We start from the raw sequence: 60,948 nt of genomic DNA on the forward strand, positions 1-60,948 counted from the left end.
ATTTTGTTTCTCTAGAACCACTGTTAGTACTAAATCACGCTAATCTCAGTACTAATCTGTATTAGTCACGTACCTTCCAAAAGAAAAAAACCCAGAACCCACTAGATGCTTAGATGGATATGTGGACACATAGGTACATTTATTGTAAGAAATTGGTTTATGTGATTACAGAGACTGAGGAGTCCAAAATTTGCAGTTGGCAAGCTAGAGACCCAGGGAAGTTGGTAATGTAGGTCCACCCCAATTCCAAAGGCCTGAATACCAGGAAAGCTGATGGTGTAAGTTCCAGTCCCAGTCTGAGTCCAAAGGCAGAAGGACACTGATATCCTGTTCAAAGACTATCATAGAGAAACAATTATTTATTACTCAAACTTTCATTCCATTCAGGCCTTCAAGGAACGATATGAGGTCCACCTACAATGTGGAGAGCAATCTGCTTTACTCAGTCGTACCTGGGAGTCTTCAAGACTTCCGAGGAGGGTGTTAAACTTCCTTCAGACATGGAATTAAATTTTGATTCAATTTTATCCAACTGTCTTGGGAAAAGGGGAATGCTTCACCTACTGGATGGTTTAAATTATTTTGTTGTAATCATTATAAAAATGTGTACATCTGTGGACAAAAAGAAACAATGAATGAGCCAAATACATACTTGGAAATTCACAAAAATGTTAGTTTTATATAGACATAATCTGATAAGCTTGGAAATTTTTTAAAAAATGCTTTTCCAATAAGCTCAGTGTTTACAATAGTCTTGTTTCTTTTACTTGTCAAAGGCTCTGCCATCTGAAAATATTCAAACCATGAGTTTCATGGGCCCTGCCTGTGAGAAAATGTGCATTTTCCACATAAAATCCATTTCCTTGTTAGATAATTTACAACTCACCCTGTTTAAACAGACTTTGTATTTAAAGCTAGAAGATTTATCACACAGCAAGTTCAACCTCAGGAATTCCATATAAGTCCACAAGCACATGTGTCTAAAAACTGTTGAGTAAGTAAATTCAATGATGAAAACTGTAATTTATATCAAGGATGAGAAATACTCTCTTTGTAGGTCTATTGTCAATGACTAATATATGAAGAATTAATGCAGTTGATCATCTAAATAATGCTACACATGTCTGTTTCCATTGGCCTGTGGACAAGAACATGTGTCAGTAAAAAAAAGAGTTTTGAAATAAATCTCAGACATTATGATTGTTTCATTTTCTCTAATAAAATGTGAACATTTATTCATTCTTGGAAAATAATTTTGAATAGAGGTATATTCAGGTATATGTGTTATATTCCTTTATTGTTAACTTTATAGGCATTAGTTTCGTTAATTAAATATAATGTGGCTTTGGTGGAATGAAAAAACACTAGCCTGAAGCTGAACTGGTCACTTTTCAGTTTTGTGTTTGGTGGGTGTGGACAGACATGATGTAATTCTTTGGAGAATTGAGACAACTTGGGAGATTTACAGGGCACATGTGATTGTGTTTCCATTAGTGAAATTATCACACATTAAAGACAGAGTAGGCATATTAGAGCTAAAATGTATTCAAAGGACCTTTATCAAATAAATGTCAGTTGTGGAAATAAATGTTAAGTTGGAATATGTGAAAGACAAATGGAAAATAAAGGGAGACCATTCATTCACGGACAGGTAGAGAAACATTCAGTGAAAGCTAAAAAGATTGAAATAGGGTCGGCTGGGTGCAGTGGCTCACGCCTGTAATCCCAGCACTTTGGGAGGCCGAGGTGGGTGGATCACGAGGTCAGGAGATTGAGACCATCCTGACTAACATGGTGAAACCCCGTCTCTACTAAAAATACAAAAAAAAAAAAAAAAAAAAAAAAAAAAAAAAAAAAATTAGCCGGGCGTGGTGGCAGGTGCCTGTAGTCCCAGCTACTCCGGAGGCTGAGGCAGGAGAATGGCGTGAACCCAGGAGGCGGAGCTTGCAGTGAGCCACGATCACACCACTGCACTCCAGCCTGGGTGACTGAGCAAGACTCCGATCGTCTCAAAAAAAAAAAAAAAAAAAAAAAGTTTGAAATAGAGTCATGAAAGGCGATTTATTTGTTTTCAGATAAGTGACATTTAGATAACAATTTGAAACGTTGATAGAAAGTTCCAGTAGGATGGGAATGATTGAAAGAACAAGAGAGTAGGGAAATAATTGACAGGAGATGCCAGGAGGTGGACGGAGAGCACAAGTAGACAGATTTTACTTTCCCGGAGGGATTCCTCAACTGGATTGGAAGGGAAGGCAACAAAAAGTGACTGGGACATAGCGTGATTTTAAAGGCAGAATACATCAAAGTCTGGGGGTAGTTGATGCAGAAGACTTTGAACAAATGTGAATATGTCTTTATGGAATGTTCCCATCCTGCACCAATATAAGTGTGCTGCTAAACCAGAGAGAGCTCTCTGGAAGGGACTTCCTTGCTAGTGTTACAAGAAAGGGGTCCCTATACAGACCCCAAGAGAGGGTTCTTGGATCTCGTGAAAGAAAGAATTCAGGGCCAGTCCACGGTGCAAAGCAAAAGCAAATTTATTAAGAAAGTAAAGTGGCGAAAGAACAGCTACTCCATAGACAGAGCCAGGAGTTCCCAAAAGGAAGAAGAGGAACGCGTCCACCCTAGGTACAACGCTTGTTTATATATAGGATAAATAAAGATCACGGGAAGATGTGCTATGCTACAAGGGTTTGTGATAAAGGATTAATTTTCTTATGTTTTGCAAGGATCGATATTATTATCTTTAAAGCAAAATTAGGAATGCTTCTGTTCTCAAGATATCAGGATATCAAGACAATCCCAAGTCTGGGCCTGTTTAGTAAACATTATCAATCTGTTCTCTTAGCAGTAAACATCTAGAGGCTAGGAATGCCTAACTTTCTATGAATGCAGCCCAGCAAGTCCCAGCCTTATTTTCTTAGCCTTCACTCAAGATGGAATCATTCTGGCTGGAAAGCCTTTGACACTAGGAAAAGCACAAATTGTATAAGTGGAACAATTTGGAAACAAGTGTCAGGTAGTCTTTCTTTAGACACAACACGACTTTGACATAACAATTGCAAATAATGCTTTGCAACCACGTCAATAGTGGTATCTTGAGGGGAACTACAGAATTTGAAAATAAATGTACTCTTTACGTAATTACTAATTTTTTTCATTTATTCTTATGTCTTACAAATATGATTATATTTGTTTAGGAATAAAAATTTGTTTCTTAAGGAATTCATCTATTTTTGTTGTAGTTCCCAATGGAAAACACATTTTTTTTTTTTTGTTAGAATAGTATAATCCCAATAAGTGACCTGTATTCATGAAGGCTAAGAATAGAAACAAGTAATGGTAGCTCAGAGGCTCAGGTTGGAACATAATGGCTCTGCCTCCTGAGAAGACGGAAGGTCTAATATTACATTAGACCACATGTGGCATCTTTATATTTGCTAAGGGATAGTTAGTGCTTGCATTTCTCAAAACAGTCTTACATTATCACAATCTGCTTTCAACTAGTTCAAAATTCAAGCTTAGTGGATTTTTTTCCACAGTAGTCATGCTAATGTAAATAGCACATTTGCAGTGAAAATGTTCCAGTTTTATTCTTAAGATGTTTTAGGGCAGTGCTTCTCAAATTGTAATGTGCAAGATCCTTATGATCATGTTAAATGCAGATTCCAAGTCAACGTAGGTGTAAGTAGGGAAGTCTGCATTTCAAACAAGCTCCCAAGTGAGGTTGGTGCCTTGCATAGTAAAGTTGTCGTTTGCAGTTAGATACCCGCTTACCAACAGAAAGTGACCAGTTAAGAAGAAACACATGCTCACCAAATGCTTATCTCAATAAATTTCTTTACACAGACTTATTAAAATCAACTTAACATACGATACACATGACACATATAACATCCCTGTCTTTAGAAAAATAAATTGATTGTTTTTTTGTCTGCCATATATGCCAAATAAATGGAAAACTGAAGATAATTTTTTTGGTTAAAATTTGGTCTTCGCATTAAAATTAGTTTGAAGGGTATTTTTCTGAGAAAAGAATCTCTCTTTCTCCATATATGTAATATTTAACATTTAACTTTAATTTGAAGTAACATTTGCAAGAGCCATGCTGTAAGGTAGTTTCCAGGGACCAAATTGTTAAAATAGATGTTTGTAATCAATACTTAACTGATGTGAACGTTTTGTATTATGACATTAAAGAGGGAATTCTTATTTGAACTCTGCATTAGCTGAAAGTTCAGTGCATTCTATAGCTTTCATATGAATTTATTCCACTACATTAGGTTCTAGATTTTAATATTTGTAGAGTTGGCTGCATGCAGTAGGGAAAATGTCTTTTGCTCTTATAAGTCATGAGAACTAAGGAGTCACAAGGCGATTTAGTGCATTTAAGCCAGATTTCATCCTGTGAAATCCAGGAGCAGATTTTTTTTTTTTTTTTTTTTTTTTTTTTTTTTTTTTTAGCCAAAATTAGTTACTTTAAGAAACAAAGAATAGAAATTCCTTTAACAAAGAAAATTCTGTCTGGTAATCTAGTTGACATAAAGATAATAAGATATTGAATTTTTTAATGATTTCTTTGAGTCTAGGATGTGTCCAAGGAAACCTGTCCCTTGGCAGGAAAATAGTAGACATTTTCTTGAAACTATCGACTCATGTAACAACTTGGATAAATCTCAATGGCGTTATGATGAGTGAACAAAGTCATTCAAAAAGTTCATACTGTATTGATTCCATTATATGACAGTCTCAAAAGATAAAACTATAGGGATAGAAAATAGATCTGTGATTGCCAGTGCTTGGTGGCATAAGGGAGGCTTTGATAAAGAGGCAGCATGTGGGAATTTTTTTAGGGTGATAGAAATGTATCTTATTGTGGTGATCGTTATATATATGTCTTAGAATTTATAGAAATGTGCACCACAAAAAGGTCAATTTTACTGTATGATAATTATAAAAACAAAAGAAAATAGAAAAAAGTGTGAGACAAAAAATATTAATTTACCTCAGAAACTAAATGAGCTTTTCCCATTGTATGGAGCTGAGGATTTATGAAAATTGCTTTCTTCCATATGCAGCCAGGCATGAAGCTGACTTGTGCCTCCATTCCCTGGAAGATTCCATCGGGGAAATGGTGGTAATAGAAGATGCGACTCTGTTTGCTGGATTTAGATGCCATTACTGCAAGAGCACAGAGTGCTTCATGTAGTTGCAGACAGAAACTATAATGGAAATATTACTTAACAAGGTATCACTTTATATTTCTTCTTTCTTTTTTTTTTCTTTTTTTGAGATGCAGTCTCGCTCTGTCGCCCAGGCTGGGGTGCAGTGGCACAGTCGAAGCTCACTGCAACCTCTGCCTCCCGGTTCAAGTGATTCTCCTGCCTCAGCCTCCTGAGTAGCTGGGATTACAGGCATGTGTCACCACACCCGGATAATTTTTGTGTTTTTAGTAGAGATGGAGTTTCACCATGTTGGTCAGGATGGTCTCGAACTCCTGACCTCATGATTGGCCCACCTCAGCCTCCCAGAGTGCTGGGATTACAGGCGTGAGCCACCGCGCTCGGCCACTTTATATTTCTTTGAATATAATATCCCAAGTAAGAATTTGGGATTGTGGACCGGGCATGGTGGCTCACGCCTGTAATCCCAGCTACTGGGGAGGCTGAGGCAGGAGAATCGCTTGAACCTGGGAGATGGAGGTTGCTGTGAGCCAAGATAGCGCCACTGCACTCCTCCAGCCTGGGCCACAGAATGAGACTCGGTCTCAAAACAAAATAAAACAAAACAGAATTTGAGATTGTGTTTAAATATAGTAAGTACATTTGATAATCAACTGCATGGCAGTCAAATCTTAAATTCTAAAACCACTACATCTCTGAGTCAAAAAGTTGTATTTGTGGTAGTAGTCTAAAAGAAAAATTCTCACCAACACCACCTCAGGGCATTGTAAAAAGTGTTGCTGATTCTTTTCATTAGGGTGGTAATTGCTAATTAAAGCCTAATGTATAGTGGGGCTATAAGGGCTTTTTTTCCCTCCATGTTGGAAATAAGCAACTTCCCACATCAGAACGGGCAATGGAAACAACCAGAAGCCGCATGGAGATCTGGCACGGGGGCCAGCGAGGGCAGAACGGGAGTCGGCATTGCGCTCATGGCTCTCCGAGAGGGTCTTGGCGGTGGAGCACCCCGAGGAAATGGGAGAGTTACCCATGAGGCCTGGTACACCAGCATTTCCTCCACCTTTCCTATATGCCAGGGGATTTACGAAAGATTTTTTTTTATAGGAACAAATAGACTATTTATATCCCCAACAATCACCTTTTTTTTTTTTAAGACAGAATCTCAAAGTCAGTTTTCAGAAAGTATGTGAGGATTTATTGCGTTCCAGGTAAAAGCAGCTGCCCATTATACGAAATCTTTTTTTTTTTTTTTTTTGAGACAGAGTCTCACTCTGTTGCCCAGGCTGGAGTGCAGTGGTGCGATCTCAGCTCACTGCAACCTCCACCTCCTAGGTTCGAGCGATTCTCCTGCCTCAGCCTCCCGAGTAGCTGGGATTACAGGAGTGCACCACCACGCCCAGCTAATATTTTTGTATTTTTAGTAGAGATGGGGTTTCACCATGTTCGTCAGGCTGGTCTCCAACTCCAGATCTCAAATGATCCGCCCACCTCGGCCTCCTGAAGTGCTGGGATTACAGGTGTGAGCCACACCGTGCCTGGTGCAACAATCACCTTTGACACTTCATATTATAGCAGAGAATGTCTTTCCTCTTGATTATTCAAGAAAAAATATATAAATGTATACATTCATTTCTATACAATTATGAGCTAAACAATACTGAATATATCTTATTAGATTTAAATAAAATTTAAGTAACAATTTTATTTTATCATTTCTAATAGTACGAGTTAAATACATACTATGAGTAGAATTTGTTGTATGGATAAATGGAAGTAAGCATGGATATGTTTGTATATAATAAAATACAGTCAGCATGAATTTTATCCAATTTTTAAATAAACATAGAGTTATAAATTAAAATTAACCAGCCATACCAACCCATTTGAATCTATAGTTTCCTACAAGGGAATGAAAGGCAAAGTAATAGCGAGCCTCCAAATGTTTTAGTCACGCAGTGTAGAGCACCCACAAATCATCTCACCCCTCTGTCGGGGGGCGCTGTGGGGCGCCCCGGCTTCACTAGTAGTGCTTCTCTGAACTCATGCCTGCACCTTTTCTGCTGGAAGCCTCAACAATGATGCAGAGATACTGTTTTCTTTGTTGTAGAAAACAGCAGAAGGTCTGTGCTCACGAGGGGAATATTAGGTCCTCATCAGCTGTGGCTTGCTATCTCCAGCACATCAATGAATGGAGAAAATAAGATTTAAACAAAGATCAGTGTCTCCACTCTCTAACATTTTACTCAAAATATTGGTTAGGTTAGACTCCACACCCACCAAAACCCAAAAGACATTCCGTCTCACAGATGCTCTACATTCTTTCAATACAGAAACCTTACAACAAAGCCTACAATATACACTTGTTTTGGTAAAATAATTGGTCCAGTTAGTAAAAAATGAGTTGAATTAGTGTTCTCCCTCTCACATATTATAACTTTTTTCAATTACAGAGATGTTTACAGAATTTATCTGAGGTGCTTTCTGTGTATCTCTGAAAACACCTTCGTAATAGTAGGCACACCCTGGCTAGTGGTTCTCGGCCCTGGCTGCTCACTGGCATCACCAGGAGAGCTCTGGACATAGTGAGGCCTGAGCCCTTCCCCCAGACACTAATTTAATGGGACTGTGGTGGGGCCTGGGCATGGATGTTTTTAGAAGCATCTGCTGATAGATAAGCAATAAATACGAGTTTATTAACTACACATGGTGATTTGATTTCCTTGGATTCTTCCCTGATTTTCTGATCCATTGGCCCGTATGTGAACAGGCTAACTTCTAGTGTGTGAAAAGACTGACAGGATATTAACCTGGCTAAGTGTCTTTGAAAATATAAACGGAGGGACCATGCCTGAAAAGAGTTATGAAAAAAAAAACATAAAATATGCACCTGAGAGTGGCGCAAAGGAAGCAGGCGAATGTGGGGTCTTGGAGAAGTCACTCCTGATCTTGAGTTTCTATGAGTACACATTAAAGGAAGTCATTGCAGTTTTCTATGTACTGTGCATTTGGATATTTTCACAAACCGAAACAATAATTCGCTGTTTCGGGAAGGGGAACAGATAATGTGTTCTAACGTAGCATCTTTACTTTCTCTATTATTAGAAACATTTTAAAAATCTATCTTTCTTTGGCTTGGCATGGTGGCTTACAGCTGTAATCCAGCACTTTGGGAGGCTGAGTCTGGCAGATTGCTTGAGGTCAGGAATTTGAGACCAGCCTAGCCAATATAGTGAAACCCTGTCTCTAGTAAAAGTACGAAAAACATTAGCCGGGCGTGGTGGCGCATGCCTGTAGTCCCAGCTGCTTGGGATGCTGAGTCAGGAGAATCGCTTGAACCCCGGAGGCAGAAGTTGCAATGAGCCAAGATCATGCCATTGCACTCCAGACTGAGAGATAGAGCGAGACCCCATATAAAAAGAAAAAGAAAAAAATTATCTTTTTTTGGAGTTTGTCAAATGTATTACCACTTTGATTATTATTAGTGAAATTTGGTGAGTTATATCAAATGATCAGTGATAGGAGATAATATCTACAAGATTTAATGATTGACTATAGGGAAGAAGAAGAGAAAGGAATAGATTTCTAAGTCAAATTCCATTGATAATGATGAGAATCATAGGGGGAGGAGTCAATGGGTAGGAGAAAAAATATTTGGTTTAGGACATGCTGAATGTGAGGAGCCTGTGATAAAGGATAGGATAATATGAAAAGCTTCCAAAAGGAGTACACCAGATTATGAGATCTACCTTTTCCCCAAACTAATAAAGGGAAAAAATATTAACTCCATTGTTAATTCTCCATTGATCCTGATGAAACGTCAGTACTGCTGATGAGATGTAAAAATAAAAAGCAGCAAGACTAAAGTTCTCCAAGATTCCTCTAGGATATGTTTGGTGTCTGCATTTGCATTTACTGTTATTTAATCTACGTTATTCAAGATGCTTTCTATTTGGAACCCCAAAACAAATGGTTGAATGGGCTTGCTCTGACTATCTATTTCCACAGAACAACCACCCAAAATTTAGTGGCTTAAAAAATGACAGCATTTATTTTGTTTATGAATATGCAATAACTCCGCATGGTTTGGGGATGGCTCAAAGACCAGGGGCGAGGATCATCTGCAGGCTCATCCACTCACACATCTAGTTGTTGATACTAGCTGTTGGATTTCCATGTGGCTCTTCAGCTTCCTCTCAGCGTAGTAGATGGATCCAATGGTGAGTGTATCAGGAGAGCAGAAGGGAGCCAGGCATAGGTGTCTGGCCTTTCCTAACTGAGCTGAGGAAGTCACATGGTGTCATTTCTACCATATTACAGTCATTAGAAGTGAGCCAGTAAATCTGGCTCATATTCAAAGAGAGGGAAATTAGACTCTATTTTTAAATAAGTGTCAAAGAATTTAAGGGCATATTTTCAAACTGCCAGAGGGATCTCAGAAGGCTCTGCCACCTACAACCAACTATTTATTTGCATTTTAATAGAATTTTTAAGAGAAATCATAGCTGAAGCTGAGGTTATATTTTGGAGTCGTCACAGTGAAAGAAATAAAGTACATGTAATTTGATATTTCAGAGCATTTTTCCCTTTGTCCAAGACATTTTAAATTTGAAATATGGTTTTGGCAGTTTTGTAAGAGATATTATGTAAATTGAAAGGAGAAGATGAGTTTTGGGGTCAATCTTAAAAATTCATTTTGGAGAAGCACAGCATTTGCACAGCATCCCTCTGATTTCATGCCATTTGTATAAAAGAGCTGTGCTTTCCCAGGAGTGGAAACTACATTATTGGAAAAATATAGGCTCTTTAGGGTAAATGATAGCACAAAGATAGTAAATGTCTTTTCATTTGAAATAACCTTTGTGGAAATGCTATTATTCTCAATATATTGTAAAAGAGATGAATCAGAACAGTGTTAGAAACTATTTAATGGATCATCTATCTGTGACATATTATAAAGCTAACTGTTGAATTACCACTTGGCTAAAGGAGGCATCATGGCCAGAAAGGGTTCAGCTTTGGAATCCACAACCATGGTTTTGAATCTTGGTTTGACTTTTCTTTGCCGAGAGATCTTGAAGTTTTGTTAATGAGGATTAGAGCACAATTCCTGGTATCTGCTCTCTGGCTGACACTCAGAAACTGAGACTTGTCATTAAGATTGTGATGGTGAGATGATGATGAGAAATTGTTTGACTATCTCAGGAATAGTAGAAATTATTAAAATATTGAATTGTACCCATGAGACCATGTGGCCAGGCAAGAAGAATGAGATAGGCCCTTTCTTCAAAGTATATGATTTTTTTTTATTATTGAAGAAATTATTCATAAACACTTGAAAACAAAGCATATTCAAAGTTTTAAAATGTACCTAAAAGATAGTGCCATAAGAGTTGTGAGGTTTTGCTAAAAACTTTGACCTTAAAATGGGCAACTCATGAAATATGAATTATTTTAAGGGTCTAATTTATTGCATTTTTTGATTCATATGAATTTCCCTTGACAATGTTAATTCAGTTATCAGGGCAAATGAAAAAATAAGCTCTGTAAATTAAAATACAGAAATATTTACATATTGTGGCTTGCCTCTGGAACTTTTATAATGGGATATTATATTTTAACATAATGTTGGCATAAAATATTATAATCAAGATATCAGCAATATAGTTACAAGTTGTTCTTTCAAAACACAGGGTCATAACTCACAGGTACCTAATTTCAAAATACTTGGCATAATTTACAATTTATAAATCTATAATCTCTTTAAGGCTAATTGTTCTAATGTATAATTAATGCACTAGTGCCATGACTAACTTTTAAGAATGCTGCATTTTCCACACCAGTTTATTGATAACCTAAAATATTGCAGTCATTCTTGTAAAAAGTTGTTAAAGATGTCTCTGTAAAATATAATGGCAAATGCTGGCTATTTTATGAATGGGAATTACAATAGTAAATAGTAAAACTGAAAATATTTTCCAAGAATAAATGTGCTTCATGTGGGTTTGATCAGCACATCTGATTGAAGATTTGAGGTGAGATACATTGTCCCCATTAAGTTTAAGGGTTTCAGCGCAAAATTAGCTGATCTACTCTTTGAAACGCAGAGCATTTGTGAAAATGCCAAACGCATCTCTATTAGAATCTCATCCATGAGCAAATGAGTAATGTAAGTCAGATACAATGGTTAATTCTGTGGTTTGCCAAATCTGTACACTTTCCTGTTACTTTGTAGATTGTAAAATAATGATGCAGCGTTCACCCTAATGATCAATTGTTTTCCTTACTAAAATGTAAGCATTTAAAAGATCTGCCTAATTTTTTCTAAGTGTATGTTAGGCAGATCTATACTTCCAACTCCTAAAGCATTCTTCTAAAGCAGTTTATTAGAGCGCACACTAATGGCTTATCAATTAAGCAAACATGATCAGTATTAAGCACTTGCTCTGCTCCAGGGTGCCGGTGCTAGGTTCACGTGCATCAGGGAGACAGAGTCATTGTCCTCTTGAAGCTTACAGGGGGGCAGATTGATTGAACCGACACCTCTGATTCCCTTTTAAGCCTGTAAGCAGCTGCTCTGTAAAGCAGGTGTTTCAAACACAACCACCTTCAGAGACGAGGTGATTCTGTTGAGTGGGTGAAGCAGGCCAGGCATGAGGCCGCAAGCAGTGGTTTAGACCAGTTCATTGGAGAATCCCTGCCTTATTAAAAGTATTTCCTTCCAAAAATGTGAAAGGAAGACTTGTCCTTTTCCCCAAATCATTTAGAAAGCTTGCTTTGTCACCTCTGCTTCTAAGGAGTCCTGGTTGGTCTCCAAAAGGAAGCTTTCTCTAAAGAACAGTGTAGTACAAAGTAAGATGGGACAAGACTCAGGGGGCCCACTCCTGAGCTGCTCAGCCACTTGCCCACCTCAGGTAAACACTGAGCCCGGTGGTCTTTCAGTCATTCCAGGTCTGATGTTCTACAGTTTTGTCAGGTTATCTGGGAGAAATTTTGATGCTGAAGACTCCCGATAGTAGGAGAAGCATTTCAAACTGAGGCCTAAGATGTTTTCAAGTTGTGGCAGAGTTGCCTTGAAGAAGGTAACTCGGGCTTTGCCCTTTGCCCTTTTGCCCTTTGCCCTTTGCCCTCACCTGCAGCCAGCACATCCATACCTCCCCTCTAATACAGCAACCCCTGTTTGACATGTTGTATATATTAAGCTTTTACTTAAGATGTCATTTAATGAAAAAGATTTTGCTGCTTAAAAAGCAGTAGAGAATAATAGCTAGCCTCTTGAGTACACAGTCCTGTAAGATTTGAGCACATGATTTTTAGAAAAAGAATAGAAAATAAGAGAAAATTATAACCTCACTTTACCTGTCGGGATATTGACATCACTGTCAGATTTCACAAAGCCACATGTGCATCTGGTGAAATCCCAGATCCACCCTTTCTAACTGTATGCTCTTAGGTAGCCAATTAATCTTTCTAGGACTCAGTTTTCCATTCATTAAATGGGAAACTTAACACATAGGGCTTTTGAGAGGGTTACATGAGTCAATACAAGCAGAGAACTTAGTACTTCCTCTGTCACGTAGAAAGCACTCCTTGTTATCCTTGGATTTTGTGGTACTTTGGAGGAGAATGGCACTCGGATCTCTGTTGGTATAATTTTTACCAAAGTAAAATCTGGTTGAAATAGCATTCAGATTTAGGCTTAAGGAGAAGATATTTCTTAGAAAGGAAGGCTAAGCTTAATGGGGGAAAAGAGTTATCAGTGAGGCCTTGGGGCAGGGGACTGACTCCACTGGGCATTACTTGTGCAAAAGGGATAAAATGTAGAGAGAGTTTTTTTTTTCTGGTATATTATTTTATTCCATTAAAGTCAGTGTTCTACTTTTATTTTGTAAAATCATATTTCTGAGTCCTGAACAAAAGACTTTCAAGATAGATTTTACTGACAGAGAAATGGAGTGCCACATTCCATAGCTTTGCATATAGAGCTCCACATGCAAAGCTCTTTGCATCTCAAGGGCTAAAACAGGCTGACTTACAGCAAGTAGCTTTCCTGTAAACTGTAAAGTAGAAGAGAACGGAGACAGCTATGAAGGTGGGAAAAATGCCTCCTGCAGAAGAAGAGCAGACATAGGGGAGCATAGATAGTATACCCTGCCTGGACCCTGAGAAGGACCCAGACCCGCATGCTGCATATTGAGAGAGACATGGCTGTGGATGCTCATTACTTGGGATTCTCAGTGATGCCTCAATCCACAATTTTGTATTAATAAAAAAGTCTTTAAAATATTTGCATCTAGGAATCAAAGTGTCATTCAATGACTTATTGGTCCTCAAATGACAGCTTGCGGTTATACCTTATTTTCTATATCATGGAGTAACTCCTACACTATATTCATTCCAGGAGAATTAACTATGTCAATTCTTATGTTCATCTCTTCCTTGGCTGATTATTTGTTAGGGAAAAAGCTTTTGCTTGTTTATTAACTTGTCTCCTTCCTACTCTTCTGACTATTATTTTGTAATTAAAACAGGATTTTAAAATTCATAGACACTAAAATATTCTAGACTTTTAGCACTGGTTTCTAATATTTTGGGAGGAGAAGCTTCATTTTTTCTTGAAAATGAAGGTGTAAAGATACTAAATTCCTTGAGTGGAACATCTGGGCTTCATAGAAACTTTGGAGCTATATGATAGTTAGAGAGAATGTAGACAGGGTTCCTCATTGTATAGATAATGAAACAGGACCAGAGAGGCTGAGTGACTTGTAGAAGGTCCCCCAGTGAGTAGCAGATCCTGGATGCATGCAGCATTGCTAACTCTGAGAGCTAAGTCCTCATCATGTCCCCACCTTCACCACACCACACAGTTCAGGAGAAGGGTCACATCTCTAGAATATGGCTGGAAAATACACTAGGGAAAACTTTAGATCCACTAGCAGAGTCCAGTGCTCCTCTTGGAGAAAGTGACCAGAAAGAATAAGGCACAGTTAGCTGTTGAAGAAAAGCTGATTTCTCAGCCAGATTATATACATTAGCATCCATGTTAGTTACCTTCGCTGAATAATTCTCTCCTCAACTCAGCTCTCTGAAGAAACCTCCAGGAATTAGCAGGGCTTTGAGTAGAGATGGCATATGTTTGGGCCCTGATGAAAATGATAAAATTGTGGCCTGGTTGCAGCTTGTGTGCTGAAGGAAGAGCATGATGCAGTTCATTGGTATGAAAAATGAATGCAACTAAAACCTAAACATTAAAACTTGGCCTTTATTACCAAAGTGAAAGTGCTTCTAATTGAGGCTCCCTGGGTTTTAATTGTTCTTCAGGAAAATTAGATGTTGTCAAAGTAGAAGGTTAATGTCTGTTCACAGTCTGGAGTTTTTGGAATAACTTCCTTCACAGCGTGTGTGTTTTAAACATAAAAAGGGCTTTTTGGTTTGTATATAGTTAGTGGGATTACGACTGCCTCACTAGATGCTTACAACAAATATTTAAGAAATCTGTAAGTCTACTATTTATAACAGAATAAACATTTAGATGTAAGATATTTTGACCATTTTGGTAAAACATTTAAAAAATAAACTATCATGAACTGACAAAACCAACATCATTTAAAAAAATTCAACATGGCAAAAACTTTATGAGACTTATACCATAAACCAAATTTGTAACTTTAGCCTTGATACATTACTGCTTGTAAATAGAAATGTTCTTACTATGAAGTGATGTGCTCAGATACACCCAAAATTTATTAAAGGCATGTCAACAGCCAAATTCTGTGGTACAAGGTTTTTCATACATTATTTTACATAACCTTTGAGGAATTCCAATTTTATATTCCCATTTTCAGAAGAGTTGGTTAGTTACTGAATTCAACAAATGAGTGTGAGCAGGGGCCTGGAGTACTTAAAAAGAATAAACAAAATGCCTTTAAATCAGAAAGACAAAATTGCTAGTAATTTCAGTTAATTGCACTTTACTCCATGTAGCTACAATTGTAGATATCTAGAAAAAATATCTATGCTAAAAGCCTGCCATCTGGAAAAGTCAAAAGAATGATGAGCTGGTATTAAATCTCAGTAACCCTGGCATATGGAGTATCTCTGCCATGTTAAGAGCAGACCTTGGTATGAGACTGACTCTGGGCTTTACATATGAATTTGGAATTGCCAATATCTCTACTTGAACTATGTGAGACAATAAAAGTGCTCCCTTATACACTTTAGATAATGGGCCCTTTGGGGGATCTGATGTTCATTCTGCCTTTCCCAGAAAAATGCAACTATAATAAAATGTTGTAATCAGTTTCAGTTTATTTATTGCTGATCTTTTATTTTTGTTTTAATTTAACATGGCAATCCACTTTCTATAGTCAAAAGTGCAATTTAAAGAACTCTAACAACTCACAATATAGAAGAATGTCTTTGGAAATTTTAGGATTCAAATCTAAAACAAATCTTAAGATTTCTTTTTCCTAGATTGTACCGATGTTACAAGTGCCTTATGTAATACCCAGTTCTTCCCCATAGAGATTTCTCAGTGAAAGAGCCACATCACATGTTCACAAGAGCATCAAGAATAAGAGGGCCACGTACCTAGGAAGAAAGATTGGCTAGCATTCTCTCTCCCCCATCAAATATAAATGGATTTAGCACAGGGATTTGGTTTAATTCACTGCTGCCAGCACCTAGAACAATGCTTGAAATTTTTAATATGACAATGCACAATTCAAGAGGAAATAATAATATTGTATTAGTCTGTTCTCACACTGCTATAAAGACATGCCTACGACTTGGTAATATATGAAGAAAAGAGGTTTCATTGACTCACAGTTCCACAGGCTGTACAGGAGGCATTGCTGGGGAGGCCTCAGGAAACTTAAAATCATGGCGAAACGCAAAGGGGAAACAGGCACATCTTCACATGACTGGTAGGAAAGAGAGAGCTGGGAGGTGCCATACACTTTTACAACCATCAGGTCTCTTGAGAACTCACTATAATGAGAATAGCAATAGCAAGAGGGAAGTCTGCTCCCATGATTCAATCACCTCCTCCAACATTGTGGATTACAATTCGATATGAGACTTGGGTGGAGACACAGAGCCAAACCATATCAAACATTAGTACGTGAAAGTAGTTATTATGATAAAACATATTTTAACCAACATACAATTAGTTATATGATTTTTATAATGTTTTCAGTGTTAAAATTTTTGAAAAAACTGCAGAAAAACAAGTGGAAGTGAACAAAATTACATTGACAGTAGTAAGTTGTAATGTTTAATTCTTTGAATGTTTCAGTGGGAGCTAGAAATTGGTTTGATATACTTTTTAGTTCAGTTGGAATACTCCACTTCTCCACTTTGCCTAATATATGCTGCAGCAATAAATTAATTTTCCTTCTGAGATTTCTAGTAATTTGGGGAGTGCTTATTTGCAAAGAATTGAAAAAAACGTGACACAAATTGATATATCATGCAAACTATGTGGTTTTGTATTTTCAACTAATTGCTGAAGAGCACTTACACACAAAAAATATCAGATTCCTCAAAGAAGAGATATTTAAGGCAAGCAAAGAAATGTATAGGTCAGTTTCCTTCAAATAACTTTATTTCTTACTCTTAAAAATCTTTTATTTCAGATTCAGGGGCTACATGTGCGGGTTTGTTACATGGTTGTATTGCATGATGCTAAGGTTTGGGCTTCTATTGATTCCCTTACCCAATACTAAACATAGTACCTAATTGGTAGTATTCAAACCCTGCTGCCTTTTCTCCCACCCTATTTTTGGAGTCCCCGGTGTCTACTGTTCCTATCTATATTTTCCAGTGTTTAGCTCCCACTTATAAGTGAGAATATGCAGTGTTTGTTTTTCTGTTTCTGCCTTAATTTGCTTAGGAAGTGGTCTCCAGCTGCATTCATGTTGCTGCAAAGGACATGATTTTGTTCTTTTTATGGCTGTGCAGTATTCCACCGTATATATGTACCACATTTTCTTTATCCAGTCCATTGTTGATGGGCACCTAGGTTGGTTCCATGTCTTTGCCATTGTGAATAGTATTTTGATAAACATATGAGTGCAGGTGTCTTTTTGGAAGAATAATTTATTTTTCTTTGGGTAGCTACCTAGTAATGGGATTGCTGGGTCAAATAGTAGTTTTATTTTTAGTTCTCTGAGAAATCATCAAACTGCTTTCCACAGGAGCCAAATTAATTTACATTCTCTCCAACAATTTATAAGTATTCCCTTTCTCTACAGCCATGCCAATATCTGTTGTTTTTTGACTTTTTAATAAGAGCCATTCTGACTGGTGTGAGATAATATCTCATTGCATCTTTTTGATGATTAACGATGTTGAGCAATTTTTTCATATGCTTCTTGGCCACTTGTATGTCTTCTTTTGAGAAATGTCTGTTCCTTTTGCCCACTTTTTAATGAGGTTATTTGGGTTTTCTGTTGATTTGTTTAAGTTCTTTATAAATTCTGGATATTTGTTTTTTGTTGGGTACATAGTTTACAAATATCAAATATTTTCAATCTGGAAACTTGGATCTTTTATTTTTATGATGATAGATTGAGGCATATTGCAAGAAAAACATTTGAATCAGAATATTTACCAATATTATCATAATAGTGAATTATATTTTTACTTGTCCCTACATTTTGGTAATAACAATTAAATTTTGCTAAATAATAATTAAGTGCTGGTCCAAGATGGTGGACTGATTATTCTTCCAGGGGGCCAATTTCAATGACAATAAATGAGAAAATGATGTGAATCAGTAACAATACTAATTTAAGCTAATTTCTATATTTCTATAGTGTACATGTTCTTTGAAGCAACAAGTATCTATCACCGTAAGATTAAGACATTTGGAAAATGTCTTATATATATGAGATATGTCATATATATGTATGTAAATAAACCATAACGTTTCTGTGGTATATGATGTGAGCTATCTTCAAATATGTGAGTTCCAACTTCCCTCCGTTAAGGAACATTTAACTTTCAGGGATTCATGTCACTTCTGAGACCAACTGTCCCCAGCCTCTGAGATTCAGATAAAAACAAGTATCCTTAGCTCTAGATTAATCCAATGGCACTGAGCATCTATGGTGATGAAAGATATATTTTCGGTAGTCATTTTACCAAAGATGGTGCTGTGAAAACCATCAAAATATAAATCATGGCCTTAACCATCTATCTGAGAAGACAAGACTAATACACTTGAAACACAAGAAACAAATGCAAGAGAATATAAATATACTTGTCATTGAATTTTGCAATACAGCCTACAAATGTTATAGAGGCTCATCTAAATGAGGAAGTCAATGATGCATAGTATAATCAAGATATGCTTCCTAGAATACATTGTGTAGATGGATTTGAATAGGCAGATGGATAAAGATGAACATTTAAGACATGAGCAAATGCCTACACACCTGAAAAAATGTGGCAAGTCTGTATAGGAGAGAAGAACATCTCTGAGGGCTTGAGCTACAGTGTGATAAGGAGCTCATTTGAATAATCTGGTGGAATCAGATGGGCTATGGAAGCCTGATGGAGTAACACAAGCAGATAATCAACAAAGATGCTTATCAGCTCTAAGAAGGACTAGAAAAAAATTTCAGAATATAAACCAAGGAAATAATTTTTAAATGTATAAAATGTAACCTAAATATAATTCTATAATGTAAACAGAAAAAAATAATTGACTGGAAACTATTTTCATCAAATATGAACATTATAAATTACTCTCATGGGTTACTCAATGTACTTTAAATTTTAGACATTTTAAAATGATTCAATTTTTAAATTTGTCTTTAAATTTATATATAATATATTTGAGACATAAAAAAACCAAACTGTTTTTCTTAGTCTCACACACTCACCACTCAATACATTACTTCACCTCTGGTCACCAAAATATGTATGGATTTTTCCCCGCATGCAAAGGAATTCTCCAGCAGACACCACCAGGTTGGCCTGTTATTGAATTCAATTCTGACACTATCTACTTGGATATAGGGTCAGATCCCACACAGTAAGGGCACAGTCTCACAGGACTTCCCTTCACTTTAGATGCCAATTGCAGGTCCCAGGATGTGACCTGTACTTCTGGCCAACTGGCTATAAATTGGAGGTTCCCATTACCCCCTGTTTAGGTTCAACTAATTTGCTAGAATGGCTCACAGAAATCAGGGAAACACATTATTTACATTTACTCATGTATTACAAAGAATATTACTAAGGAAACTAATGAACAGTTAGGTGGAGAAGCTGCATAGGGCAAGCTTGTCCAACCTGCCTTATTTTGTTGAGGTTGTTGTTGTTGTTGTTGTTGTTGCTGTCCTGTTTTGTTTTGCTTTAGACTTTTAGCAACCTGAAGCCATGGTTTTTAGTTTCTGTCTATAGTGATAAGCAGAAAAGAGGAAGGAGGAAGGGGCTTTACTGGCCCAACTGGGAACAGAAACTAAGAACCCATGACTGTATTCCCTCCCTTGGACATCACTGAAGGCATGAGAGAAGGTGTAGGGAGCTTCCATGCCCTCTCTGGTATGCCACCCTCAGGTACCTCCATGTGTTCAGCAATTCAGAAGCTCTCCAAACTGATTTTGGGGTTTTATGAAAGCTTCATTATGTAGAAATGATTGATTACATCATTGGCCATTGGTAATCAACTAAATTTTCAGCCCCTTTCCTCTTCCTGGGGAATAAGGGGTTGGGGCTAAAAGTTCATATCCTCTAATTACATGGTTGGTTTTCATGGCAATCAGCTCCTATTCTAAGGCTATCCAGGAGCCTACCAAGAGTCACCTCATTACAGCAAGAGATGCTCCTATAATCCAGGATATTCCAGGGATGTAGGAGCTCTGTATCAGATACTCCTATCACTCAGGAAATTAAAAAGTTCTTCAGAGCTCTGTGTCAAGAACCAGGGCCAAAGACCAAATATAAGAACAAAAGATACTCCTAGCATCCCTATCTGCAAGGGTTTTAGAAGCTCTGTCTCAGGAATCAGGGACAGAGACCAAATACATAATTTTTATTATATCACAATATCACATGGCATAATTCACTTTTATATTTTGAATATAGTTCAATAAGTTTTACCAAATGCATGAAGTAATGTAGCCACCACTACAATCAGTAACACAGAATAGTCTCATCACCACAAAACAACTCTCCCTGGAATCCCCTTTGTAAGCATTCTCTACTGATATGTAACCTCTAGAAACCACTGATCTGTTTTCTGCTCCTATAATCTGGTGTACTTCAGAGTCTCAGAAAAATGTGATCATAGGAAATGAATGATAAAAAGCTATAAAACCTACAGAAAACAAATAGCAGAATGCCAATAGTAAGTTCTTCCCTTTAAATATAAATAGATTAAACTCTGCAGCCAAAAGATATAGATTGGCAGAATGGATTTTTTTAAAAAAATCCACACAGGATCCAACTCTATTCTGTCTATAATAAACTCACTTTAGCCCTAAGTACAAGCACAGGTTGATAGTGGAAATACGGCAAAATATATTCTATGCAAATAGTAATAAAAAGAAAGAAGGGTGCCTATACTATCAGTCAAAATAGACTTTAAGTGAAAAACTCTTATAAGAGACAAGGAAGGGCATTATATAATGATAAAAGAATCAGTTCACCAAGAAGACATAACAATTTTAAACATATATGGACCAAACACCAGAGCTTCAAAATATATGAAATATTTTCCTAAATCAGAGTCATGGGTATTTTCTCCTAGATTATCTTGTAAAGTTTTATAATTTTACATTTATGTCTATAATCCATTTTTAATTTTTTATAAAGAGGGAGTTATAAGTAGAGGTTTATTTTTCACATAAGATGCCAAATTATTCCAGCACCATTTATTAAAAAGAAAATTCTATCTTTTCTTTGATCTTTATCAAAGATCAATTGACCATATATGTGGGCATCAATTTATGGATTCTCTACTCTGTTGCATTGACCTGCATGACTATCTTGATTACTGTAGCTTAAGTCTTAACATCAGATAGTGTGATTCCTCTAACTTTGTCATTTTCAAAATTATTTTAGAATTTTTGCCCCTTTACCATGCCCTATACAATTTAAGAATCAGTTTGTGCTTTATCAGGATAAGAAAATTGCCTTTATTTGTACTTTGCTGAGAGTTTTCATAATATATGGATATTCAATTTTGTCAAATATTTTTATGTACCTAGTTGTGTGACTGTTAGATTTTATCAAAGCATTGTAAGAAAATTGCTATGAGTAATGCAGACGATTAGCTCTTCTTGTTATTCCCAGATCAGCCCTATATTTTGACTGGAATTTTTCATTTCGCTAATATGTATCTAGAGGACTGTATATTCTTCCCTATTTATTTAAGCAATTATTTATATACATTTAGAATTAAAAATAATTTAATACTTTGGGATATAATTCAATACTACTTTGTTTATTTTACTGCACAAATTGTTCTAGTTTTGGCCACTGGGAGTTCTTTCAGTTGGCTCATGTATTCCTTTGATATACCCCCATCATTGAGGGTTTTTAAAATGTGGTTTATTATTAATGAAATTAAAATGATCTATTCATAGCACCTGAGATTATTTCAGATATCATATTATGCAAGCATTAAGATAATATTAAGAATTAGACTGGTAAATGAAAATCATAGAATCAGAGTACTTACTCAATGTCAAGTTTTGCTAATAATTGCAATGACACAAGCAGTTATATGACACAAGTGAAGCAGAAAGTGTTCTGGGACCCCAATGTGACTTATTGGGTCATTTCTTCTCACATGAGATGTGTTCTGGTACAGATCTTGCACAGAAGAAGCCACTTAGGTCATGAATTACTCAGTTACATAGTTTATGTGATATTTTCCTTGGAGCCATCCCCTGTAAACCTAAAGATTCCAGGTCTATTTAACACAGGTGATTCTAGATAGGCAACTACATTTTACTATATGTATTTCATAGTTCTCTCTTGCTAGCCAAGATCACATACTTTGTTTGCCAGGAGAGCTGCCATTATAATGTTTACAAGGCAATTAGACAAGATAATATGCTTTCTTTCTTCCTTTGATGCATCACCCAAACTCTGCCATGAAAGAGAAGGGCATGCAGGTCTACTTCATAAGTCCTTTCTTTCTAGATATTCTGGTACAGTATTTTAATGTATTTTATGATACAGATACTCTAGCATTTAATATATTTTAATGTATCATGTTTAATATAAGCTCGATAAAGAATCATCACTTCAAATACTTTGGATAATAATTGTACACAGTGCAAATTCATGGAGAAAATAATCAGAACCATTAATGCTGATAATTTGGGGGCATTTAAACCTTTTTCAGGTCAATGGATTAATGGATTTATTAGCTCTTGCAGAGTGCAAGCATATTACAGATTTATAGTATAAGTGGTTAAAAACATTTTTATTTCACTGAAAATTCACGTAAAGCAAAGCCTTTGCAAAACTGTAACCTTTATGCTTTTAATAAAACAGTATTTCTGTTGTACATGGTAATGATTTTGTTCTGGAACACTATGTATAAGCAGATTTTGAATTGAAGGCAGTGGAGCAAGTCTGTCAAAAATCAATTCAATTGATTTCCATTTATGTAGATGCATTGAGTTTTACAGTGGTTGAAGCTCTCTTTAAATTGATTGGATTCAGAATGCAGGCCAGTGGTCCACATCCATATTCTACACCATTTCTCCAAAACTTGGTAAAGAAAAATGCTTTAGAAACTTTCCTGAGCAAATAATATAAAGATCATACCAACTATATGTTAACCAATTAGTTATGAAATCTAAAATCATTAGGGTTACATTTCAAAAGTGAAGTTACTAAAAAGGTGAAATTCAAATCTAATAGAAATAGGGTAAAATGCAGAACATTTATGAAACATAAAAGAGGGACTATCTGTGTTAGCAATTAAGGGCTGTAGCAATTTCTGATATCAGATTCCAAATTTGAAGAGATCCAGACACTTCATACACAGGTTTATTTTGCCCTAATATTTTGTCTTATTGAGAATTGTGGTAAAGAGAGAAGACCTGAGTTTCATTCTTATAATGGTTTGAGACATGAGGAAGTCACTGAACATTTCTGGACCTAACTCACTTGCATGATTTCAACTATCACATATACTTGGATGCTTGAATTACAAACCTATGTAGACTAGACTTTCCTGCTAAGCTGAAAAGCTGTATATGAACATTTCTTTCATGTTAGCTCCAGTTGACTGTTTCTCAGGTATTTTCAATTTCACATGTCCCAAATTTTTCTGATTTTCCTCTGGCCTCTGAATGCCCTTTCTCTGTGAGCATCATCATCACACACCTTGTCACCCAATCTCAAAAATGGAAAGACACCTTCCAAATAGTCTCTTCTCACCACCCTTATCCTATTCCACACCCTGTTTCAAACACTGTGAAGGTTTTTGGGGTAGCTGTTCAAAGGACCTACCACAATTAGTTTCTGAAAAGAACAAAAAAATTACTAGCTCCAGCTGGTTGACCATCACAATTGAGATCATGCTTGATTCTGCCTCTGATGTAAGATTTTCATTGCTCAAGGCAGTCAATAAATTTTGATTCTTAGAGACACACTCTTATAATTTTCTGTGAAGTAGGAAACTCACTCAAGAAGACCAGCCTTTGAGTGGTATCACAGTCTAGACTTTAAATTTATAAGGTGGAAATGGGCTATAGTTGGAATAGATTCTTAGCTCTGTGGATTCTATTTCTATCACAGCTCTCCTATCCACCTCCCTCTCCATTGCCCATGAAATGGCCTAAATCCAGGCCTTTAACACTTTTTATTTGAATTATTATGGAAATAGTTAACTGTCTTTACTGCCTCCAGACATGTTTCCCTCTAGCTTCCTCCTTCATATTGATGTGCAATGATATAAACTCCAAATCTGATCCAAATCTGCTGAAAAGCCTTTAATAAATGACTTCCTACATTTTTTCAGGAAAAAGTTTGTTTTGTGGCTCATCACATATCACATTGTTTGAATGACTATAGAGTAAAATAAAAAGTAGTAGAAATACCATTTGACCCAGCAATCCCATTACTGGGTATATACCCAGAGGATTATAAATCATGCTGCTATAAAGACACACACACACACGTATGTTTATTGCGGCACTATTCACAACAGCAAAGACTTGGAACCAACCCAATGTCCAACAATGATAGACTGGATTAAGAAAATGTGGCACATATACACCATGGAATACTATGCAGCCATAAAAAATGATGAGTTCATGTCCTTTGTAGGGACATGGATGAAGCTGGAAACCGTTGTTCTCAGCAAACTGTTGCAAGGACAAAAAAACAAACACCCCATGTTCTTACTCATAGGTGGGAACTGAACAATGAAAACACATGGACACAGGAAGGGGACCATCACACACCGGGGACTGTTGTGGGGTTGGGGGACAGGGGAGGGATAGCATTAACAGATATACCTAATGCTAAATGATGAGTTACTGGGTGCAGCACACCAACATGGCACATGTATACATATGTAACAAACCTGCAGGTTGTGCACATGCACCCTAAAACTTAAAGTATAATAATAATAAAAGAAAAAAAAGTAGTTGAATGAATATAGAGTAAACAAAAATGGGTGGGCCTCATGCTTCTATAAAATACGAGGTTTTATTAGGTAAATTAAAAGTTTCTTAAGCTTCCAACATTTTCTTATTCCACAGGAAGCTGTAAAATTTTCTGCACTGGATCCACACTCTGTCTTTGTATTCTCCTCTCAGCACACCATTTCCCAATATTTGGTAACCCACAGGTTAGCATAGAAAATAAACCAGTCAGGGTGGCTGGCAAGGTGGCCAAATAGGAACAGCTCTGGTCTGCAGCTCCCAGTGAGATCAACACAGAAGGCAGAAGGTGGGTGATTTCTGCATTTCCAACTGAGGTACCCAGCTCATCTCATTGGGACTGGTTAGACAGTGGGTGCAGCCCAAGGAAGGTGAGCTGAAGCGGGGGGGGGCATCACCTCACTCACGAAGTGCAAGGGGTTGGGGAACTCCCTCCCCTAGCCAAGGGAAGTCGTGAGGGACTGTGCCATGAGGAATGGTGCATTACAGCCCACGTACTATGCTTTTCCCATGGTCTTCACAACCTGCAGACCAGGAGATTCTCTCAGGTGCCTGCACCACCAGGGCCCTGGGTTTCAAGCACAAAACTGGGTGGCCATTTGGACAGACACCGAGCTAGCTGCAAGAGTTTTTTCATACCCCATTGGTGCCTGAGAATGCCGGCAAAACAGAATCGTTCACTCCCCTGGAAAGGGGGCTGAAACCAGGGAGCCAAGTATTCTAGCTCAGGGTATCCCACCCCCACAGAGCCCAGCAAGCTAAGATCCACTGGCTTGAAATTTTCACTGCCAGCACAGCAGTCTGAAGTTGATCTGGGATGCTCGAGCTTGGTGGGGGGAAGGCTACTCAAGCCATCACTGAGGTTTGAGTAGGTGGTTTTCCCCTCACAGTGTAAACAAAGCTGCCAGGAAGTTTGAACTGGGTGGAGCCCACCGCAGCTCAGCAAAGCCACTGTAGCTAGACTGCCTCTCTAGATTCCTCTTCTCTGGGCAGGGCATCTCTGAAAGAAAGGCAGCAGTCCTAGTCAGGGGCTTATAGATAAAACTCCCATCTCCCTGGGACAGAGCACCTGGGGGAAGGGGCAGCTGCAGGCACAGCTTCAGCAGACTTAAACGTTCCTATCTGCTGGCTCTGAAGAGAGCAATGGATCTCCCAGCACAGCGCTCAAGCTCTGCTAAGGGACACACTGCCTCCTCAAGTGAGTCCTTGAACCCAGCACATCCTGACTGGGAGACACCTCCCAGCAGGGGTCGACAGACACCTCACACAGGAGAGCTCTGGCTGGCATCTGGTGGGTGCCCCTCTGGGACAAAGCTTCCAGAGGAAGGAACAGACAGCAATCTTTGCTGTCCTGCAGCCTCCGCTGGTGACACCTGGGCACACAGGGTCTGGAGTAGACCTCCAGCAAATTCCAGCAGACCTGCAGCAGAGGGGCCTGACTGTTAGAAGGAAAACAAACAAACAGAAATGAATAGCATCAACATCAACAAAAACGATGTCCACACAAAAACCCCATCCGAAGGACACCAACATCAAAGACAAAAGGTTGATAAATCCACAAAGATGAGGAAAAACCAGCACAAAAAGCCTGAAAATTCCAAAAACCAGAACGCCTCTTCTCCTCCAAAGGATCACAACTCCTTGCCAGCAAGGGAGCAAAACTAGATGGAGAATGAATATGATGAATTGACAGAAGTAGGCTTCAGAAGGTGGGTAATAAAAACTCCTCCAAGCTAAAGGAGCCTATTCTAACCAAATGCAAGGTAGTTAAGAGCCTTGAAAAAAGTTTAGAGGAATTGTTAACTAGAATAATCAGTTTAGAGAAAAACATAAATGACTGTATGGCGCTGAAAAACACAGCACAAGAACTTCGTGAAGCATACGCAAGTATCAATAGCCGAATTGATCAAACAGAAGAAAGAATATCAGAGATTGAAGATCAGCTTAATGAAATAAAGTGATAAGATAAGATTAGAGAAAAAAAGAATGAAAATAAATAAACAAAGCCTCCAAGAAATATTGGACTATATGAAAAGACCAAACCTATGTTTGATTGGTGTACCTGAAAATGATGGGGAGAATGAAACCAATTTGGAAAACACTCTTCAGGATATTATCCAGGAGAACTTCCCCAACCTAGCAAGACAGGCCAACATTCAAATTCAGGAAATACAGAGAACACCACAAAGATACTCCTTGAGAAGAGCAACCCCAAGATACACAATCGTCAGATTCACCAAGGTTGAAATGAAGGAAAAAATATTAAGGGCAGCCAGAGAGAAACGTCGAGTTACCCACAAAGAGAATCCCATCAGACTAACAGTGGATCTCTCTGCAGAAACCCTACAAGCCAGAAGAGAGTGGGGGCCAATATTCAACATTCTTAAAGGAAAGAATTTTCAACCCAGAATTTTATATCCAGCCAAACTATGCTTCATAAGTGAAGGAGAAATAAAATCCTTTACAGACAAACAAATGCTGAGAGATTTTGTCACCACCAGCCTTGCCTTACAAGAACTCCGAAAGGAAGCACTAAATATGGAAAGGAAAAACTGGTACCAGCCACTGCAAAACATACTAAATTGTAAAGACCATCAACACTATGAAGAAACTGCATCAACTAATGGGCAAAATAACCAGATAGCATCATAATGACATGATCAAATTCTCACATAACAATATTAACCTTACATATAAATGGGCTAAATGGGCTAAATACCCCAATTAAGACACAGACTGGCAAATTGGATAAAGAGTCAAGACCCATTGGTGTGCTGTATTCAGGAGACCCATCTCATGTGCAAAGACACACATAGGCCCAAAATAAAGGGATGGAGGAATATTTACCAAGCAAATGGAAAGGAAAAAAAAAAAAAAAAAAGGCAGGAGTTGCAATCCTAGTCTCTGATAAAACAGACTTTAAACCAACAAAGATCAAAAAGACAAAGAAGGGCATTACATAATGGTAAAGGGATCAGTGCAACAAGAAGAGCTAACTGTCCTAAATATATATGCACCCAATACAGGAGCACGCAGGTTGATAAAGCAAGTTCTTAGAGACCTGCAAAGAGGCTTAGACTCCCACACAATAATAGTGGGAGACTTTAACACCACACTGTCAATATTAGACAGATCAATGAGACAGAAAATTAACAAGGATATTCAGGACTTGAACTCATCTATGGACCAAGTGGACTTCATAGACATCTACAGAACTCTCCACCCCAAATCAACAGAAAATACATTCTTCTCTGCACCACATCACACTTATTCTAAAATTGACCACATAATTGGAAGTAAAACACTCCTCAGCAAATCCAAAAGAACTGAAAACATAACAGTCTCTCAGACCACAGTGCAATCAAATTAGAATTCAGGATAAAGAAAATCACTCAAAACCACACAACTACGTGGAAACTGAACAACCTGCTCCTGAATGACGACTGGGTAAATAACACAATGAAGGCAGGAATAAATAAGTTCTTTGAAACCAGTGAGAACAAAGACACAATGTACCAGAATCTCTGGGATACAGCTAAAGCAGTGTTTAGAGGGAAATTTATAGCACTAAATGCCCACAGGAGAAAGTGAGAAAGATCTAAAATCAACACCTAATCACAATTAAAAGAACTAGAGAAGCAAGAAGAACTAGAGAAGCAAGAGCAAACAAATTCAAAAGCTAGCAGAAGACAAGAAACAACTAAGATCAGAACAGAACTGAAGGAGATAGAGACACAAAAAGCCCTTCAAAGAAATCGATGAATCCAGGAGCTGGTTTTTTGAAAACATTAAAAAGTAGACCATTAGCCACACTAATAAAGAAGAAAAGAGAGAAAAATCAAATAGATACTATAAAAAATGATAAAGGGGATATCACCACTGATCCCACAGAAATACAAACTGCCATCAGAGAATACTATAAACATCTCTACACAAATAAACTGGAAAATGTAGAAGAAATGGGTAAATTCCTGGACACATACACCCTCCCAAGACTAAACCAGGAAGAAATTGAATCCCTGAATAGACCAATAACAAGCCCTGAAGTTGAGGCAGTAATTAATAGCCTACCAATCAAAAAAAGCCCAGGACCAGATGGATTCACAGCCTAATTCTACCAGAGGTACAAAGAGGAGCTGGTACCATTCTTTCTGAAACTATTCCAAACAATAGAAAAAGAGGGACTCCTCCCAAATTCATTTTATGAGTCCAGCATCATCCTGATACCAAAACCTGGAAGAGACACAACAAAAAAAGAAAATTTCAGGCCAATATCCCTGATGAACATCGATGTGAAAATCCTCAATAAATACTGGCAAAATGAATCCAGCAGCACATCAAAAGGCTTATCCATCACGATCAAGTCAGCTTCATCCCTGGGATGCAAGGCTGGTTCAACATACGCAAACCAATGCAGAAAAGTCCTTTGATGAAATTCAACACCCCTTCATGCTAAAACCTCTCAAGAAACTAGGTATTGATGGAACATACCTCAAAATAATAAGAGCTATCTATGACAAACCCACAGCCAATATCATATTGAATGGGCAAAAACTGGAAGCATTCCCTTTGAAAACTGGCACAAGACAAGGATGCCCTCTCCCACCACTCCTATTCAACATAGTATTGGAAGTTCTGGCCAGGGCAATCAGGCAAGAGAAAGAAAGGTATTCAAATAGGAAGAGAGGAAGTCAAATTGTCTCTCTTTGCAGATGACATGATTGTATATTTAGGAAACCCCATCGTCTCAGCTAAAAATCTCCTTAAGCTGATAAGCAACTTCAGCAAAGTCTCAGGATACAAAATCAATGTGAAAAAAAACAAAGCATTCCTATACACCAATAATAGACAAACAGAGAGCCAAATCATGAATGAACTCTCATTCACAATTGCTACAAAAATAATAAAATACCTAGGAATACAACTTACAAGGGATTTGAAGGATCTCTTCAAGGAGAACTACAAACCACTGCTCAAGGAAATAAGAGAGGACACAAACAAATGGAAAAACATTCCATGCTCATGGATAGGAAGAATCAATATTGTGAAAATGGCCATACGACCCAAAGTAATTTATAGATTCAATGCTATCCCCATCAAGCTACCATTGATTTTCTTCATAGAATTAGAAAAAAACTACTTGAAATTTAATATGGAACCAAAAAAAGAGCCAGCAAAGCCATGACAATCTTAAGCAAAAAGATCAAAGCTGGAGGCATCATGCTACCTGACTTCAAACTATACTACAAGGCTACAGTAACCAAAACAGCATGGTAATAGTACCAAAACAGATATATAGACCAATGGAACAGAGCAGAGGCCTCAGAAATAATGCCACACATCTACAACAGTCTGATCTTTGACAAACCTGACAAAAGCAAGCAATGGGGAAAGGATTTCCTATTTAATAAATGGTGTTGGGAAAACTGGCTAGCCATATGCAGAAAACTGAAACTGGACCCCTTCCTTACACCTTATACAAAAGTTAACTCGAGATCAACTAAAGACTTAAATGTAAGACCTAAAACCATAAAAACCCTAGAAGAAATCCTAGGCAATACCATTCAGGACATAGGCATGGGCAAAGACTTCATGACTAAAACACCAAAAGCAATGGCAACAAAAGCCAGAATTGACAAATGGGATCTAATTAAACTAAAGAGCTTCTGCACAGAAAAAGAAACTATCATCAGAGTGAACAGGCAACCTACAGAATGGGAGAAAATTTTTGCAATCTATCCATCTGACAAAGGGCTAATATCCAGAATCTACAAGAAACTTAAACAAATTTACGAGAAAGAAACAACCCCATCAAAAAGTGGGCAAAGGATGTAAACAGACAATTCTCAAAAGAAGACATGTGTGTGACCAAAAAACATATGAAAAAAAAAAACTTATCATCACTAGTCATTAGAGAAATGTGAATCAAAACCACAATGAGATACCATCTCATGCATTAGAAAGGTGATCATTAAGAAGTCAGGAAACAACAGATGATGGAGAGGATGTGGAGAAATAGGAATGCTTTTACACTGTTGGTTGGAGTGTAAATTAGTTCAATCAGTGTGGAAAACAATGTGGCAATTCCTCAAGGATCTTGAACCAGAAATACCATTTGACCCAGCAATCCCATTACTGAGTATATACCCAAAGGATTATAAATCATCCTACTATAAAGACACATGCACATGTATATTTATTGCAGCACTATTCACAATAGCAAAGACTTGGAACCAACCCAAATGCCCATCAATGATAGACTGGATTAAGAAAATGTGGCACATATACACCATGGAATACTATGCAGTCATAAAAAAGGATGAGTTCATGTCCTTTACAGGGACATAGATGAAGCTGGAAACTATCATTCTCAGCAAACTAACACAGGAACAGAAAACCAAACACCGCATGCTCTCACTCACAAGTGGGAGTTGAACAATGAGAACACCTGGACACAGGGAGGAGAATATCACACACTGGGGCCTGTCAGGGGGTAGGAGGCTAGGGGAGGGATAGCATTCGGAGAAATGCCTAATGTAGATGATGGCTTGATGGGTGCAGCAAACCACCATGGCACATGTATACCTATGTAACAAACCTGCACGTTCTGTACATGTATCCTAGAACTTAAAGTATAATAATAATAAAAATAAAATGAACAAGTCTTTAAATGAGTCTTGAAACATTTTGTTTGTATAAACTTTAGAAGAATTTACCTATCGTCCCAATGTCCTCATATCAGGAGAGAAGGCCATGACATTTCAGTCTTGACCCCTAGAAAGAAATATCCTAAACGTTTTTAGAAATGAGCTCCCTATCTATAACAATATCGCTATCTTTTTCCATGCAGTCATTTGTGACCCCATAGCAACCCACATGCTCCAATCACAAAGGAGGCAAGAGGTTTTGATGCACATTTGTGGAGGGGATTAATTTCTTATTTTTTCTTTCCAACTTTTAGGTTCAAGGTGTACATATTCAGATTTGTTACATAGGAAAAGTGTGTATCATGGGGGCTTGGTACACAGATAAGTTTGTCACTGAGGTTATCAGCATAATATCTGATAGGTAGTTTTTAAATCCTCACCCAGCTCCCACCCTCCACTCTCAAGTAGGCCCCAGTGTCTATTGTTTCCTACTTTGTGTCCAATTTATATTCCCAAAGGAATATAAATTGTTCTAACATAAGACAAATGCACTCATGCTCATTTCAGCACTTGTTCACAAGAGCAAAGACATAGAATCAATGCAGATGCCCACACATGGTGGAATGGATAAGGAAAATGTGGTACATATACATGATGAAACTTATAATCAATGTTTAGTTCCCACTTATAAGTGAGAATATGCAGTATTTGGTTTACTGTTCCTGCATTAATTCACTTAGGATAATGGCCTCCACCTCCATCGATGTTGCTGCAAAGGACATGATTTCAATCTTTTTTATGGCTATGTAGTATTTCATCATTTATATGTACCACATTTTCCTTATCCAGTACACCGTTGATGGGCATCTGCATTGATTCCATGTCTTTGCTATTGTGAACAAGTGCCGCAATGAACATATGATTGTGTTTATCTTTATGTTAGGACAATTTATATTCCTTCGGGTATACATCCAGTAATGGGATTGCTGGGTCAAATGCTAGTTCTATTTTAAACTCTTTGTGATATCTCCAGGCTGCTTTCCATAGTGGCTGAACTAATTTATATTCCCACCAGCAGTGTATAAACATTCCCTTTTCTCCACAACCTCGTCAGCATCTGTTATTTACTGACTTTTTAATAATAGTAATTCTGACTGGTGTGAGATGGTATCTCATTATGATTTTGATTAACACTGTCCTAGTGATTAGTGATACTGAGCATTTTTTCCTATGCTTGGTGGCCCCATGTATGTCTTCTTTTGAGAAGTGTCTGTTTATGTCATTTGCCCATTTTTTAATGGAGTGGTTTTTTGTGTGTGTGCATTTTGATTTGCTTAAGTTCCTTATAGATTTTAGATATTAGACTCTTGTTGCATTCATAGTTTGTGAATATTTTCTTCCATTCTCTAGTCTGTTTACTCTGTTGATAGTTTCTTTTGCTCTCAATAAGCTCTTTAGTTTAATTAGGTCCCACTTGCCAGTTTTTGTTTTTGTTGCAATTGCTTTTGGGGACTTAGCCATTTTTTTTTCCTAGGCAGATGTTGAGAAGGTTATTTCCTAGGTTTTCTTCTAGGGTTTTTAGAGTTTTAGGTTTTACATTTATGTCTTTAATCCACCTTAAATTAATTTTTGTATATGGTAAAATATAGTGGTCCAGTTTCAATCTTCTGCATATGGCTAGCCAGTTATTCCATCACCATTTATTGAATGAAGGGCTGTTTTACCATTGCTTGTTGATGTCAGCTTTGTCAAAGATCAGATGGTTGTAGGTTTGCAGCTTTATTTCTGGCTTCCTTATTCCATTTCATTGGCCTACTGTTTTTGGACCAGTACCATGCTGTTTTAGTTACTGTAGCCATGTGGTATATTTTGAAGACAGGCAGTGTGATGCCTCCAGCTTTGTTCTTTTTGCTTAGGATTGCTTTGGCTATTTGGGCTCCTTTTTGGTTTCAAATTAATTTTAGAATGTTTTTTTCTAATTTTGTGAAAGATGTCATGGGTAGTTTGCTAGTAATAGCATTGAATCTGCAATTTGCTTTGGGCTGTATGGTCATTTTGACAATATTGATTCTTCCTATTCATGAGAATGAAATGTTTTTCCATTGTTTGAGTTGTCTGTGATTTCTTTCAGTAGTGTTTTGTAATTCTCATTGTAGAGATCTTTCACCTACCTGGTTAGCTGTATTCCTAGGTATTTTATTCTTTTTGTGGCTATTGCAAATGGGATTACATTCTTGATTTGGCTTTCAGCTTGGATGTTATTGGTTTATAGAAATGCTACTGAATTTTGGACATTGATTTTGTATCCTGAAACTTTGTAGAAGTTGTTTATCAGAGCTGGGACCCTTTTGTCAGAGACTGGGATTTTCTAGGTATAGAATCATATTATCTGCAAACAGAGATAGTTTAACTTCCTCTTTTCCTATTTGGACACTTTTTATTTCCTTCTCTTACCTGATTGCTCTTGCTAGGACTTCCAGTACTACAATGGCTAGGAGTGATGAGAGTGGGTATCCTTGTTTTGTTGCAGTTCTCAAGGGGAATGTTTCTGGATTTTGCCCATTCAGTATGATGCTGGCTATGAGTTTGTCACGGATGGCTCTTATTGTTTTGAGTTATGTACCTTCAATACCTAGTTTGTTGAGGGTTTTTAAACACAAAAAGATGTTGAATGTTATTGAAAGACTTTTCTATGATGATCATGTGGTTTTTGTTTTTAGTTCTGCTTATGCAATGAATCACATTTATTGATTTATGTATGTTGAACCAACCTTATATCCTAGGAATAACACCTACTTGATTGTGGTAGATTAGCTTTTCGATGTGCTGCTGGATTTTTGTTGAGGATTTTTGCATCTATGTTTATCAGGGATATTGGCCTGAAGTTTTCTTTTTCCATTGTTTCTCTGGCAGGTTTTGGTATCAGAATAATGCTGGCCTCATAGAATGAGTGAGGGCTCAGCTCAGGCTATTTGTTCACTCCCCAGCTTGCAGGCAGCAGGGGCAGGGACCTTGGCAGTGACAATGTTAGAGGGCCTTACACTTACCTTTTGGAGCTCCAACCCAGAGAAATGCAGAGCCTCTGCTAACCAAAATGATCAGTCTGGGGTGGAGTGGCTATGTCACACACCCAAGTTGGAGGCCTTGCCTGGTGGTGAGCAGGGGGTGGGGGCTCACAGGGAAGACAGTCTGGCCTCTTTGGGAAAGAGCAAAGAACCTGAGTGCCTGTGGTATGCTGGAGGTGTAATAAGGCACTCAGGTTCTTTGTTCTTTCCCAACCTGGTGGCAGCAATAGCAGGTACCGCTGTAGCAGTGGTGTCAGAGGGATGTCAGTTGCCTCTGAGAACTCCACCCCAGAGATACATGAAGCTACTGCCAATGGGAATGATCAGCTGGGGGTGGGGTGGCTGCACGGCAGGCACAATCCAGGGGCCCTGCCTGGTGTAGAGCAGGGGGTCAGGGGTTCACAGGGAAAAGAGACTGGATTCCTCTCTGTATGACAGCTGCAGCATGCTGAAGGTACCAGCAAAACAGTCAGGATCTTTGTTCTTTCCCCAGCCCGAGGGCAGCAAGGGCAATATCCCCGCAGCTGAGATGGTAGAGAGCCTTTGGGTCGTCTCTGGGATTTCCTCTCCAGATAAAAGCAGTGCCACCACTGACTGAAGTGCTCAGGCAGGGGCAGGATGACTGTGCTGGGGTCCAGGTTGGGAGGCCCTGCACAGTGAGGAGTAGCAGGGGCAGGAATCCACATGGGAAATAGTCTGGCTGCTTTTCTGCATGGCAGCTGCACTGCGTTGGAGACACATGATAGTCCTTAGGCTCATCACTTACTCCCTCTGCAGCCTCAGGGCAGTAGGGGTGGGGGCTGCAGCAGCAGCAAAAAGGCGGAACTGTCAGTTAACTCTGGGAGCTCTGGCCCAGGGAAGTGCAGAGTCACTACTAGCCTAAGTGTTCCGGCAGGGGTGTGTTGGCTGCGCTGGGGACCTGGGCCCGTGGGCTTTGGCTGGCAAGGTGTGGCGAAGGTAAGGCCTATAGTCTGTGTGTTCCTCAGCACTGTGAAAGCAGCATGTATCTTGGGAGCATGCAAGAGGGCCTGGCCTCACCTGCTGGCAGAGCTATGGCAGCTGACCCTGGGATGCTCAGGAGCCCAAGGCCCTTGAGACTCCATATGTGCCTGAGTGGCAGCTCTGCCCAGACTCCGCACAGCGCTCTGTCAGTCTGGAGGCCCTGGAGAGAGAGGGTCAGGGGATCTCCTGTGCCCAGGATTGCAGAGATCCATGGCAAGAGTATGGGCTCCTGGGGGCTCTTGCTCACTCACACTTTCCCTGTGGTGAGAAGCCTTCCTTGGCTCCATGCGAATCCCAGGTGGGCAGCTGCCCTGTCTCACTCTTCTCTCTTCTCTCTGGGTTTTGTTGCTTCCTTGATGAGTCCCAATGTCCTCCTGGGCAATCCAGTTGAAGAGGTAGTGTTTATTGGCCATTCTGTCCCTTGATATTACACAACCCATCTGAGCCATAGTCCTTCAGCCACATCCATGACCAAGTGCCTGGGAGATTTAAATAAACTCGGTGCTCCGCTTGTGTAGTAAAAACAGACTACCACCTAAGCTGAGATTTTTAATCATCACTTATGGAAAGGATATCCATGAAAGTCCATTAAAACTATGAATATATACAGATTGAATATCTGATAAGACACATCTTGAAAACATGTAAATATTTTGATGCATAATGTTTAAGGAAGGAGAAAAGAACAGAGACCTTTTTTTAACCTTTTCGTCCTATGTGATATCTGTATTTAGAATATAGTTAACTCATCTGCAAATCCGATTCCAAATAATAGAGAAAAAAATCTATGTTAATTTTCCCCCATTTCACTTGTATTATTTGGGGATATGTAATTTCTAAAAGGCAATAGGCAATACAATGATATTTTAATTTTTAAAAACAAGCAGCTTTTTTTTTTTTTGCTTTTCTCACTTGGAATGCCAATCAACAAGGGTTTTTTGGTTTTTTGCTTGTTTGTTTACTCTACTTATAATGAAATCAAGTAGTTTTTCTGAACAGAATAATATATTTAGGGGAAGAAATAGCTTATAAGATTATTGACTGAATGTGAAACTCAAACATTAAATGAGATGAAAAAACTAAATTAGTTATTCCCTGAGACAAACAGGGATGGGAGAACACCTCTGGGAGGCAGCTCCTTTTCCTCAGTTTTACTTATGTATTTAGTTCAACATATCCACACATAGTGCTTATCATATACCAGGTACTATTGTAAAATACATAACTGTTGATTTACTGGATTCTCATAACTCCCTAGGAAGGTTATTTTTATCATTTTGCCCTTTTACCTGAGGCAAATGAGGCTCATACACGGTGTGATGGTTGATTTTATGCATTTACTTGACTGGGCATGGGGTGCACAGACATTTGATCAAACATTCTTCGGGGTACTTCCATGAGGGTGTTTTCTGATGAGATTAACATTGCAATCAGTAGACTAGTTAAAGCAGATTGTCCTTCTTAATGTGAGTGGCCCTCATCTAATCACCAGAAAGTCTGTTAAGTAGAACAAAAAGGCTGATTCTTGTGCAAATAAGAAAGAACTCCTCCTGCCTGGCGGTTTGAGCTTGGACATTGGTGTCTTCTGTCTTCAGACTCAGCTGAAACATTGGCTCCTCAGACTCACACTGGAACTACACCATTGGCTCTCCCAAGTCTCTAGCTTGTCAGTTGCACATCTTGGGACTTCTCAGCCTCCATAATTACATGAGCCAATTCCTTATCATAAATTTTCTTATATATATGCATGTGTACACACACACATGCACACATATGCGCACGCGCACATACACGTGCACACACACACACACACACGCACTCACACATACACACACAATCTGTTTATCCAGAGGACTCTAATACAGGGAGTAAGTGTCTCAAGGCCACATAGTTACAAAGCTCACCCAGGGAGTCTGACTCCAGGGCCCATGCTCTGGGCATCAAATATCACTCAATGTTCACATAAAACATAATGTCTTAGGCACATTACATGTATAGTAAGTCATAACTTAATGTCATTGATAGGTTATTTGAAATTGCAACTTTAAGTGAAAAGACATACTGTATGCCATAGGAACTTAACTCTTATTTATATCAATTAGCATATGGTAAAATTGGTTTTGTTATATAGTACAATATTTTACTTAAAGTTGCAGTTTCTTTTTTTTTTTTTTTTTTTTTTGAGACAGAGTCTCCCTCTGTCGCCCCGGCTGGAGTGCAGTGGCGCGATCTCAGCTCACTGCAATCTCCGCCTCCTGGGTTCACGCCATTCTCCTGCCTCCGCCTCCCGAGTAGCTGGGACCACAGGCGCCCGCCACCACGCCCGGCTAATTTATTTTTTTTGTTGTATTTTTTTTTTTAGTAGAGACTGGGTTTCATCATGTTAGACAGGATGGTCTTAATCTCCTGACCTCGTGATCCACCCGCCTTGGCCTCCCAAAGTGCTGGGATTACAGGCATGAGCCACCACGCCCAGCCTAAAGTTGCAGTTTCTAAGAACCTGTCAATGCCATTAAGTGAAGACTTACTATACTCCTGTGAGATCAATACTAATATCTCAATTTGAGAAATGAAAAATTTGAGTCTCAGATAATTTAAGCAAAATACCCAAGGTTACATAGTTCTATGTAGCTGAGGTAGAACTTGAACCCAGATCTTTGTGGCTCCAAACACCATTTTCTTTCCAATTTGCCTTCTGTCAGTTATCTACCTTTAATTAATTACTATGCATAATCGTGAAATAAGCTGAATTATCTCTGCATTTTAAGATCTAGATAAAATGGGTTTAATACCACACTGGTGGAAAATCCCAGTAGCCCTCCTGCATTTATGTGAATTTCAGATTCCCTGACTCTGAATTGACAAGTTCTCTAAACTCTTTTTTCTCTTTGCAGCATCTAGAAACTTCTTACTTCCACATGAGGAATGCAATGTCATTTGTTGGATTTTCACATGACAACAAAAGAAAATAATAAACAAGACCTTGCTTGCATGGAAAATTCATTGGCTATTGTAGGAAAAGGCAGGGATGTCATTACACAGAGCAAAGAAAATAACAGAGGTTAATCAATGTTACTGCTAGCTTGCTCTTATATATACTAATTTTCATTTCTGATGCTTTTTTCCTCTCAAGGGTAAAAAAACAAACATCAAACCTCTATAAATCTCTCATGCAGGGCACCCAGCTTTCTGCAGCTCTGTCCTTCTTTGGTTTGTAATCCACACTTTTGAAGCCCGTCTAAGTGCATTCATAGACAAGGCCATCTCTCCCCTTGGCCTTTGACTGTGGGGCAGGGGGTAAAAAGTGGGAGGTGGGTTATATGCTTCTAGTTGGGTAAATGCTAAGCGTTTTTATGTGGGTTGCATTTTATTTTCGCTTTCTAACAACATAATTGAACATTCAGAAAGGGTAAGTAACTTTCCAAAAGTTTCACAGATACTGAAAGATAAGTCAGGGTTCATACTTTGGTCTGTCTGATCACAAGCCAGACTAAGATTTGAACTTCTCTGAGACTGTTTCCTCAAATTTAAAATCAGAATCATGTTATCTAATTCACTGGCTGAACCAAGCTCATTCCTCACCCATTTTTTATTGGTACTTCTTAAAGAATGTGGTCCTCACTCTCTAGGTTCCATGTTTTGAGCATAAAATTCCTATCCCTGTACCCCAGGCAGAGAGGACTGGACCAGGCGTGGACCTCTGACCTACAAGATCCAAGGTATTACGTTTGCCTGGTTCATCACCTCCTTCAATTGTAGATGCTGCAGATGCTGCCCTCTCTGTAGAGGTTTAAGTAAACAGGAAAGAATGTTTAATGAAAATAAGGGGAACAAAGAAACCATGTGGAGTAAAAGCAGAGATGACACATCAGGAGGCTACAAATGAACAATAAGTGAAACATTAGTTCCTGGACCTCAAACCTTGATGCCAGCATTCAGGAGGCTTCCTAGGCAAGGAAGTAAATTGGTGTGAGGTGACTGAACTGCAAGATGAGGTGGAATTTCAACATTCAGGCTGCCCTCTCTGCAGAGGTTTAAGTAAACAGGAAAGAATGTTTAATGAAAATAAGGGGAACAAAGAAACTATGTGGAGTAAAAGCAGAGATGACACATCAGGAGGCCACAAATGAACAATAAGTGAAACATTAGTTCCTGGACCTCAAACCTTCATGCCAGCATTCAGGAGGCTTCCTAGGCAAGGCCTGTCAGCTGTCCTATTTCTTCCACTAGATTTCTTTCTTTTGTTTTGTTTAAGCTAGTTTCAATGACAGGCAACTATCTCTTGTAATGAAATGATCCTAAGATAAAGGGTTATTGTAAAGTTCAAATGTAATTAGATAAGGAAATGTGCGTACATGTGGTTAGCACATATCTAGAAAATGATGATTATTAAAGAGTAACTGGTTACAATTATCTCAATCTTATCACTATTAAAATTTCCCCAAGGTCAGCCTGCTTTTTTCAGGACAAGGATTATAATATTTCACGAGATTCAAATTAGTCGTATATTTTTAATTTGAAAAGAAAACTACAAAAGATGTTATAATTCAATGTAAGCACACTTTATAGCAAATTTACTGTTTGATTTCATTTTCATGTTATATTAAAATTTTTTGTATCAGTGCTTGTCCAACATGGTACAATGGAAACAATCACATTGGAATAATCAAATTTTTGAATTACTTATAATATGCTCTTTCATTTTACCAGATTTTTTTGAAATAAAAAATGAATATTGAAGAATATTCATAGTATCTATAGCTATTTTCTGTTCAATTTCTGAAAGAATGAGGAATAGTAGCTTTTCAAAAGCTGGATTTTGGTTTTTGTTTAATTATAATATCATTCAAAGGACTAATAAAGACTAAAAGGAGCAATGACTTTATTGTAAAGATACGTATAGACTGACTCTTCAAAGTCACTATGAGGAAGGCTGCACTGTGGCTATTTAAATGTAAATATATTTAAATTAAACAAAACTAAAAATATAGTTTTTTAGTTACATGAGCCACATTTCAAGTGCTCAATATGTTGCTACCATATTGGATAAGTATGGAAGATTTCCTTCACCCCAGGAAGTTCTGTAAAGCACTAGCTTTCTCCACATCTTTCTTTCTTTATTAGGCATTGTTTTCCATAAAATTTTCTACCTGCTATGACCACTCAAAGCCCTACTTCCGTCTCACCCATGGGCAAAATATCCACTACAGTGGCCATTTACCTTTTTGTTAAAGTCACAGAAAGAATGTAGTAACACTCTGTTTTTTTTTTAATCCAACCACCTCTTTTAATTGTGAAACTGCTGCCTCTGACTACAAGCATGAGCAATTGACCAGGTCTAATCTCATCAACCATGGCTCCTTATATTCCTTACTCTAGTTGTGAGTCCAAGGGTAGGCATGGAATCGTATTAGGATCATAGACCCTCTACGAGATTATAATATTCCAATATTGGGGCAAGATAGGTCTCTCTTGCTTTTACTTGGAACAAGTGATCGATGGAGATGGCAGAGGCCATCTTGGCACCATAGGGAAAAGGCCTGCTCGAGAATGAAGCTAAGCAAATGCAAACAGTGCTGAGAGATGTGGCATTGTTCCTAAATCTCAATGTGTGAAAAAACCAATTCCTTTAGCTTGAATGTGGTTACAGCTGTTTGCAACCAAAATGTTTCTGAGGCTGAGGAGGGAGGATTGCTTGAGCCCAGGAGTTTGAGACCAGCCTGGGCAATGTAGCAAGACCCTGTTTCCATGAAAAAAAAAATTACCTGGGCCTGGTTGTGTGTGCCTGTAGTCCCAGCTACTTGGGAGGCTGGGGTAGGAGGATCTCTCAAGCCCAGAAGTCAAGGCTGCAGTGAGCCATGATGACACTGCTGCACTCCAGCTTACGCAACAGAATGAGACCATTTAAAAAAAAGTCTGGTTAATATATGGGTATTCGTGCATTTTATGACATTGTGTATTAAAAGATACATATTTACAATACTACATTATTTAACTCTCTAAGTAGATTTCTATATAGTATAATACTGCCATTATGTTTTGTCTTTGACCTTGCATATTGTCAATTTTATTCAGTTTATTTAGTGCATACTTTATGTAAGGTACCCTCATATTCAACAAAAATTCTTCTAATAAAATAAATGGACAAATCAAGAATGTATCAAAGAATATGAGTTCTGTCTTGATCATTGGTATAGTTTGAATATTTGTGCCCTCCAAATCTCATGTTGAAATGTGATCCGCAATGTTGGAAGTGGGGCCTGGTGGGAGGTGTTTGCATCATAGGGGTGGGTTCCTCATGAAAAGCTTGGTGTCCTCCCTGTGGTAATGAGTGGGCTCTGGTTGTATTAGTTCACAGGAGGTCTGATTGGTAAAAAGAGTCTGGCACTTCGTTCCCTCTCTCGCCATCTGAGAGGCCAACTCCCCCTTCACCATCTGCCATGATTGTAAGCTTCCTGAGGCCTCACCAGAAGCAGATGCTGATGCCATGCTTTTTGTACAGTCTGCAGAACTGTGAGCCAAAATAAATCTCTTTTCCCTATAAACCACTCAGCCTTGGCCGGCCGCGGTGGCTCACGCCTGTAATCCCAGCACTTCGGGAGGCCAAGACGGGTGGATCACAAGGTCAGGAGATCGAGACCATCCTGGCTAACATGGTGAAACCCCGTCTCTACTAAAAATACAAAAAAAAAAATTAGCCTAGCGTGGTGGCGGGTGCCTGTACTCCCAGCTACTCGGGAGGCTGAGGCAGGAGAATGGCGTGAACCCGGGAGGCGGAGCTTGCAGTGAGCCGAGATCGCGCCACTGCACCCCAGCCTGGGCGACAGAGTGAGACTCCCTCCCAAAATAAAAAATAAAAAAAAAAAAATCACTCAGCCTCAGGTATTCCTTTATAGCAACGCAAAATTGACTAATACAATCACAATTACTTTTTAAATGCAAACTAGCTGTGAAAGTTGTCTGTCTCAAATATTTAAGACTATAATTTTATGATCATACAACTCATACTCCCAGCACTCAGTAAAGACAACGTATATTTCTGTCAGTCTTTCATACGCACAATTAGAAAATGATTAAAATAGTCTGATAATAGATTTCCCTGTTAAGCTCAGAAGCCCAGTATTCTTTCTTGGTTTTTAACTGGCATGCTCCTTTTAATTTTATATGTATTTCTTTTAATGATGAATATAGAGGCAATAAATAATACTTTTCTTTATATAGGATTGGATTACAATTAACTGATGAATTTAGGAAAGGACTTAAAGATTTATTTTTATCATCTTGTAATTTAAAACAAAACAACAGGGCTATAAACTCCAAATATGCAAGTAAATGTAAAGCTCAACTTCAAAAAAATAAATGACTTGACAATGATGAAAAAGTAGAAAATGTTTGAGAAACTTTATAGAAATATCCGTTTACTTCAAAAACAGGAGAAATATGTACTACAGGTAGGCCCCTACTTACAGACTCCTAATTATTCATATGTGAATTCTCAGAAGGCAAGGGCTGGGGGTAATACTGCTTTTAATGAAAGTCTGCTCTTATGAGTTTTCAGATGCCATAACCAAACTGACATTGTGTACCGTTGTTCTCTGGGGAGCTTCATGCGCAGAATGAACTCATATGTTACATGACCTTGGGCCAAACAATATCTTAAAGAAGTAATCAGTATAACATTTCAGAAATTGAGGTGGCCAAAGTCGGTCCAGGAAAGTCTCTCAGGATTTGATATGCTGAGTGCAGGAGAATTCATTTTCCATTCAGAGAAAAGGTCGTACAAAGTATTCATGTGCCTCAAGTGCTGAAAGCAATATAGAAGAAGAAAAATTGGGCTTAAACAAAATTTTTAAAAATCTGTCTTCATTTTCTCCCCCGTGATCCTTTATATCTAGGAAGGCTATTACTGTGGAGAGGCCTTAATATGGACTATTTAGACCAGTCATTTGAACAAATGTCCTAACAACAGCAGAAAAACATGATCAGTGTTCTGCCGAATCTGGACTTGTAATCAAGTAGTCAGTGTTTAAGAGACAAGTTTAGGTCATGGAAATATACTGGAGCCAAAAATCAGAATTCTAGTTTTTGCTCCAGCACTGATTTGTTCAGCTATGAGTGATGTTTTCAGATAGATTTCTTTAGGGTAGGAAGCAATAATGTTATATGACTTGGAAAGGCTTGATGAATGTTACTGAGTAAATAGATGTTTGCTGATTGCTGTTGAACAGTGGATCAAATTATTAAAGAAAAGTTAGGATAGAAAAATCCAAATACAGGCGGGGCGCGGTGGCTCACGCCTATAATCCCAGCATTTTGGGAGGCCGAGGCGGGCGGATCACGAGGTCAGGAGATCGAGACCATCCTGGCTAACACGGTGAAACCCCGTCTCTACTAAAAATATAAAAAATTAGCCGGGTGTGGTGGCAGGCGCCTGTAGTCCCAGCTACTCGGGAGGCGGAGCTTGCAGTGAGCCGAGATCGCACCACTGCACTCCAGCCTGGGAGACAGAGCAAGACTCGGTTTCCAAAAAAAAAAAAAAAAAAGAAAGAAAAGAAAAATCTAAATACAAAATTATAACAGTATGTAGCCATTTAGAGTTCATTAGTTACAAAGCTGTTAAGATGATAGATATTGCATATTATAATATATACGTGTGGAATTTCTGGAACTGATATTGTTTTTGTTTAGGCAGTTGCCAGTTTGGCAACATTTTACATTTTCTGTAGTGAGTGAAAACAAATTATTTGATCTGTAATTACTATTTTATGAAACATATTATTTGACTGTTAAATCATCAATTCTTTTGGAGCTGGCCAACAATGTACCAATTTATTTTTAGTAGTGCAGCCCATGATAAAGAAAAGCAGAAAGCCACTAAGGACAAAAAGATTACTGAGAGCTCCTCCTCATTGTACTTAAATTTTGTTTAGGATGAGATAAATGGAAAAAGAGCTTCAGACTTTGAAGATCTAGAAATGTGGGCAAATTTTCCAAATGTTTGTGTGGATGAGTAAACTGTCACATTTCCAGAACGAAGAACATTGTTTTTTATTCTGCCTGGACTAGTATTAGGGAAAATGTTCAATTGAAAAAGTTACCATATAAGAATTATATCCAGAGTATCATATTTAATTGATTTTTTGCTTACACACACAAAAAAAATTCAATTATCAATGTTTTTGAGCAAAAATAAGGCAACAGGTCAGGCTCTAAAAATAAATATAAGACTATAAAAGATGCATGTCTTATATTCTACCATGGTAAATGGGGCAGTGGTAAAGGAGTATGCAGAGTCCTCCTTCTGGTATACAGAATTTATATTATTGCTTTATTATTGCCTCACACACATCAACCCTTGAGGCAGGAAAGATGTGTTCATAGAAAGCAACTTACCAGTGACCGTGCCAGACATGTTCAAATATGCTTCACTATGACATGGTAAGAATACACTAATATTAATGTAACATCGACAGGAATTCAGTAAAGATAGAAATCTGATAATAGTAACAACCATCATTAATTAATGAGTCCTTGTTATATACCAGGCACTGTGTTAGTGCTCTCTGTCTGTCTCTCTCTCTCAGAAACTATGCATATTCATATATATTTATATAAAATGATCATACAATTCTAGCAGCCACATAAAAGTTTGGAAGCGTTTCCCCTTTTTTCTCTTTTTGAAGAAATGGGGAAACACAGGCACAGACAAATATGGAAACTTTGCAGCATTCATGCAGAGGATGCAGAATGGAGCCTGAATTAAAATGCTCCCTCGGATAGAAGAGGCTTCATTCTTCTTTCTAGAAAGACTGTGTGGTGAAGGTCCTGGATTGTGACAAATATGCTATTTCCTCTAAACCCAGACTCCCTCCTCTTCAGGTGGTTTGAACCGTCTTTCCTACCCCTAAACCTGTAGATTATGCCTCCATCTCTCCCATCCTTACACTCCACTCAAAAGGTAAGCTGCTCTCTTCGTTCTTTCTCTTAGTCCATTCTGCCTCCAAATGTCTGCACCATACTCTCTCTGGAACACCATTCCATTCTCATCAACTCCCTCCACATCCTCTACCTTACACACCTTGACTTAAGTGAGCCTTCTATAAAGACACTGCCCACCTCCCACCTCCAGCAATTCAAAGGGATGCTTCTCAGAGTTGGAGGCTTCTTGGGGTTGGGAGGAGAGACCAGTGTTCTCCACCCTCAGTGCAGTTCCAGACCATTCCTCCTCTGAAACAAACCCTTTCCCTTGAGGCTGACAACATCCAGCCATGTGACCCTGTACTTCTTTCTCACACTCTTTTGCTTTTACTGAAGACTTTGAAGCTTTTTCTCTAAGTTTCACCATCATTTTTGTATCTGGCACATAGTAGTTGCTAAATTATATTATTAAAAAATTCACAGTGATTATTCGTAATAAATTATGTGTGATACACTCACAATTCATGGTGAAATGACCATGTATCTCGAGAAGAGAGTTGAAAAGGACAATGAGGACACCCCTTCCCATACTCCAAACTCTAAGTTGCATGATCTTGTCAGTCTCAGGATTGTCAGCCATCCACTTCCACAGCCAAATCCTAGACATGCTGGAGCTTCGAAATATTCGATTATAATATCACATACATACACACTTATTCCAAACTGCATTCCTCCAGCCATCACTCGTCACCTCCACTCTGCCTTTCTTCATTGTATTGTAAAGAATGAATTGGGTTAGTGTGACAGTCTTTATCAGTATTCCCATTACTCTACTACTTTGTCTTCCTACCGTACCTCCTGTGGAAAAAAATTCCACATCATCATCCACCAGACCGTCTTCTGTTCTCCTCCTACACAAACAACTCTCCTACAGATGGAGAAACTCATATAACTGCATTAAAAGTTCATTTGAAAGGCATAGTTGCCAAACTCTATTGGAATACCACCTGGTATTTCTATATTTTCCTGGGCAACTTTCACTTCCCACAGAGCATATTTCAAACTTCTATTGTGCTTTAGTTTTCTTTATTACATCACCATATGAAAGTGTAATTCATTTATTCTGCACTTACTTACTAGACATCTGTTATGTGCCAGGCAAAGGGTGCTGGGTATTATGGTAGAAAAAAGTATAACATTTGAGTTTGTTCCCTCTCACTTCTGCCTTCGTTCCTAAAAGCATTCACCTATCTCTGTGCCCACCTTGCCTAGGGGAAGATATATCTCCCTCCATGCCCAACCATTCTACCTGTACTCTGTTAGCTCAGCCATTACCTCAGTTAGCTTATCCCTCTCTCCTCTACCTGAAAATTCTGCATCCTACCGGCTCACTTCCCCAGCAGCACTTACACTTATTTATTTCTGTCCTATCTTTAACCAATCAATATGACCACTCTCAACCATCATGTTTGCTTCTAAGTATTTCCCTATATCTTCTACATTCTTCAGACCCGCGGTACAGTCGTCCACGCTCCCCTCCTCGTTCATTTCATTCTCTCTCCAGCCTCCTGCAGTTTGGCATCTTCTCCACTATTCTACTGCAGCGGTCCCTTCCAGGGTCAACAAAGCCTCTTTATTAGAAAATGCACAGGGCACTTACTTTCTTCAGTCTTTGAACTCTGCAGGCATTTTGTGTGTGTGTGTGTGGGGGTGGAGACAGAATTTCGCTCTTGCTGCCCAAGGCTGGAGTGCCATGGCACAATTTCTGCTCACTGCAACCTCCACCTCCTGGGTTCAAGTGATTCTCCTGCCTCACCCTCCCAAGTAGCTGGGATTACACGTGCCTGCCACAATACCTGGCTAATTTTTGCATTATTAGCAGAGACAGGGTTTCACCATGTTGGCCAGGCTGGTCTCGAACCCCTGACTTCAGATGATCTACCCGCCTCAGCCTCCCAACGTGCTGGGATTACAGGCGTGAGCCACTGTGCCTGGCCAGGCATTTCTTTTTATAAACCGTGTACCCTGCCTCTGGGCCACCAGAGGTTCCTGGTCTTCTCCCACTCACCTCTATGTTCAGTTACTCTGCCTGTCATGACATGCGGTGATCCTCTATGTTCATTCTTCTCTCCTTACAGTTTGTGTGTTCCATGAATGACATCATTTACTCCCTCAAATCCAAGTGCATATTTTATTTGTGTGAATCCCCAATAAGTAAGTTCCTATGGACAGAGGCTGTGCATGTTCGTTGTTTTAGTCCTGACACCTATCACAGCTGCCTGACAACCCAGTGCCCAGCAATACAGAAAAATGCACAGACTGAATAATACAGGAAATTGTAGGCTGGGCGCGGTGGCTCAGGCCTGTAATCCCAGCCCTTTGGGAGGCCGAGGTGGGTGGATCACGAGGTCAGGAGATCGAGACCACCATGAAACCACGTCTCTACTAAAAATACAAAAAAAAATTAGCCGGGCGCGGTGGCGGGCGCCTATAGTCTCAGCTACTCGGGAGGCTGAGGCAGGAGAATGGCATGAACCCAGGAGGCGGAGCTTGCAGTGAGCCGAGATCGCGCCACTGCACTCCAGCCTGGGCGACAGAGCGAGACTGTGTCTCAAAAAAAAAAAAAAAAAAAAAAAAAAAAAAAAAAATACAGGAAGTTGTAACCAGGAGGACCCATTGAAAGTGGAGTGTATTCTTTCACTCAGTATTCACTGGGAATGCACTATACACTAGTTCCAATGCTTGTGTTGGGAATTCAGTGAAGAGCAAGAAAGACAAAGTAGCCCCTGGCACTTACATTCTAGTAAGGGAAATAGTCATTAAACATATATACTATATAGGGTGTCAGAGAGTGACAAGTGCCACGAAGAAAATAAAGCAGGGAAGGGAGTTACAGAGTGATAGAAGGTAAAAGTGCGCCAGCTAGTTAGGGTAGTCTGGGAAGGAAGGCTTTTTGGTGGCATTAACCCTGAAGAAATGAATGTAATGAGAAAATGCCTAGCGGCTATTTGAAAGAAAACCATTTCAAGAGGAGGAAATGGTAAGTACAGTGAAGTGGGAAAGGCTTTGGGGTACTTGAGGAGCAGAAATCAGGCCAAAGGGATTGGAGCTGAAGTTCTGATTCTAGGTAGAATATAGGAGGCAGTGGCACTGCATCACTCCCACTGGAACAAGTAGTTCAAAAAGTAAAGAAATTGGAAATGTAATCGTTTTAAAGATATCAGAGAGCTGTGGTGGCATAGATGATTAGATGGACTACAAGTGAAGTTGAGATGACTCCTATTTCCTTCACTGAGAGGCAAGGTTTCTGTTCAGACTTGCCCTAAGCTGAGGTGTTTCGCCAGGGGAAAGAGAAGACAATAGAGCTTACTTTCTACGTAGCTTCATTGAGGTACGACTCATGCACCGTACAATTCACCCATATAAAATTTACAATTCAATATTTTTTAGTGTTTTAGAGATATGTGCAGCCATCCCCACAGTCAACTTTTGAACATTTTTATCACCTCAGAAATAAAAGCCATGGCCGGGCGCAGTGGCTCACGCCTGTAATCCCAGCACTTTGGGAGGCCGAGGCGGGCAGATCACGAGGTCAGGAGTTTGAGATCAGCCTGGCCAATATGGTGAAACCCCGTATCTACTAAAAATACAAAAATTATCCAGGCACTGTGGCACGCGCCTGTAGTCCCAGCTACTTGGGAGGCTGAGGTAGGAGAATTGCTTGAACCCTGCATTCCAGCCTGGGTGACAGGGCAAGACTCCATCTTAAGAAAAAAAAAGAAAGAAAAAAAAGCCACATGCTTCAGCTATTACTCCTTGTCTTCCTAAGCAGCAACTAGGCTTCTTTCTCCCAGTAGATTGTCCTATTGTGGACATTTCATATGAATGGAGTCAATAATATGTGGTCTTTTGTTACTGACTTCTTTCAGTTAACATAATGTTTTCAGGGTTCTCCATGTTGTGGCATGTATCAGCTCCTCATTCCTTTTTTGTGAGTAAAGAAAAAATAACAAAATTTAATATTTTAACCATTTTCAAGTGTACAGTACAGTACTGTTAACTGTATGCAAGTTGTTGTGCAATAGGCCTCTGTAACTTTTTCATCTTGCCAAAGGGAAACTCTGTACCCGTGGAAAAACTCCCCATTTCCCCCTCTTCCCTAGCTCTGGTTGTCACATTCTACTTTCTGTTTCTATGAATTTGATTACTTTAGAAAACGTATACACAGGGAATCATGCAGCATTATTCCTTTTATGACTGGCATATTTCATGTAGCATAATGTGCTCAAGCCTTATCCGTGTGGTAGCATATGGTAAGATTTTCTTCTTTCTTTAGGCTGAATAATATTCCAGTGAATATATGGTTTATACGTTAATTTGTCAGGAGATATTAGTGTTCTTCCAACTCTTGGCTATTGTGAGTAATACTGCAATAAAGATGGATGTGCAAATATCTTTTCAAAATCCTACTTTAAATTTTTTTGATGTATACCCAGAAGTGGGATTGCTGGACTATATGGTAGTTCTGTTTTAAATTTTTTGAAGAACCTCTGTTTTCCATAGTGGCTACACCATTTTACATTGCCACCAACAGTGCACAAGGGTTTCAAGTTCTCTATATCCTTGCCAGTATTTCTTATTTTCTGTTTCTGTTTTGTTTTTTTGGATAGTGGTCTAGCTAAGAGATGTGAGGTGACATCTCATTGTGGTTTTGATTTGCATTTCTCTGATTAGTGATATTGAACATATTTTTATATGTTGGCCATATTGATGTCATCCTTAAAGAAATGTCTATTCAAATACTTTGTTAATAGGGTTTTTTGTTTGTTTGTTTGTCTAGTTTCGATGTTGTTGAGTTGTAGGAATTCTCTATATGTTTGGATATTAACCCTCATCAGATACATGGTTTGCAAATATTTTCTTCCATTCTGTAGGTTGCCTTTTCACTCTCTTCATTATTTCCTTTCTGTGCAGAAGATCTGAAGTTTGATTTAGTTCCATTTGTATATTTTTGCTCTTATTTCCTCTGCTTTGGTGTCATGTCCAAGAAATCATTGCCAAATCCAAAAACATGAAGCTTCTCCCCTATATTTTTATCTTACTAGATAATGTTATAATTTTATAAATTTTAGTTTTATAAATATAATTTTATAAATTACAGTTTTATAATTTTAGGTCTTACATTTAGGTCATTAATCCATTTTGGTTTAATTGTTGTTTTGAGACAGGGTCTCTCTCTGACAACCAGGCTGGAGTGCAGTAGCATCATCACAGCTGACTGCAGCCTCAACCTTCTGGGCTCAAGCAATCCTCCTGCCTTACCCCCACCTTTCCCAGTAGGTGGCACTACAGGGTGCGCACCACCACACCCGGGGGAATTTTTACATTTTTTGTAGAGACGGGTTCACAGTGTTGCCCAGGACTTGAGCGATCCTCCCACCTCAGCCTCCCAAAGTGGTGGGATTACAGGCGTGAGCCACTGCACCTAGCCGTTAATTCATTCTGAAGTGATTTTTGTATATAGGTACAAGAAGGTAAGGGTCTAACTTCATTATTTTACATGTGAATATCAAGTTTTCTCAGCACCATTTGTTGAAGACACTATCTTTTCCCCATTGTATAGTCCTGATGCCCTTATGGCAGATTATTTTACCATATATGTGAGAGTTTATTTCTGGGCTCTCTATTCTGGCCCATTGGTCTGTATGTGTGACTTTATTCCAGTATTATGCTATTTTGATTACTGTAGCTTTACACTGTTTTTTGAACTTGAGAAGTGTGAGACCTCCAGCTTTGTTTTTCTTTCTCATAACTGTCTTGACTATTTGGAATACTTTGAGATTCCTACTGGATTTTGGATATTTTTTTCTGTTTCTGCAAAAAATTCCAATGAGATTTTTATACGGACTGCATTGAATCTGTAGATTTGGGGGGTAGTATGAACACTGTAACCATATTCTTTTCCAATCCAAGAACATGGGATGTCTTTACATTTATTCATGTCTTCATTAATTACTTTCAGCAATATTAAGAGTATTCAGTATACAGGTCTTTTGCCTCTTTGGTTGAGTTTATTCCTAAGTATTTTATTCTTTTTGATGCTCTTGTAAAGGGGATTTAAAAACATTTCCTTTTCTGATTATTTATTCTTAGTGTCTAGAAATGCAACTGATTTTTGTGGGTTGATTTTGTTTCCTGCAACTTTACTGAATTAGTTTATTAGTTGTAACAGTTGTCTCTGTGTGTGTGTGTGTGTGTGTGTGTGTGTGTGTAATCCTTCAGGTTTTCTACATGTAAGATTATATCATCTGCAAACAGAGATAATTTTATTTCTTCCTTTCAAAATTGAATGCTTTTTACTCCTTTTTCTTGTCTAATTGCTCTGACTAGAACTTTCAGTACTGTGTTGAATAGACATGGCAAGACTGGGCATGCTTGCCTTGTTTCTATTTGTAGAGGGAAAGCTTGAGTATGATGGTAGCTATGGGCATTACCTATAGGGCTTTTAATATGTTGATGTAATTTTCTTTTATTTCTATATTATTGAATTTTACATGAAAGGGTGCTGAATTTTATTAAATGCTTATTATTGCACTAATTGAGATGATCATGTGACTTTTTTACCTTTCTGTCAGTTAATATAGTGTATTGCATTGACTAATTTTTGTATGTTGAACCATCCTTGCATCCCAGGAATAAATACCACTTGGTCATAGTGTACTGCTGAATTAAGTTTATGATATTTTGTTGAGGATTTTTGCATCAACATTTAGCAAGATTATTGGTGTGTAGTCTTTTTGTGGTGTCCTTCTTTAGCATTGGTATTAAGGTAATACTGGCCTCATAAAATGAGTTTGAAAGTATTTTTTCTTCCGAAATTTTTCAGAAGAGTTTGAGAAAGAGTGATGCTAACTATTCTTTAAATGTTTGGTAAAACTCATCAGTGAAACCGTCTAGTCCTGGGGCTTTTCTTCATTGGGAGATTTTTGATTACTAATTCAATCTCCTAAGTTATAGATGTGTTCAGATTTTAATTTATTCACAATTCAGTCTTGGTAGGTAGTATATGTCTAAGAATTTATTTCTTCTAAGTTATCCAATGTACTGGAGTATTGTTCATAGTAGTCTCTCGTAATCTTTTTACTTCTGCATCCTCATTTTTAATGTCTCATTTCTGATTTGTGTTACTTTAGACTTCTATTTTCTTACTTATTGAAAGAATTTGTTAAATTTTTTATTTTTTTAAAAAAACTCTTATTTCATTGATTTTTCTATTTTTTTAATTTATTCTCTATTTCATTTATGTTTTCTGTAATCTATGACCTTCCTTTTGCTAACTGTAATCTAGGACCTTCCTTTTACTAACTTTGGATTTAGTTTGCCATTCTTTTTCTGGTTCTTTGAGATACAAAATTATCTCCAATTACGAATTGGTGATCTTCTTTTAAAAATACAAACATTTACTGCCACAGTTTTGGTGTGTTGTGTTTTCATTTTCATCTGCTTTAAAATACTGTTAAATAGTGATTTCTTGACTCATCAAGTTGTTCAAGAGTATATTGCTTAATTTCCACATCTTTGTGAATTTTCTAGTTCAGAGTTTTCTAGTCCAGATTTCTAGTTTCATGGTGATTAGGAAATATAGTTAGTTTTCTTTCAGTTTTTGTTTGAATTGTTAAAAATTGTTTTGTGTCCTAATATGTGTTCTGTCTTGGAGACTGTTTTATGTGCACCTGAGAAGAATGTGTATATTAACATAGGGTGGAATATTGTTTATATATCTATTAGATTCAATTCACTTTTAGTATTGTTCAAGTCCTTTATTTCCTTATTATTTTTCTTTCTGGTTGATCTATTTATTATTGAAAGAAGAGTATTGTAATCTCCTCCTATTATTTTTTTTAATCTAATTCTTCCTCTAGTTCTATCAATGTTTGCTTCATGTATTTGGGTGCTCTGCTGTTTGGTGCATATAGACTTATAAGTGTTGTACTGTGAATTGACACTTTCATCAATATGATGTGTATTGTTTTTCTCTTGTGACAGTTTTTAGCTTAATGTCTATTTTGTCTGATATATGTATGGGCACCCTTGCTATTTTGGTTACCTCTTGCATGGAATATATTTTTCTATTCCTTCGTTTTCAGCCGATGTGTGTTTTCAAAGCTAAGTGAATCTCTTGTAGATCGCATGCAATTGGATTTTTTAAAAATTGATTCCGCCACTTGGTCTTTTGACTGCAGAGTTTAATCCATTCACACTTAAAGTAATTATTGATGGGGAAGGACTTACTATTGCAATTTTGTTAATTGTTTTCAGTATGTCTTAGAGTTGTTTGTCCCTCTTTTCCTCTCTTGCTGCCTTTGTGTTTCATTGATTTTTTTTGTAGTGATATGCTTTGAGGACTTTCTTATTTTCTTTGGTATGTCTTCTATAGCAATTTTCCCTGTAAGTTACCATGGGGATTATATAAAACATCTTACAGCTATAACAATTTATTTAAACTAAAAATTTAATTCAATTGCATACAAAACCTCTACTCTTTTACCTCCAATTCACCTTACATTATCAATGTCACAAATTATACTTTTAGTATTTTATATCCATTAATATAATTTAATAATTATGGTTATTTTTATGCTTTTATTTATACCTGATTTAAAAATGATTTATGGACCACTATTGTAGTATGACAAGATTTTGCATTTTTTTTTTTTTTAGACAGAGTCTCACTCTATCACCCAGGCTGGAGTGCAGTGGTGCAATTTCAGCTCGCTGCAAGTTTTGCCTCCTGGGTTCACGCCATTCTCCTGCCTCAGCCTCCTGAGTAGCTGGGACTACAGGCGCCCGCCACCATGCCCTGCTACTTTTGTTTTATTTTATTTTATTTTTTATATTTTTAGTAGAGACGGGGTTTCACCGTGTTGGCCAGGATGGTCTCAATCTCCTGACCTCGTGATCCGCCCACCTCAGCCTCCCAAAGTTCTGGGATTACACGCTTGAGCTACCACGCCTGGCCTAGATTCTGCATTTGACTATATGTTTACCTTTACCAGAGAGCCTTATACTTTTGTATGCTTTCAAGTTGGTATCTAGCTTTCTTTTATTTCAACTGAAAGGACTACCGTTAGTAATTCCAGCAAGGTAGGTTAATGGTGACGAACTTCTTCAGCTTTTGTTTATCTGGGAAGATCTTTATTTCTCCTTCATTTTTGAAGGGCAGATCTGCTGTCTATTCTTAGTTGGCAGTTTTCTTTCTCTTTCAGCCCTTTGAATATACTACCCCATTCCCTTTCAGTCTGGAATGTTCCTGCTGATGAGTTTGCTGATAATCTTATGAGAGTTCTCTTGTATATAAGTCACCTTTCTCTTGCTGCTTTCAAGATTGTCTGTCTTGGACTTTTGACTGATTATAATGTGTCATGGTGGTGGATCTTTAGGTTCATCTTAGACAGCGTCCTTCAAGCTGCTGAAATTTGGTTGTCCATTTCCTTTTTCAGATTTGGGAAGTTTTCAGCCATTTCTTCAAATAAGCTCTCTGCCACAGGCTACTCTTCGTTGTGCAATCTGTGGACCCAGTTGTCATCTGCCACCACTGTCTAGTTATCTTTTGACTGCCACAAGTGGACTCCAAAAAATCTCCAAAAGAAATTGTTACCATAACAAGATGGCCAACTAGACACAGCCAGGAAGCACTGCTCCCACTGACAGACACCAAAATATTGAGTAAACCAATGTATTTTGAGCCCATCTTCAGAGAGAAAATGCTGAGAGTCATTACAGACGTGATGCAGACAACAAGGCTGAAGTGGGAGGAAGCTGGGAACCCTGCACAGGATACTTGCATGACAGGGCTAGTTCCCAGACCTGAATGCCTCCTGGGAAAGGGATAAGTGAAGGGATGGAGGGACAGGCCACTCTCACTGTGGACCTCTGGGATCCTAGGTACATAGAACTTCACATTCTCCATGGACATTTGAGCTGGCAGGGGGATCTTCAAAGAGAGTAGGCAGAGACAGGGCTTCACCGGCATGGAGCCTAGGAGCTTTTGTGCATGTGGCAGCTGTGGCAGAGCATGGCCTAGACACCCATCCCCCAGGGCTCCCCACCTCCCTACAGGCAGCTCTAGCCTCAGCTGATTGCTGGCCCAGGAGAGAGTGTGGCTGGCTTTCCTGTGGGACTGGGAAACTTCCAGGGCCCCTGCCTGGCCACCCTGCAGGAGGTGTGCACAGAGTAGCCTCTGCTGCCAAGCCTGGGTGCTTTGCTTCACCTGAGTACCTTCCTGGTGGCCTGGGAGCACTTTGGATCCCCCAGAACAGCTGGGGCCCAATCTCAAGGGTCTGGAGGATGAAGCTGAAAGCCAGTCCTAGCTCCCCAAAACTACACAAATACATGGAAATTGAACAGCTTGCTCCAGAGTAACTCCTCGGTGAACAATAAAATTAAGGAAGAAATAAAAAAATTCTTTGAAATAAATGAAAATAGGGACACAGCTTACCAAAATCTCTGGGACACAGCTAGAACAGTATTAAGAGGAAAGTTTATAGCACTAAGCACCTTCAGCAAAAAATTAGAAAGGTCTCAAATTAACAATGTACCTTTGCAACTAGAGGAACTAGAAAAAAAAAAGCCAACCCCAAAGCAAGCAGAAGATAATAAATATCTAAAATTAGAGAAGAACTGAATGAAATTTAGACACAAAAATCCATAGAAAAGATCAATGAAACAAAGTGTTTTTTCTTCAGAAGAATAAACAAGATCAATAAACCACTAGCTATATTAACAAAGAAAAAAAGAGAAGATCTAAATAAGTACAATCAGAAATGACAAAGAAGACATTGCAACTGATCCCACAAAAATACAAAAGATCCTCAGAGACTATTATGAACAGCTCTATGTACACAAATTAAGAAAACCTAGAGAAAAGGGATAAATTCCTGGAAACACACAAACTCCCAATATTGAACCAGAAAGAAAATGAAAACTTGAACAGACCAATAAGTTCCAAAATTATATCAGTATTAAAGAAACTGCCAACCGCAAAAGAAAAAAAAAGAAAAAGAAAAAGAAAAGCCCTGGACCAGATGGATTCACAGACAAATTCTCTCAGACATAAAAAGAAGAACTGGTACCAATCGTATTGAAACTATTCAAAAAAATCGAAAAGGAAGGGTACCTCTCTAACTTATCCTACGAAGCCAGAATCAGTCTGATACCAAAATCTGGCAGAGACACAACAAAAAAAGAAAACTTCAGGCCAATATACCTAACGAACATAGGTGCAAAAATTCTCAACAAAATACTAGCAAACTGAATCCAGCAGCACATCAAAAAGTTAATTTACCACAATAAGGCAGGCTTTACTCCTGGGATGCAAGGCTGGTTGAACATATGCAAATCAATAAATGTGATCCACCACAGTAACAGAATTAAAAGCAAAACCCATATGATCATCTCAGTAGATGCAAAAAAAGCTTTCAATAAAATCCAACATCCCTTCATGATAAAAGCCCTCAACAAACTAGGCATCTAAGGTACATACCTCAAAATAATAAGAGCCATCTACACCAAACCCACAGCCAACATCATACTGACTGGGCAAAAGCCATAAGCATTCCCCCTAAGAACAAAAACAAGACAATGATGCCTACTCTCACTGCTGCTATTCAATGTAGTACTAACAGTCCTAGCCAGAGCAATTAGGCAAGAGGAAGAAATAAAAGACATCCGCAGCTGGGTGTGGTGGCTCACGCCTGTAATCCCAGCACTTTGGGAGGCCGAGGCGGGCAGATCACGAGGTCAGGAGATCGAGACCATCCTGGCTAACACAGTGAAACCCCGTCTCTACTAAAAATACAAAAACAAAAACAAAAAACAAACAAACAAAAAAGACATCCGCATGGGAAAAGAAGAGGTCAAATTATCTCTCTTCACTGACAGTGTGATTCTCTCTTTTTTTGAAACTGAGTCTCCCTCTGTTGCCCAGGCTGGAGTGCAGTGGCACCATCTCAGCTCACTGCAGCCTCTGCCTCCTGGGTTCAAGTGATTCTCCTGCCTCAGCCTCCAGAGTAGCTAGGATTACAGGCATTCACCACCACGCCCGGCTAATTTTTGTATTTTTTAGTAGAGATGGGGTTTCACCATGTTGGCCAGGCTGGTCTTGAACTCCTGACCTCGAGTGATCTGCCTGCCTCAGCCTCCCAAAGTGCTGAGATTACAGGTGTAAGCCACCATGCTTGGCCACTGATAATATGATTCTATATCTAGAAAACCCTAAAGACTCTGCCAAAAGGCCCGTCAAACTGCTAAATGACTTCAGTAATGTTTCAAGGTACAAAAATAATGTACAAAAATCAATAGCATTTCTATATATAACTGAGTACCTCAGCCTCGAAATGCATTTTTAAACTATTTTTTTCCTTTCCTTCCTAATCTCAGAATGTAGCCTTACAGTGTAAGACTCTTTGTTATGCCCTTTCCCAACAGGCATATCTGTGCACAGTGCTTGCTCATCTAACTATGTGCTTGCTTAGAAATTCCAGGAGCCAATTTTGAAACAAACCAGGCAGAGAGACCAAGCCGCAGATCTTCCCACTCAAGGGGAGTTACGCCCAAGTCAGGATGATGCAAATCAGATCTCTAGATGGGCGATTACTTGAGATAACTATGGGAACAAGACATGCAGCTATGCACTCCCTTTTCACTACTCATGTCTATATCCCACACCTTTTTCCTTCTTAAACCCCTTCACTCAGCCCAGAAGGCTGAGATGGCTCTTTTGAGGCTTATGCCCAGACATTCTCCCATCTGCTAGCATTTGACCAATAAAAGTTGCTTTCCTTTCACCACACCTCAGTTCTCATGCTTTGACTTCTGAGAGGAGAGCAGCTGGACTTGAGCTGGTTACATATACACCAATAATGTTCAAGCTGAGAGCCAAATCGAGAACACAATCCCATTTACAATAGCCACACACAAAAATGAAATACCTAGGAATACAGCTAACCAAGAAGGTTAAAGATCTCTACAAACCTGACAATGTTGGTGTTGTCGTGTTTGGAAATGATTAACTAATTAAGGAAGGAGCTAGAGTGAAGAGGACAGGAGCCATTGTGGACATTCCAGTTGGTGAGGAGCTATTGGGTCATGTGGTTGATGCCCTTGGTAATGCCATTGATGGAAAGGGTCCATTTGGTTCCAAGACCCATAGGCGAATTGGTCTGAAAGCCCCTGGAATCATTCCTCGAATTTCAGTGCAGGAACCAATGCAGACTGGCATTAAGGCTGTAAATAGCTTGGTGCCAGTTGGCCATGGTCAGTGTGAGCTGATTATTGGTAATGGACAGACTGGGAAAATCTCAATTGCTATTGACACAATCATGAACCAGAAATGTTTCAATGATGGATCTGATGAAAAGAAGAAGCTGTACTGTGTCTATGTTGTTATTGGTCAAAAGAGATCCACTGTTGCCCAGTTGGTGAAGTGACTTATGATGCAGATGCCATGAATTACACCTTCGTGGTGTCAGCTACGGCCTCAGATGGTGCCCCACTTCAGTAACTGGCTCCTTACACTGGCTGTTCCATGGGAGAGTATTTTAGAGACAATGGCAAACATGCTTTGACCATCTATGACAACTTATCCAAACAGGCTGTTGCTTACCATCAGATGTTTCTGTTGCTCTGCCAACCCCCTGGTTGTGAGGCCTATCCTGGTGTTGTGTTCTACCTATACTCCCAGTTGCTGGAGAGAGCAGCCCAGATGAACAATGCTTTTGGTGGTGGCTCCTTGACTGCTTTGCCAGTCATAGAAACAGACTGGTGATGTGTCTGCTTACATTCCAATGAATGTCATTTCTATCACTAACGGACAGATCTTCTTGGAAACAGAATTGTTCTACAAAGGTATCCACCCTGCCATTAATGTCGGTCTGTCTGTGTCTCGTGTCGGATCTGCTGCCCAAACCAGGGCTATGAAGCAGGTGGCAGGTACCATGAAGCTGGAAGTGGCTCAGTATCATGAGGTCACCACTTTTGCCCAGTTCAGTTCTGACCTCGATGCTGCCACCCAACAACTTTTGAGTTGTGGTGTGTGTCTAACTGAGTTGCTGAAGCAAAGACAGTATACTCCCATGGCTATTGAAGAACAAGTGGCTGTTATCCATGTGGGTATTAGGGGCTATCTTGATAAACGGGAGCCCAGCAAGATTACAAAGTTTGAGAATGCTTTCTTGTCTCATGTCAGCTGGCACCAAGCCCTGTTGGGCACTACCAGGGCTGATGGAAAGATCTCAGAAGAATCAGATGCAAAGCTGAAAGAGATTGTAACAAACTTCTTGCCTGAATTTGAAGCTTAAATGCCTGTGGATTTACATCAAATACAAGTTCAGTTTTGTCATTGTTTATTCTAGTAGATTAGTTTCATTTGTGAAAGGGTTACTCTCATACTCCTTATGTACAGAAATCACGTGAAAAGTAAAGGTTCCATAATGTGAAAAAGAAAAAAGATCTCTACAAGGAGAACTGCCAACCACTGCTGAAAGAAATCACAGATGACACAAATCAATAAAAAAAAATTCCATGCTGATGGATTGGAAGAATCAATATTGTTAAAACGACCATGCTGCCCAAAGCAGTTTAAAGATTTAATGCTATAACTACCAATGTCATTTTTCACAGAACTAGAAAAAACTATTCTAAAATTCATATAGAACCAAAAAAACCGCCCGAATAGCTAAAGCAATCCTAAGCAAAAAGAACAAAGCTGGAGGCATCACACTACCCAACTTCAAACTATACTATAAGGCTACAGTAAGCAAAACAGCTTGGTCCTGGTACAAAAAAAGACAGATGAATGGAACAGAATAGATAATCCAGAAGCAGTTCTGCACACCTATAGCCATCTGCTCTTTGACAAAGCCCACAAAAAATGGGAAAAGGATCCCCTATTCAATAAATAGTGCTGAAATAACTAGCTAGCCCTATGCAGAACAATGAAACTGGACCCCTACCTTTTATCGTATACAAACATTAACTCAAAATGAATTCAAGATTTAAATGTATGACCTCAAACTATAAGAATCCTGGAAGAAAACCTAGGAAAAACAGTATTCTGGACATCAGCCTTGGCAAAGAATTTTTGGCTAAGTCCCCAAAAGCAATTGCAACAAAACCAAACACTGACATGTGGGACCTAATTAGACTAAAAAGCTCCTGCTCATTGAAAGAAACTGTCAGTAAACAGACAACCTACGTAATAGGAGAAAATATTTGCAAAGTATGCATCTAACAAAGGTCTAATATCCAGAACCTATGAGGAACTCAAACAAATCAAGAAAAAACAAACAAATAACCCCATTAAAAAATGGGCAAAGGACATGGACAGATACTTCTCAAAAGAAGGCATACAAGCGGCCAACAAACATATGAAAAAATGTCCAACATCACTAATCATCAGAGCAATGCAAATCAAAACCACAATAAGATACCATCT

General features: G+C 38.6%; 1 pseudogene; it reads left to right on the forward strand.

Annotated features, from left to right (window-relative positions):
* Positions 1-49,734: 49,734 nt before the first annotated feature.
* LOC117974423 (ATP synthase subunit alpha, mitochondrial-like) lies at positions 49,735-60,284 on the forward strand (annotated as a pseudogene).
* The last annotated feature ends 664 nt before the right edge of the window (positions 60,285-60,948 follow it).

This window comes from Pan paniscus, chromosome 11 (genome assembly GCF_029289425.2).
Source record: "Pan paniscus chromosome 11, NHGRI_mPanPan1-v2.0_pri, whole genome shotgun sequence".
Lineage (NCBI taxonomy): Eukaryota > Metazoa > Chordata > Mammalia > Primates > Hominidae > Pan > Pan paniscus.